This window comes from Cyphomyrmex costatus, unplaced genomic scaffold, assembly GCF_001594065.2.
Source record: "Cyphomyrmex costatus isolate MS0001 unplaced genomic scaffold, Ccosl1.0 scaffold36, whole genome shotgun sequence".
Lineage (NCBI taxonomy): Eukaryota > Metazoa > Arthropoda > Insecta > Hymenoptera > Formicidae > Cyphomyrmex > Cyphomyrmex costatus.
The window spans coordinates 1,134,611-1,206,699 of NW_017277774.1; the positions used below are offsets into that span (position 1 = coordinate 1,134,611).

Below are 72,089 nucleotides of genomic sequence, written 5' to 3' on the forward strand. Positions count from 1 at the left end.
TTTTCAAAATCCATTTTTTTTACGCGTTCATGGTACAAGCATTTTCTAACATCGTTTCTCAGCGGGGTCATCTTTTATTCCTATCTCGTATCAAAGAAGTTTATGAAGCATCGCGTATCCGACACCGGAAGGAAGCGACTGTCTTCGAAAATGATGAATCACCGAAAACCTACAAGAGGATAATTCAGGTTGCATCAACCGTCCTTGCGAATTCCGCAGCTTCCCTTCAAGCTGCGCGATAACGATGTGTCAGGGAAGTTGTTTATTAGTGACTGACATTCTCTTGGTTATCTTATTACATAAATAGTTACTTCAATATCAAACGAAATATTAATGCCTTGATTATAAAAGTTCAATGATCTCAGTACATCGAATTAATAATAAATAATAATAACAATAATGAATATTTAGTAAAATGATACTTTATCATCTAATTCTTTGTAAATCTTTTGTTTTATACATCATATAATTGAGATATTTATAAATAATTTATATAATTTTTAAGTTTTCAATTGAACTGAAAGTACAAAAATGTTCATATTTTTTATGATAAAAGTTATTAATATTATTATTTGATTTTAAATTTAATATTAAATCAAGAATTTATGAAATTGCGTCAAAATTTAGATCTATACTATTAAAGAATTTCCATTCTTTTAATAATTTATTTATGGCGATATGTAACTCATTATATATGCACTTGCATCTTTTGTGCGGTTAATTAGACGGTAATAAAGTCATTTGAAACAGAAAGAGGGTGACATTGGCTAATGTTGATTCCGCTGCGAATGAGCCTGTAAAACGCGTTGGTACCGAGGGGGTTGGTAGAAAACGGTAAGGACCATCCTGGGAGCGCTTCGTCATCTCTGATAACTCTAGTGGACCACCAGCCTCACGAATCCCTTGGCTTCTCCAGCCCCACGAAAACTACCCCATTGCGCAGTTATCTCGGGCCCTTCTATGATCAGACGTTTTGCCTGCTGCCATCCGACATTTCGCCAGCAGGCAAAAAGAGAAGACAAAACGCCAGAGAAGAGGCCGAAGATTAAAAATTTTCCGCCTTGACAAGACTGATATATTTTCGGTTTTCTTCCAATTTCAAGTGAAAATGTTGTGGCACATGACAATATATTTTCTTTCAAACTCGACAGTTTACTTTACTTGGATAATAGTCTCATATTTTCAATTATGCAATCTTATAACATGTCAAAACTTATTGTTAGACGGCATATCTTAATCATCGTATCGTCTTTCAATTATGTGTTTGCTAACTATGTTCAAAAATAGACGAGTAGACTTCTTTGAAACTTAGTAGATCACATTGGGGTCATCTACATTAAAATAGATAATGTTCATCTACTTTAATATTTTATTAAAATTTAATTAAACCGCTTTCAAAATTAGCATTTTGAATATTCATAGTAGATATGATGAATTCTTTTAATTGCGGCTTGTAAGTTCAAAATTGAATTCATAAAAAATGATATAAAAAATTAATGCCAAAAATTCTGTAAGAGATTGTTAGGTTGAAACAATTATAGCTGTAGATACCCAAACTTTGAAAACAGCTTTTACAAAATGAGTGTTGAATACGTTAAATAGCAATGCACTTATATTTTAGAAAAAATATAATTGTACATAATACGAAATAAATTAAACAAAGGAGAAAGGGTAAAACAGTACCATATATCATATATCTTTTGATACGAGGAAACTATCGTCGGATTGGTTTCCAAATTTCAGTACGGGTAACATAACAACTGCTATACGCGGTGGTTGCGTTTACAACCAGGAATAAAAAAGATCGATCGCATTTCCAGCGTACCATAGACAACTTCGACTGCCGTATACCGCTTTTTCTTTCGCCGATACCGGGCAAAGGGTCCAATGAAAAATCACTGCGCGGACCTGAAGCCCGCGGCAGGACATAAATTTTAAAAAAGCGGTAGTGATACAGAGTTCGTGCTGTTTATCAAGGCTCTTTCACCTTCCGGAAGCAGGAGACCGGAGATCTATTAATTTCGGCGCAACGGTTCACTAACTCGCGCTAACATCCCGTAAGGTCGAAAGCAGGAAAGACCTTACCCTATAATTTTTCGGGAACCAACAGCTCTCGCTATCAACTTGCACCACAGTTTGAAAACTGCGAAATGTAAATATGTAGAAAAAATTGAGATTATATATACAAAGTGTATATTAATATTGAAAAAGCGAAACACGTTTGTTTTCATGATGTTATTCCGTTATTTCTTCAAAGCATACGTCATTATCTATTAAATAGATACCAAACTAATTGTCGATGCAACCAATTAACGTCGAAATGAGTTACGAACATTAGCAGCAAAGGCAAATATTCTTACAAAGATTATTTTTCGTTAATATTGCAGCGATCGTAATTGGTCATCTCGTTGAATAAAATACAAAAGTTACTACGTATACAAAATTTGTTGCATTTCGTTTTTTATGTACCAATTAAACAGCATATATGCTTGATCAAAGGTTCGGTAGCATTTTGCTCTATTTATAATTCACAAATTCGAGTAATGAATGTCGAAATTTTATTCGGTCTCGCGAGAAATCAGTTGACGTAGAAGCAGTTAAATATCGAATATCGATCGTAATCGGAGAAACATACATAGAAATGATATGTCTCTTGAAAAACTGGTTAAATTCCGTTTCGATCACGAGTGTTCCAATTGATTGCGTCGCATTATAGCGAACAATTTATTCCATTGCTTCGCCTAATTATTTACAAATTACAGTAGCAGCTTATTTCGTTTATCTGCTAGGCGAATGATTATTGGTGATTAAGCGGAGTAAAAAATTAATAAGGGACAAGTTCATAAGTGAGTTTATTGGTGAGAAAATTATGGACAAAAATGCACAAAGAGATTATAATATATAATTTTTTAAAAAATCTTGCTGTATATAACGCACATTAATCTTTCTGCAGGTCTTGTGCGGTAATATATAAGCTTTATGCTAACGTCCACATCTCTTATCTTACTTTGTGAAATTTATACGCATAGTGCTTCTACACATGATGTACACGTGTCGTTTTGGCTTTTTAATAATGAATGTATGTAAATAAAAAATGTGAGTCACTATACGTGGATAGAAGGAATTAGATTGAAATCAAGATTGAAACGGGGTCTCGTTAATTTTTCAAAGCTATTCGCGAATCTCATACGCGATGAGGTTTCGTGATCGTAAAACGATAGGTCGACGTACATATACCGGGAACATATACCGGAAGACACGCGGGATTTAACGAGCTTCCGCTGCGCTTATCACTACATATTTATGCATGTAGACGGTATCCCGCAAGGTTAGAACATCGAATATTTTGCAAGAAATTTCACATTCCAGACATTGTGATACCGACGAAATAAATGTTCAGTTAATACTTCCTCGACAAACGACCAGGATTAAACTTGTTTCCGACAATTATATTTATTATATTCACTAATTTAATTTCGTCGGAATAAATCAATGATTATTTGTTATTGACATATAAATGGATTATATTGTAGTATTTTTAAAGTAAATACACAAAAAAAGGAAAAAAGTATTTTATATTTTTCCTCTTATTTATCGACATTTATATATATATATATATATATTCAGATATCTTTTTATTTATTCTTGAAAAACTATACAACAGCATTGCAAATTCTGTACACAAATAATTATTGTCTTAGCAGTTAATTTATCATGAATATTACATTTACATTTATACTCTTTGGAAACTAATTATACAGTTTTTAAAATTATTGCTCTCATAAATTTTACATCGAAATTATATACTTTAGGAATCTCATTTTCTTGCAAAATATAAATTTTTTATTGTGAAAGAACTGGTGTCACGTGTCTGTGCTTGAATAAATTACACCCTTATAAATTGTTAATCTACAGTCAATTAATTGCACGGATGATTGCCAATTATTTAAATAAAGGTCGTATTGATATTCCAATAACTTAACATTGCGATAAAATATTCTGAGTAACGATTAGATATTATATTATGTATTATATATCTGAGAAAGTTAGAATGGATGACGTTTTTTACCTTTTTTTTAACCTTTATAATATAGGATATCTTTGAGTACTTCTTAATATTTATCTACTGTAAGTTTTTTTTTATAGATTAGAATATTGTTATTGGTTTTCACACTGTAGATATGTACAAACAATATACGTGTTATAATAAAAAAGTATGTATTAAGTTTAAACACAAACAGGATGTGAAACGCAGAAGATTCGTTTTTGTCGCTTGTCTGTATGTTAACTGTTCGTCAAGTAATAAAGTTTCCAAAATCGAACGCGCGCATCATTCATGAAAGAAAGCCGCGCATATTTTTTGTTTGTAATTTGACAGCTGTGCTTATATGTTACCAAAAAAACTAATGTGAAAACACGTGTCGTGCAAGTGCTTTGAAATATGATACGCCGCCATCAAAGAACACACGCGCGCTGCAGGATAACTACGTCATTGATTCAAGAGATCATGGGACACTATAATTACCAATATCTTTACACAAAAAAATCATAACAAATTGCTCTTAATCTTGTTCGAAAGCTAAAACTCGAACAACGGGCTATGTGAAGTTGGCCCCCCCACTATTGCAAATCTAAAAATGACCATTACCATTCGTTTGGTGGTCGTTTGGTGGTGTTTGGTAGTCCATTCCGGACGTTTGGTAGTCAAAGATATAATGAGAAATGTCAAAAAAAGAAGAACGTGCGTGAAGTTAGCCCCCCCCATATCTAAAACTCGGCTTTGCAGACTGCAAATGGAATAATGGCTGTAAGCATTCGTTTGGTGGTCGCTTACTGACGTTTGGTAGTCCATTCCCGATGATTGGTTTGTATTATTTTATACATTCTTTTAGATCAATTATGTTTTGTTCCACGAAAATCAATCTCTACTCCTTAGATCTTAGATAATCGTCATATGTTCAGATTAACATGTTATTATTATTTTGTGTTAATTATTTATGTAATTTTAATAATTTAGGAAAAAAAAACTATCAATTAATTATATCGTGTGCGTATTAATTATTATAATATAATTATCGATATAATCGTACGTTAAATATTCCATTTCGTACAAGTGCACAAAATTTCATTAAATAAATGTCAGTACATCAGTCTTTCGTTGTTTGTATTACTCCGATTATTTGTTATTTCATGCTTTTAATAAAAAAAATTAGTAATGGAAACACACAGTTCAAAGTGTGAAATATGTTTAACTTAGGTAGTATCAGTCATCGATTCATCGTAAAATTAGAAATTAAGCTTTTTTTCATTTCACTCTGTTAAAATTCGAGATTTCAATCAATGCATTATTCTAAAGCATTCAGATATTTTTCAAAAGCAACAATTTTACTCACATAATTAGTCATTTATTTTCATCATCAACCACAATATAGAATTCTAGTTAGAGTAAATCATTTCCACAGTATTAGGCACAAGGGATCGAAGTTGCATGACAGTAATAATAACAGATGTTGCGCCAAAGTACGTACATTATAATTAGGTGTGCACCTAGTAACGGAACTAGATGGAACGCGCTATCTAGCATTTCCTCGTCGAAGTTTCAGTACAACCGGAATTTCCGCCAAAATTACCAAATTTGCGAAACGTGCCGGCTTAAAATATCTTGTCGGCGTTTCGCGTGATGTCGTCCGCAAGACTCAAAGGAGGGGGAGAGAAGAGGAGAAGTAGAGCCGCGGATAAGTTTATACACGTCTTGGAAGTTTAGGAAACTCGAGATGTACGTTCATCCAATTTGATTAGACTGTTAGAAACTTACTTTTGACAGAAAGCGTTGTATATGCCGGATATACGTGCCGACATGTTACGTGATAATACGTGCGATATGTAGAGCGAGAAATCCGGCGTACGAATCGCACTGAAAATTGCGATCAAATAATCGGAGATATCAATGTATAACGATATATCTAAGATGGATAGAACAGAGACTGTGGAGTGCTCCCGTAGAATGTAAACCAGGCTGAAATACTAATTGTAAGAAATTGTTTATGTGAAAGAATTTCAATTTGAACAAACTTTGCTAACACAATGGCCACACCACTACGATCGAGCATTTGAACGCCAATAAGACTTTTCGCGACCGAGGAAGAATCTATCTCTCTTTAAGCGCGGCTTAATGGTCCAGTTTATACGATATCGATTAGCCCTTAGTCCTTAATATAAGGATATTGACATGCACATAGAGCCATAAAGACACCTCCGGCCAAGAATATATAATGACAATAATCCGAGTATGTTCGGGCACTCGGGATAAATTTTCGTATCTTGTTCCTGGACCTTGACGAGGATCAAACTTGCTTTTATGCGGGTTATTCGTCTCTTGCTTGAGTGATTTTGCATCCCTTCGGTACCTCCCTTGAAAGCGCCCGACGAATCCCATTTTGTCCCTAGCACCGAGTCCAAGGTGCTCCTAGTAGCCGAGGTGGTAAATTAACAATTAAACTCTAACAAGATTTTCAGACGTCTACCTACAGGAAATTCAACACCGCTACGTCCTTCTGAGAGCTCGCTGAGTCCGTGGATAATTAAACGCAACCGGTATGACCGACGTATGTTCCTCCCTTCCGTCGCCACCGCTTTTCCTTAACCACGTCCACCCGCGCTAGGCACAACAATTCGGCTTCTGGAAATTGGAAACCTGTAATTTATGGCGGTAACTGAGGAGAGAGGACAATTGAATTAATGTCCGATTTCCAAACACTACGAGTGAGGTTTGGCCATGTGTTTGCTCGAGCAAACTTGATTTACGAAAATAAACAACATACATTATCCCGTATGCTTCTAGTCAAGTGTTTCAGCACAATTAAATAAAGTGAAATGATATTCGAAGATTGTATTAGAAAAATGTTTAATTTTTACAAGTTACAATTGTTGTGCGAAACATTAAAAAAAAAATTCCACATTGTTTTCGCATAACTATTGTTAATTTTCTGTTGTTCAGATAGTTAGCCGCTAGCATATTTGTATTAAAAATATATATGTATTTTGTAACAATTCGCGTGTTTTTGTGCTTGTTCAATGGAAGTTCACGCAGGCCGCAAAAATGATGAATTTACAAAATTTTAATTCAGCATTTTTATACGCTTTTCTATTTATTCTGTCATACAATGCTATCGTCATTTCCAATATTATTTTCGCAACTCTGTGTTTTGTACGCGTTTTGCATTAAAAGAATTTTCCATCTTTTTGTACAATCGTAGTAGCGCGTTGTATATACAGTCAGCACAGTTTACGATCTATTCCGATGCATTAGGATTCTTCGTATTTTATCGATTCTCTTCTGGTTGACCATTAGCCGAAGCTTTCTCGCACTATATTTCTTACACTCTAGGTGGAGATCACACTCACCATCACGTACGCAAGGGTTAATGGAACCAAAGATGAATCTAATGGCCTACGTTAGAGTCCGAGAACGTGTCCCGCCTTATTTACGATGTAAAACATACTCGCACACATACACACCTTTTGCATTAATCGTTTTCTTTCTGTTTCAACTAAAGAAAAAGTCGCTTCACTTTTATATGACAAGAGTAAACTGCCGTAAAGGGCACTGATGACCCGTTTCGTAGATTCTTGTCTTTTTATTATGATTCTGTCAACGATAGAATAAATGTAGGTTGCTCGAAAGAATCTACGTCGTAACTTCGGAATTTTGTATAGCGTTTACAATATTTTATATGGCGTAAGACCGTAAATTTTTTTAATGTCATTTACGGCATTAAACACTTGCACATTTCTGTGCCGTAATTATGGTTGCTTGTTACGCGACTGTAACGACGCTCATAATACTACTCCGTAAAAAAAATGCATTATATAACTTTGTAGACGTATGTTCATAATAACAACAATTAACTTTGCCTGATTAAATTAACATTCCGGGTTTTACCTCACTCACGCAATTAGTTTTAACGCGAAATCCACGCAAATCTGTTGGCTGACTCTTTTCTATTATACAAAAATTTGTGACACTTTATATTTCCTAAAGCATAAATTTATAATCGTTGCAATCATGCTAAACAAATTATGAAAAAAATATGAAGAATTGTAATCCAGAGACATTATTATAAACACAATTTGTCACACAATTCCAAATGGGTTATTGATAAGGTAAATAATAAGAGAAAATAACGAACACGATTTTCGGCCTCCTGACCAGTATAACGGTCTCAATTTATTTGCGTGCAAGTCGTACGCGGATCTTCGATCGAACGAATTCTAAGGGAAACCAACTGGTGCTGTGGGTTCCCTCAGGGGTTAAGCCCCTGGACCTAAATCAATTCCCCGTTTGACAAATCTTCGGGCGATGCCGGACGACGGCAGATATTTCATTGGCCGTACAATTTCGCTATCTACCGCGTACACTACAGCATTGGCCACGCGAGTTTTAGATTCCAACTGATTGGAACATCGTGGTAAATTGATTAATCTTGCGAAAGAGACAATTCCAGGATTCTATTCAAGTCGTAATATTCTTTGCTGAAAAATTACATCTGTATTATGAAATCGTGATTAAAAGTTTCTGAAGGATAATGAGAAATATAAGTAAAAGTAGAGAATGTAAAGCAAATTTAAAGAAATTTAAAGATAAATGATCGGTGCGTTGACTCTTCTAGCCATTCTCTTCTTTAGAAAATTAAAAAATAATACGAGAATATGTATAAAAAGTAAAATTTTGAGATTGTTTTCTGGAAAAATATAAAAAAATAATATAAAACCACAGAAGGTAAAAATACTGGGGATCAAAAACGCTGTAATAACAAACAAGAGAGCAGCATGAGACATGGAAAGGGTATTAAACAAACATTGCGAAACGTATTAGTTCTGCAAACTGATGGAGAGGTGTTAACAAAATTTTCGGTCCCGCTAAAACCTAAAACGTTGAGTTTGTCGGTTCTTCTATCCTTGACACTAAGCTTTTTATCTTATTGTGTTAACACGAATAAAAATGTGCAGAGGAAGACTCGAGTACAATAGGTATATAATTTTTCTTTTGAAGCTATAATTAATAGGATCTCGGGTATCACACTCTCTCTGATCCTACCTAGCCCAAAGGGTTATTCAATCAATAAATTTTGTTCAGACTTACCTTATTGATAATTATAAGTGAATTGGCTGTCAATTTTCATTTATATTCTTGTGACATTGTCAACGTACTCATTTTACAGAGCACGTTTATAATATCACAAAGTGTACCTTGTTTGAACGGCAAACGACGAAATTCTCGAGTGCACTGATCGATTGCGGGAATTCCGGTACGCGCGAAGTTATTCTTTAATAACCTTCTATTCCATTGGTCAGGATAACGTTAGGACTGGATACACATTATCCCCGACTTCATTTATCCCGACTAGAACAAAAGCTGAGGATATATCGTTTCGAGTTCGTGGAATCGTGGCAATCACGAAGAAATTGTTTAGTATTTTTCGTGATATCCAAAAAAAAAGTGATAAAGGATTTTCACGACCCGTTCATGTCTCGATCGTCGAAAGATTGAAAAATGGGATCATTCTAATGTCACACTTTCAAGAGCGAAATTCCCTGTTGGGTTGTCACGTAATCGTTGTAATCCGGCCGCTTGTGTCCGGAGTAACCAAGTGTACTAAATAATGTAAGTTTCATTGGCAATACTGTGTTCCTAATCGATATCTACGACGTCGACATGACTCCTTTGAGGTTTACTAAGTAGAGATATCTGTTGTATAATACATCGACATATGCGATAAATATGAACCTTCTGTTTTATATCATAAGATGTAAAGTATATTTTTTAGTATCGATATAATATTAGGATTAAAAATAATTCTGGAAGAGTCGAAGACAGTAAAACTAAAAATCTTGTTTATTGAAAACTGATTAATAATTCTATTTTCGACAATGTATTTAAGATATTTATAAATTAGGTAAATTAATACTTCTAACTAATGATACTTGAGAACTAGATTGTTTCGAATATCGAGGCAACTATATTTTTTCAAAGGAAATCCGAAGAAAGACAAACTTCAGAACTTATATTCATATACATAAAATATCAAAAGAGATTTTTGTAAAACTTATATAATTAATTATGTTCGAAAAAATATCTATAGAGAAACGTCTATATATTTGATTGGAGTTGCACGATGATGAACAATTTGAATAATTTCATTCACGTACGTACTATTGGGTTTCTTAAAACAGTACGACTTAAGGATGAGTTTCCAACCATGTCATTGGATTCGCTGTAATGAGATTGGTCAGCGGAATCGAGATGAGCTTAGTATCCAGATCATGCTCTCGAAGCTTCATTGAACCGAATTGGTCACACAGAACCTGTTCTCAATTGTGAGCCTGAAATAACAGCGTATCTGACGAAGCAGCGTATCTGACAGACTACATTTCGAAAATGCGTTATTGCTACAGAATATTCTCGGAATTGATCGATAAATTTATTTATTTTTACCGCATTATAAATTCCGAACAAAATTGTTTTATGTTAAAATTGGAACTTCTTGCACTGTATTATTCCGAATTTATGTTCAATGTATTCAAGTTTATGTTGAATTTACAATGTGCCATTAAAACTTCTGTATACGCATTCTACTCTCAAAACAATGATTAGAAATTACAACAATAATAATTATATCACAATTTGATTTTTTGATTTAGAATAATTTCCGTTTTTTGTCACGTTATTATTCGTATTAATGATAGGGATAAAAAATTGAGCAAGTATATAAGCTACTTGTTCGAAATTATTCTAATTCTGTCAATTAAATTGTAATATATATAATTATTGTAATTTCTATAATTGTTTTGAGAATAAAATGTACATACAGGAATTTTAATAAATTTGAGCGATCACATGATGAAATACATAAGTTTGAAGACTAAACGATACTTAAATGCTGTCGACACAAATTGATTGAAGTATTTAATAACATGTATTTTGAAAACTTTTCGCCAAATACGTCAAATGTAATATTCGTTCAAACGTCAAATGTCTTCTTAATATACCAATCTTGAGTTGACCAAACTCGTCGGAGCCTTATATATTACATTACGCTAAATCAATATTATCTTAACACGAAACCATCTATTCAGCCGTATAATTCGGAATTTTAAGTACGATCGCGAGAATTTGGTATTCCTATTAATCAGCACGGTGATAGCAGTCAGCGCGACGGCACGAAATGGATTTCTCCGACATTCCCGCGTGATTTAGATCATAGTGAGGACGTATCGTTACATGCACCGATCCAATCCTCGGTAATGCACGCCAGAAACTTGGACGGACTTGGCGCACCGCGAATACTCCGAGCTCATCGCAATATCTAATTTCGATACATTCGGATGTATATTGTTCTAGAAACTCCTCGTTGCAATTACAATTACGTGGTAGCGTCCAGCTCGTTGTCATGTTGTCGTCTCAGATTACTCGATATAGTATCGAAGAAGGATGCGCTTCAGCGAATGTTCCATTTTGAATCGTCCTGAATGGAACTCGCCGAAAGTTTCCACCAAGTCGCGAAACTAGGCGACACTCGAGAAGGCTTGCCAGGGTCGCCAGCACCCATCTTGATGCGAACGCATTAAAATGAACTTCCGACGTGGAAAGATCGCATGGAAGGTAATGGAGAAGTCACTCGAGCTTCGCAAGTTACACACGGCCAATGGAAACGGGCTATTTAACCGTCCCACGGCTCGTTCAAGTACCTATTTTTTTTTTCTCTCTTATTGTTATTCTCTTTCTCTCCCTTTCCTTTCTCTCTCTCTCTCTCTCTCTCTCTCTCTCTCTCTCTCTCTCTCATTTTCTCTTTGTCTCTCAATTCCTCCTGAATTGAGCGCTATTTTATTTTTTATTTTTTTTTGTCACACAACTACCAACCGAGAACGTGTATCGCCGCTGTCTCTTTACGTCTCATCCGTGCCGCGTCTCGACCGCTTAAAATTTTCCTTTGAGAATTATACTCGTGCTTCACCCGCTCGATCAAAGAGTAATGAGCGTCGCACAGAGGCGGTGCCTGAGCAGATTCCGGAATAGATAGAAGGATCCGTTAATTAGGTAATCCGAGACTTCGGGCTGAATCAATACCGAGTACCGAGCTCGAGGAAGTTAAACTACTAACGAAACGAGCGATATACGTGCACTCAACTGTTTTTTGATTAAGTGAAATGTAATTTTTGCACTGAATATTTGACATAATGGTTTTTACTCACATAAAATACTCGCCAATTTTTTTTGCGCTGTGGTATAATTTACAATTCGAATCGCAACTATTACGTGTACAATTTTCTATCAAACTCGTTCTAAAAAAATATTTTAAAAATGCCGAATAATGTAAAAAAATTAATAAACGACGCAGTTACTAAATCAAATTAGTTTTCCAATGATTCGACTTCCTCATTGATATTGTATGGCTACGCTCGTAAATATTTTATAGTATTATTCTATATACGTGTTATGTATATGTTATAGAATATCTAAAAATATTTGAACCTTGTTATTACCAAGAGAGGAAAATTGTATGCGAACGTAAAAAATATATTCACACTACGTTTTGTAATGTAGATTAATTGGCAGAATTGTTCTTCAATTTCTTTACAAAGCTGACAATGAGTTTGTTCAAACATTCATGGTTGGCTGCACGTTAACATGGCGCGTACGCGCGTGAGCTCTTCAGCCTCTCTGCGTAATAATTTGTTTAATAACTGAGGTCCATCTTCTTGATTCGCGCTCTTTGCTATTATTTTCGTTGACGACGGCGACAGTACCTGCGCAGAATTATACGGTAATTTCGAAACGGCGTCTTAGTCGACGCCCTATTTCCGCTCCAAGAAGTAATCTCGAGCCGGATAACACGTCGTACGCCGTTCGTACGCCGGAAAGCCCTCTTTCGGGACACGCGGAAGGGTATATACCGAAAGCTCCCGTTAGTTTACTGCCACGTGATTTCAGACTTTCCTGCCCGTTCATGTTCGCCGTATAGTATATCACGTTCTTCTTTGGATTCTATCCTCATTAGCTTTACTCTTTTGGACCTCTTCTTCACTTACCACGTCGGAAATTCAACATAAGAAAAATTATTATATGTGCCAGCAACATCCTGTGATTAAGACTAGCAATTATTTCACCATTGTCTTTTATGACGATAAAATCGATAAAAATAAGATTATTAAAAAATATATAAAAGAAATATAAATATATAATTATTCAAAACTATCATGACTTTAAATGGATGTCAGATTTTCTCTTTAATTTACTAATTACAATATTTAACAAAGTAAAAGTTACTTGGTATTAAAAAACAGTCCGCAAATTAGAACATAAACCATAAAGATAAAATAATATACGATTTATTTATAGCTTATTTATTTACAGATACAAAATAGTTTTTTATATTATTTTGTCTATTTAAATGTACATTAGGTATTTTCATATATTTATCTATTTAACTGTATTATATCATATAAAGAATATAAATATATAACTACTAACAACGAAACGAAGAGCAGACCTTTCGAATTTAAAAGTGAAAAAGAAACAAATTAACAACGTAAAACGCGTCAAAGCACAAAACAAAATGCTTGTGTATAAGATCTAATTCCGTTAATTCGCGAGCACATATGCAGGTAGCGCGCACAACTCATCGCCACTTTACAACATTAGTTTTTGTTCTTTTTTCATTTCAAAAGAAAATCAAATTAATTAAAATTGACTGAGTAAACATTTTTTTTTTAAATATTTATTTAAAATTAAATAATTTTTTTCTTTTTCTCTTATTTAAATTAGAAAATTAAAAAGAGGTAGAGAGTATTATAAAAAAGAAATTATTTAAAGTAACAAATACTAAATATATTTCATTTTATTTTATTTTATTTCAAATACACACGTATTTTAAATACGACCAACCCCCTGTAGACAATATGTGAATTAAAACATTCTAGTATTTTAATTACTGACGTGCAGAACGGTTATTGGAAGAATCACAGGATAGCTGAATTGCATCGAAAGTTCGCACGTGAATAAATATTCGCGACATGCACCCTGATACTCGTCGCTGAGCACAATAACTCATCAGTACCCTCTGCAGTATCGGAAAATTCTTTTGGATGAATAAATACGAGTATATTGTCGAATACGAGATAACGTAATGTCCAAGCCCGTGCTATGCATTTAGGATGGGTCCCTGCTTGAAAAGATCTTTAAAGCTCGCCAATGCGCTACTGAAAATCTTCTTTCCTCGACTCCCTACAGCGTTTTTTCCTTAGTCGGGACGTTCTTTTAACGGGAGTAAATAAGTAACAGGATACAAAGAACGGTCTGGAACTTTATCGAAGGAGCACTCAAATCTGTCTTCTCCTCCCTGGAAAGTGGGTTTCTGTAGAACAATGTCCACGAGAAAGCTGCAGCTTTAAAACTTGGATGGAGGGTTTGGTTAAACAAAAAGTCTTTCAGATATGTTTTTGTGCTTTCTTATAATGCTCGTGGCGCTTATTTGTATCCCGAGTTAGTCGACTCCAAAATTTGCTACTTAATGTATTCAACTTGAATTTCGCTTGTCCGTAATCGTATCATATTATTAATAAATGACGAAGTACATCGAACTACGCTGTATTAAATAATTCGAAATGTATGTTACAACAGAAAACAAATTCTTTTATAAATTATTTCTTGAACTTTGTATGAATTAGTAAAAGGAATCTTTATTGAAAAACTAGTAGATATCAAAGAGCATTGATAGAAAGAGAGCAGAGATTCTTCTGTATCATGAATATATCAGTGATCATTGTACACTTTTAATTTTGAATAAAAAATATATTTAAAAAATTTGTTAGTATTTTTTAAATATATATTTCATTGTAGAAAATAACTTGAGAATATAGTATATTTAATATTACATGACACATATGTATATATTCTACTGCAATTTTTACCTTTTTATTCTAATTAAATAAATCATGCAGACGCAAATTGAATTTGTCCGCATGTCTGAATTAATCGGATTAAAAAGTATAACGTTTAACAAATTTTCAGTGCATTATATCGTATCTGCGGAAGGACGATTTTACCTCTGCGATGAAATGCATTATGTAGCGTCGCACGAGATAACGTGAGAAGCATTATTCGGAGACGAGAGAGTATTCGACTCGACCACATCTCCTGAAAACTCAGAGAATACTGGCTGTAACGAGATCCCGCAGTGTTCGATGTCCTATATTGTAAGAATATTGTTGGATTCGTGAACGAAAGAACCAGGAAGAAACGGCAAAAGTATCGGTGAACCAGACGTCGCGTAGACGAGGAAAAATAAAGAAAATAAAGAGAGGAGAGAAACGCACATGACGCCGAGTTCGAAAGTGGCCGCTGGATGCTGCTGCTGGATAGTGGATAGGCGAGATCCTTCTCGTTGAGAATAGGAAGGATGGTGAGAGGCAGTGGCACGAAGAAAGAGAGAGAGAGTGAGATAGAGAGAAGTGTGTGCGGGGCGAAAATAGGAGCTGTTTCCGCGGGTTCTTCCTGAGGGTCAGATACATGCACGCACACAAACACCACATGTATGTAGAGGGTACGTATATACAGCAAGGACGAGAATGACGCGAGTGAAGGAGAACGGGGGAAACTTGGCACGCGTCTGGCATACGGGACTGCCCGTTAAAACCTGCGAGGGTAGACACCAAATGCTATTCCGCACACGGCTTTCACGCTCGGCGGCACATACTCAGTATCTGGGAAAAATAGAAACAGGAGAAAGGATTATGGGGAGGAAACGCCACGGTCGTTTAGCACGTTCTTGTGCTCCGCGCGAAAATTGGAAAGCACCGGGGCACGGTGCGCGCTTTCGCCGTAATTTTAAATGGGCGCCTAAAACTGGTGCGCGCCTCACCGAAGAACCGCTCCTTCCCCGCGTCTTTTCATTTTCTCCGACGAAACAGAGGCGCGCCCCCGCGGTTTCAGACTTACAGAGCGCGGTGGTAACCGCCGCAGTGCAAATCGTGGGAATTTTATTCGCGCAGTCAATTTCATCCGCGAGAGGTAACCAATTGGAAACTCCGTTGTTGTTGCTGCATAATGCATCTCGCATCGTGATGATTTCTCCAGAGCGCTCCACAGCATTCGCTTTATCTACAAACAAACGGAACGTCGTAATTTATATCGCAATTCCGACCTTTCGCGTAGTTTTATTCTGCCGTATCAATTTTTTTTACGTGATAACATTTCTCCCTCTCCCCCGCCCTCCCTTCCCTTATTTTTCATGTAATAAGCGATCGATTTGTTCCATGATGAATTCGTATTCATCGTCTCGTACTTACATAATTATTGGCGTTCGCGTTCGAAATATGATTAAATGAAAATCTCGCACATAATTAGGACAATTGCATGTAATTACTGTGACAATTAGCGTTTCACGGAACGAAATCTTCCATGCGTGAGAAGTCGCGGAATTGGTCGTGCCGGAGAAAGAGAGGTTCTACCGCGAATCGGTCGTTCTTTTGTATATACTTTTTAGTGCTTCTGCTCTCCGCGCGGACTGCTGATTATTACCTTCAACTTCTCCGTCGCTGCAGCCAACAAAGTGATTTCACCTTTTCCCCGTTTCGCGTAACGAGCATCGAGACTCCCGATAATTGCGGGATGCTCGGTGCAGTTGCGGTAATTGCATCCGACGCAGTTTGTATTTCTTTTTCTCCGCGCCGCGCCGATTGGGGGGACAAGGAGGACTAGGGCAGTCGAGAGGGAAGCACGCATGCGGACACGCACGCGTTCTCTGGTCGACATCGAAGGTTGTAATTCCCGCGATGTGTCCAACACCACCACCCTACGTCATGTAGAGATTTTGCGTGAGTGTATGACGGACGGTTATTTAGTAATAATCTATAAATCATGAGGTGGGAACCGGACGAGACCTTACATTAAGCCCCAGCAAATGATCCGCCGAAGGTCCAGCATCGCGCGATAATTGAGATCGCGCGGTGAGGCTGTTTATTTTTCTCTTGCTTCTTGATCGGCGCAGCAGCTGTCTGATATCCACGATTGTAAATTATAATCCCGCGCGTTTGTGTTAACGAATAATGTGTAACTACCGTGGAGCAAGCATACCAAGACCTGTTATTTATTTTTTAATCTTGTTCGTTTTTTTTTTTTTTTACTATTTACCGTCTCAGTCGCGTTTCTTCTTGTATATATATCTTCATCGTAAAAGTATGTTAAGAAAAAGAGAACTCTCTGACGTATGACCGACGAATCGGGCTGAAACGTTGCAGCTTTTGTGTGCAATGAAAGCAACATAATTCACACATCGTACCGATCCTATGATTATAGATCTTACGAAGTCATGCTTTCGTGGGAAATATTTCGGTACCGATATCCGATATTTCAAAGAGTCCCTGGTTGCGATATGCCAGTACTTGACTTTAATGCATGACGTCCATAATCGTCGAGGTAAAGTAGAACCAGGTTGACCGACATGCAAGTCATTACTCCCACGATCGAGAGATTATTTTTTTTCCGCTACTTAGTGCCACTGGAGGACCATAAAATTATATCGCGCAGCTATGTAGTGTGAAGGCTGTCAATTGTAAAAAAAAACTAAGTTTAGCACAAAAAAGGACCGGTAAAGGAAAGAAACATAAATTTATAGATTATTTCGTCATTTAAAAAATATCTATCCAATCCATTATCTTCTAAAGGTTATATTTTACACAAATATTTAATGACAACGATGGTAATAATAATTGATACACATATTATGTATTAAATTAATTATAGATTATGAAACGAATGTGATCTACTAACAGTTTATTTTTGTTTATTATAAAATGCGGAAATTGTTGGAATAGAAAAAGGTTTGAAATAATTGAAAATATCGTGACACATTTCCAACATTTTTTCATAATACAATATTGCGCGCGATAACAAGGCAAAGTACACACGAGAAGTGAAACATATATAATAATACACAACGGAAACGTTAAAAACTTGACAATTTTTTTTATTATTTTACTTTTTATGTGAAATGACGATTAATTTTTATTGTTATTTGATTGTTATTCCAAAAAATACTATTTCTGAGGATTGTAATATCGATTACGACCTCCTTATAACTTACATGTACATATGTATATGTATATGTACATCTCCGCGCGTAACTCATAAGAGAGAGATTAATGTCTCCGGCGGAACTCGAGAACTGTAAAGCTCCGCTACAGAACTGTTCTGTTCTATGCGAAAGCTGTTATTCGCGGAGGAAACAGACGCAAGGATCGTGATGCGACTATAGAGCGTCATAAAGAGGAGTTTAAAGCATCCCGCGCACTCTACGAGGAAAATGCAAGATTTCTTGCTGCGACCGAATGCGCCGTCGTAGCTCCGGTTACAATGATTTTTAAAATACTGCGTAAATACTACGAGGATAGGCAAACGCGCTCTTTAGTGCTACGTTATGAATTTTTATGATGATCTACATATCCGCGCGAAGATGCGCGCACGAATGGCGAAAATGGAACTTCTTTGTTTGCACATCCATTTTACCCATCGAGTCGTAACGTCCGCTCTGCAAACAGCTTATACGCGTTTTTATATTGCGCCATTTATTAACCTATAAAATGAGAACTCAGGTACCTTACGTGGCGTACTTCTCTCTACAATACAAAACCATTAATGTGACCATTTAATAATTCACTTTATTTTTCAAATGATAATAATGAATGTAACGTGTAAAAAATCAGTATATTGTTTCAATACTGATTATGTAAATTAAATTAAATTTTTTTTAATTCAAACTAAAGTCTCTATAGTCACAAGTATTCGAATAAGATATGCTTAATTAGGCCATACTTTTCATAATTAGTTGTATCGTTATCTCTGTATTTTACGTTTTCTTTTACTTCTAGAAATTAGTTTTACTGCATGATACATTGCATATTCGAATATTTTTATCAATAATCGACAAAATTCACATGATTACTTGAAGGCTGAGCTAAATTTATTTTTCGAGCGAAATACGTAAGTAGATTATCGTCGGCTTTAGCCGGTTGCTGATATATAATTTGTTGTCGCGACGCCTTGTAAATCGGCTTTGCTGAGCCAGGCTAAATTGATAATATACACAATTTGCTTCTGTGAGATCAGCAAGAAGAATCCTTAAAAATCATAATAATCGATTATTCTTAATCGGTAATCTTTAATAAAATAAGAACTTGCTTAAGTAACAATTTATTAGTGTTATAAAATAATGTATCATACTAATAAATTATTCAAAAACAAATTACGAATTAATTACAAACTGATAATTACGAATAAAAATTCTTATAAATTTTTATATGATTTAGTCAAAAATTAAATTGTTATTTTTGTTTCACATTAAAATCATATGCAAATGTAGTAGCTATTTGCAATGACAATTTTGTAAAATTATGAATAAAGCTGTTAGAATGAAGGAGTTGAAATAGATTGATGTTACGTGTATAATAAGTTTTTCAGATCTATTGTAGTCAGGTGGTAAAAGTTGTAGTTAGCAAAAGTCACGGCGTAATGGCTATGGTAATTAGTAGAGATTAAACACGCGATTGATAAATAAACTCGGTTCGACGCCAATCTGTATTTCTCGTCGGTGAATAGCCTTTGATTATCTTTTCAGGACATGATGATTTATCTAAGTCTATTAGACAAGCGACTAACTCTATCGATTCTTACCTCGTCGTCCTGCCGGCTTGAATAGCATTTTTTCATCCCTATAGGTACACGGTAACCGCTGCACGTACTTCAACCGAAGTAGGCGGTCTACTTTAAAAATCGAAGCTTCGCATATAATCTACTTGCAGCGCGAGGATTATATAAAATTATGAATTATTCTCCTTCGTTGAATACTTTGTCGTCCCCGTCTCTGTTGCAGTAACGACTGCTCTTGTTTCCAAATTTCCTCGAAGTGTTGATTAGAGGATTTTTTTATTATTGTAATAACTTGAAGTTTTGTCGTATTTCCGATTTTCTTGATAATCCATCAAGGACTCGATAGAAACGAACTTATTGAAACATTCAAATGCTTTCTACGCGCGGCCATCCGTGATTCTATTATCGAGGAAATAATTAAGCGATATCTATATAGAAGTATTTCTGCTACCGTAGATATATGACCGATCACGTTCCGACGTAAATTAGAGCACCTATCTACGTGTTACTCACGAATATGATAAATGAATTCAACGTCTACGCTTCGTCGAACATCCTAAATGTATTTTCTACGCATGCCACACGGCCCACGTGTATCACGGTCCGTTTCGTCATCTCTATATATCAATTTAGCTCCGAGTATCTCTCCACGTTTAAGACCTATTATCGTTGAAAATATGGACATGTTTAATGTATAATCAAACTCATCCATTAAGTCACTCGATCAATGCTTATGTAAATTATGCCTACTCTGTACACGCCTTGAGAATACAGACGAAAGAAACTATTTTATCGTTTTACAAATGTCTGAACGTCTTGTACGCACGTTACTTTTTTTTTCCTTATAAAATCAGAAAATTATATATCATAGAATTACCCTTCATCCATTATACCAATGAGCAACATTCACGTAATACGTGTTTAACGTTAAACGGTTTGAAAGATTACTTCGCCTGATTCGAGAAAGTTGCCCCAGGCATTATTTCTATTTCTGCAATAATCGTGTGGAGCTGTAGTTTTAAAACCCACGGTTACGATAACATTTGTTTTATCATCTAATTAATAGCATTAAACGAAAAGAAGGAACAACAAATATCTCGTATTCGATTAGCTAATTGATTTCATTGGCTGATTGTTGTTTTAAATTTCTAATAATTTTGTTATTTAGTGTTATACGAGTCGTAAGTCTATTAGATCGAATTCAAAGAATGTTATTAAATTTTACAAATAAATTTTGATACATATCTGAAATACAATCAGAAGTTAAATCTTTTCTTACTGTTAATTTATTCATGTCAGTCTATTTTTGAAACTTTTCTAAATTATTATTAAATTCGTACCAAAATATTACATATTGCATATTATTATATATGTATAATTTTATCGATATTATATTTGCTATAATTTCCACTATTTTATTTTTACGTCGTATAGTGTAAGCGTTTGAACACATAGTTTTTCAGAATCTCTCATCGTTTGATAACGTATTGGCTGGTAAGCAGTGAGTTGAATAAAAACAGCTGCGTACGGAACGGTGCCGCGAAGAAGGAAAATAGAGATAAGAGCAGAGAAAAAAATAAAATCCGTTAAATTTACGGCGTCAATAAAAAAAGAAAATAAACGTAGCATCCCTGCTCTCGTTCACTCAAGGCGATCATCTTCGAGATTCAGGGCTCTCCTGCGCATTCGTGGAAACGAGAAGATTACTTATTTATGGTTTCCCCTCTCGGTAAAGGAAGACTAGACCCAGGGCGTGTGCTTGCGTACGTTTGATGTTGCCTTCAATCGCGTAGTTAACGAGAGTAACTGTTGATGGATTCGTTTTCCACGTAGAAGGATTATTTATTAACTCTACAACTTCTTCTCTAACGATCTTTACCGGGAACGACGTGGGCGTTTAGAATTCATCATCACTGTGGATACATGTCACTTGAGTATCCGTGTAAGCAATATGAAGTAAGAAACGCCGATGGCATCCATCACGACGCGGGCAGTCGTTAAATATGCATCAAAATGAGAAGGACACATATTACTCATAATAATGATCATACAACGAACAGGAAATCGTGTCGATAGTTTCTTTCGCGGGAAATAGACATTACGTGGATTCAACGAGCGCAGTTCATCGATCGACGCCGGGAAAACATTCGGAATTATCTTTACGAGGCAATCGCGTATTCCAGCGAGTGGCTGGCATTGCGAACTTTAATGCGGCAGTACCACGGTTATCCGCGCTACGGGCAATTTCCGCCATGGGTCTACCAATTAGTCTGGTAATAATTTTCCCGTCGGTGGCTTTCGTGATGCCATATCGGTAGCCTCATTCGCGATGCAAATTTTTAGCGTCAACAATGCACGCGCTGGTTATTTGGAAACGCATGTTTTTCATCGCGCGTCGCGCGAGACGACCCGCTGAGGCATTGACAATCGTCCTGTATTTTCTTCAAGTGTTGTAGCAGAGAGCACAATAAACTGTACTACGATGACTTATAGCGTGGAGGATGTCATCTACGCTAATACACTTGCGTTCGTGCCCTCCTCATCGTTGGCTACGACAAAGAAGAAACGACCTGCTCTCGGTGTCTTCCATTTTCCACCGCCTTGTCCGCCCTTTGCCCCTCAACTCCTCGAACTCGCGGAAAATGTATGATACGCCCACTCGTAGAGTTAAACCGCTATTTTTCTTGTGATAAATGAAATTGTTTCGCGTGCGACGCTTGTCACGCCTCCGGACGTTCCACAAGTTTGCCCGAAGCTTCCTCGAGTTTCCTTCCGGACCGCTTCGAAACTTCCCTCAGGATTAAATGAGATCGGAAGAATGCCCCCGCGCTTTACGATCCGTTGAATCGTTTCCTGTAACGAGAAAACATCATAATTCTGAAATAAATAAAAAAAACGTAATCGCATACGATTTATAAATGTCACTTTGTTAAATGCATACATTAGGTTATATACGTATTACGTTAACCATGTTGATGTTGATAATCGAGAGACGAAGAGATAAAGTAATAATTTAAATTAGTCTCTCTCTCTCTCTCTCTCTCTCTCTCTCTCTCTCTCTCTCTCTCTCTTTGTACAAACATGGAAAGATTTTATTGAAAAAAAATTTTGCTGGATACAGATCTGAAAATAATTTTGTTGGAAATTCAAACTGGTTGCTAGAATATCAAAATTTTTTGCCACGTTGCTTATTCTTTTTTATAATAGTTTCCAATATAATTATTTTGATGGTGCAAGAAAATTATTTTCAGATTTGTATTCAGGCAAAATTGTTTTTTTCATGTATTATTTATAACGTTGAAATATAAAATAAGTAAAAATTAGGAAAAAATGTGGAAAAATTGGAAGACGTTTGTATTTAATATTTATGTAACGGGGCTAATATTATATTATACTTATACACGTGTTAATGTATTAATACATTAATTTAATAACGGGATTAAGATCTGACATTGCTGTTTGCTAATATGCACAATAGTAGGTGCTTTACGATACTAAAAGTTATTGGGATAAGCGCAATGCAGAAAGGCGACTGTGCTCAGCGTATGTTTGCTTATCGCGTTTCTCATATCGACCCGCTGAAAGTCGGCTGGTATTCTAATTTCAGATTCAGAGTATTCAGCACGATTGCTCTGAATCCTTTAGCAAACACTTCGCACGTTCGTGCAATATCTTTGCGGATTTAGAAGTGAAGACAGGCCTGGTCGCGCGCATGCTTTCAACATGTCACCATTGGACATTCTCTCATCCCCTCCCATTCTCCGTAGAAGTGTCGGCGTTTTATAGTCCATGACGGAAATCCGCAAACTTGGAGATTGGCCGACCCTGTTGCGATCAGACGTCGAGCGACGAAATACTAGTGTGGTGATCGATGGGATCCCTGGGAGCGATCGCTCCTGAGGCACGATGCTTCTTCTCAAGAAGCGATCGAAAAGTCCGATGAGAACGTCAAGGAACTCGCGAAAAGATAGCTTCAGCGTCATTGGAAAGAGAGAGAGAGAGAGAGAAAGAATGAGAGGGAAGGGGAAATAGGGAGGGAGCCAGCTCATTAAAACGCGATATCTCCATCTACATGTAAATCTAATCGAGCAGACAAAACCACAGCGATATCAAACCACCGTTAACTACTGTCTGTCCTATCATAGACGAGAATGGCGAGACTTAAGCTTGGATACGAGCTCCCCTTTAAACGTCAGGGTGTACATCACCACTAAATTCTCGTGTAATGAGACCTAATCCTGGTGTTTTCTTGTCTATGAAAACCGCATTATACCAGCGTTTACTTACCGCAGAAATATTTCGTGTTACACACGTTGATATCTTGTTAAAAGCTTAAAGACTAATTACAGTTAGCTTTCGCGTTCTTGCGAACTAACCTCATTATTCTTTAATTAAAAAAAAAACAAATAGTTGTAAAATTTATGACATTTTTGTTGATATTTCGAATATATAATTTCTGGCTGAATTGCGTAGGTTTAGTGATACTCTTTTAATTACGATGATAAGTAATTTATATCAATCAAATTAGAACGACAAATGTATATATTCGAAGCAATTAAAAAAAAATTACATTTATTTCAAATTAATCTTTCTCTTGTTGCAGTCCCGATTATTGCCATTGACGGTGTAATCGAAAACAAGGTGCAGCTCCCTTGCGACATTCGTTCAAACAATAACGACGAAATCAGCATGGTGCTTTGGTACAAAGAAGGCAGAGACGAACCGATTTACAGGTAAGATTTCGGACATCTATCATAAATTAAAAACTTATTGCTTAAAATTTTCATAGTCCCAAAATTATTACATTATGTATATATTGCAAAAAGATTGTTTTCGTACAAAGAGTTTTTCAATCTTCACTGTAAGATCTCAATGTGATGGAGCGGAATGCTCTGAGAAAAACTTTTCGAATGTGGGAGTCATTCATATCGTCTATAAAGCGCACCTTCTCGTAGAAATCAAAAAGAAATGAGTTCAAATGTTCAAGTTTGAAAATTCCTCGCGTTATTTTCCACAGCGAAGTTCATTCGGTACTCGGGTCGCCGTTTCGCTTCCACGGCCCATGAAATTTTGCATATAGAATGGCGGTCGGCGGCGCACCGCCGCGCAGTCGTATAGGATAGGAGTGCCGTGGCTGAAAGGGGGGCCGACGTTATAGTATCCGGTGGGTCATATCTAAGAAATGTAATAAGGTGTAAGATATGTGCGTGGAAGATGGCGATGCATCGTCTTGGGGTAGAAGGGCGGCGGGGAAGTGTACGCGAAGCGACGCCAGGGATGCCGACGCTGGCGTTTAGTACGGAGGGGAGTGCAGGTCGTCGCTTGTTGTAAAGTCAGTTTAATCCTCGCCACGACGAAGAACTTTAAATTTAAAGGCGGCCGCCGTACTAAAACCGTACTCCCCCTTGGCCTCGCCAACGTGCTCTTCTTCATGGGACCTCTCGCAGTAAAATATTTATTGCGTGACATCGTGCCCTCTTATCGTATGTACGCTAGACAGTTAAGGAAAGGAAACTGCGAGGTTACGTGGGCATGATCGCGCATAGCTCCTTCTAAGTATTCCTCCTACACATGTATTCAATGTTTTGTGCGTGATAGGAATAACTCGTGTGATGTACATATCATCTTATCAAGATTTTCCCGCATTATAACTTGTTCGAGCAAAAGAAGCAATTCTTTCCTTTCTCTCTCTTCAGTTAATTTTATTGATTTAACAAAACTTTCATAATTCTTAAAGATGATTGAATCTTTCTTCGCTTATCTACATCGATACGGAGGGAGAGAGTTCATCTAGTTTTTCATTTACTTAGAAAATGGAAGAGCAGAGAGAGAGAGAGAGAGATAGCTTAAACGATTGACTGCATTCTTCATGATATGAATATTTGTTCATGATCGTAGATCTAGATCTTTGAGTTTCAATATTACACTGTAATATTGAACAGCCTGCGTCTTGATCGAACAAAACGCTCGGTAATATTTACAATCTCTCGAGCAGTCTTCGTATTTTACCTTAATAGATAACACTTGGCAAAATCGAATCCACTCAATTCCATTCCACATTTTCTCTTAGGAAAGTTTCAAGGCACTTAGACCCACCGAAGAGACCTGGTGAATTCCTTTCCTCGCGTGAGACTTGAAAGTGATCGATTTCTTAACGATTATTTAAGATATTATCGCAATAAGCCATGGAAATTTATGCCATTTTTATCAAAATTAAATGACGATATAAAAAGAGATATAAGACGAGAATAAAAGTAAACAAAATTAAATTTCTACACGAAATCAACAAATGTGTCTTTATCATCTCGTCTAATCATATTCGTCTATTTAACTCAATATTTCAGTATGACGTGCTCTACTTCGCTCACAAATAGATTTCGCGAACTATAAAAAGAGCAACACAAGTTCGTCTATGTACGTTCTGTAACCTCCTGAGATAACGAAGAAACGGCTGTAGGCGATGCCGTTCCGGGAAGTGTCGACGAATCAGCCTTTCAGGTCGTGATCGACGAATCGAGTGAGTAGACAGGCGATCGATCGATCTTGAGAGTCGTTTCGCTGTCGATGAACGTAAGGTTGAAGTCAGAGGACCGATATGGGAAAATCGCTTTTCAGGGTTATCGCGCGCGAGAAAAGTCGGTCGGACGTGTTACATCCGCGAAGTCGTTCACGTGCTGGGCGACGTGGAACGTGTGCTCGACCTCTCTCTTCGAGGTCTGCTCGCCTCCCATCACCCTGCCTACGACAACGAGGCGGGTGGGTAACATTGGTGGCGCGTCACGGAAGCGCCCTCCTCGTCCACTGGAAGTGCGAAGTGGAAGAATTAAATCGTATTTCAACGTCAATGCCGTGGAAGCAAGCGTGAGGGTGGGATAGCTTTGGGACTACTCAGTCACGAGCGAAAATCCGAACTCCCATGCAGTCGCGGAACGCAATTTAACTTTTAGTCGCTCGCGAGGAGCCGTGAAGGGCTCCATGCCTGGCATTCTCCCTCCCCTCCCCGTGAGTTACTCTCTTCTTTCTGTCTCTCGTGCTAACTCTCTTATATATATCTCCGGACTGTGTTCCTCTAATCTGTCTCTTTTTGCTCCTCTGCTCTGGCTCGCCGCGGATGCTTAATATGCAATCACGCACTGAGAACGACTCCCATGCGACTCTGTATATAGACGTGCCTCTGTCCAATCACCAGTCTCAGATCGTAATTCTGCGAACGATTCTTCAGCGAAGCTGCCGTGCGTTGGAAAGGCCATGTGCAGGCGTGAGCCTCGACATGGAACACGAAAGACGAGAATAATGTTTCGAATTTAATCTTTTAGTCTACTAGCCAGGTCCATTAATTCTTCTGTCTGTTTCTAAAGCTTTTGTTCGTGTACGTAGTAAGACGAGAAAGTGACGTAGTAATTTTATATGATTATTCCAAGTGTTTAATATGAAGTGTTGTAAAATTACAAAAGTGCAAATTATAGATACTATAATTATAATTTTATCGATTAAAAATATATCATTTAGAGATAATTCGAGACATTTAATAGAATCAAAGGTATCAAATTTTGTAACTGACGCGAGAAATCTTGAAGCGAATATTGCATATTTGATCACAAGTATCCAGGAATACACGTTCATTATTTACCATGTAATTGATTCAATCACGACAAGCTTTTAATAAACGACGCCAGTATGCTATCTCAATTGATATGCTGCAATTACATCGCAAATTATATAATTAAATTGGTACAGTTTTTGATACATGAATAACAAGCAAAACGGTAATTACCAGCGATAAACTGACTCTTATTACGAAGCGTATTCCATCGTTCTAGTATTCTGTGCCTATTAGTGAAAAACGCTGAAACTTCATATAATATGAAGCATCAATAATTAATACAGCGTGGATCGGTAATACACTCATAATGCGCTTGTATCTCATAACAGTTGCAAAATGATAGAATTATTATGGTTGAGTGACTACAAAAGCTAATCGATTATTTTAGCTTCGACGTTCGCGGCCGCCGGCAGTACAGCAACGCCCGTCTTTGGTCGTCGCCCTCGGCATTGGGACCAAGAGCTTTTTTTGTCACGGCGACGAATCCAGCTCACCTCAGCATTGATCGGCTGGAGAGCACCGATGAGGGGATCTACCGGTGCCGGGTGGACTTCAGAAACTCGCCGACACGGAAACAAAGGATGAACTTAACCGTTATAGGTGAGAGCATTGTATCCCGGTGAAACTCAATCAACCAGTGATCACGCAACAATTAAAGTCAGTCCTTTTGATCAGGGCGTGGTGTAACGGAGGTCGCGTCAAGTATCGAAGCAAGAAGCATCTTCGATCTCGAGACCGCTTTTACGATGTGTATAATAATAACGTTGAATATAACCAATTCAAAATTCATCATGCGATATGTAAAGTTTGCGCGCGTTTGATTTAGATATACATTTATGCTCGATACATTTCATCGTAAGTGTTGACTTACGAACTCAGCGTTTCCCGGCGCATAAATTAATCTCAGCGTAAGCCGCGGTTTGCCTCGCAAACTAGGAACTGCCGGGGTAATACACTTCGTAACTACGACCTGTTTTGCGACCATTATAACAGTTAATTCTGCTACAATGCCAAAGTTCTGCCGGATTCTATCGCATTCGACCGCATACGCATCTCTCGCGTTGACTGTCATTTTGTGCTAGACGAACGATCGATTAGATTCACGTTGAATTTTAACGACGCATACTGTTCGCACAGTGCCTCCATCGAAGCCGGTAATATTGGATGGGGCGACGAAGGCTATTTGGGGCCTCGAGGAACGGTACAACGAGGGGAGCGACGTGAACTTGATTTGCGAGGTTCGTGGTGGCAAGCCGCCCCCAAAGCTGACGTGGTATCTCGACAATACCGTGATAGACGAGTCCTATCACTACGATACCCAGGGCGGGTTAACGGTTAACCACTTGGCGTATCCGAAAATTGGGCGACAACACCTCCAGGCGAGGCTGATATGTCAAGCCAGCAATACGAACTTGGTGCCACCACAAACCAGATTACTCGTCCTCGAAATGAATCGTAAGTCATTTGACTATTCTGTTCTATCCTATAATTATTTGTGCTATCTGGCGAAATTCTATTGTGACTGTGTGTTGTTTATTTATTTTATATCTTCCATTTTCTCGAATCCGTGAGCCAATTGTGCATGACATTAAATTTGCGCGTGTGTCGTAACAGTGTAATTTTCATTTGTAATGTTATGACAACGTGCGACATTTGCTTTTCATAGCGACATTCATTTAATGATTTAATAGATGCGCCGCACAAAAATATCCATTCAGCTTAATTTAGATCCGGCATTACAAAGTCGGTGATTACGTTAGCGTAAATATAGTGTCTTACATTAATAGAAGAGTGTCGAATGCTTTCCATCGAGTAATAGACCATAAGCGGAGATTAGTGCTGAGTCAGCATGTCGATTGTTTCGTGCGAAAAAAAAACGAAGGTTCCCCCTCCTGGTGTGATGTTTAAAACGAAACTCCGATTACCTTAATGTACGTCCATACTTTAATGTACGTCCATACTGTGAATGACGTTTAAGAAATGTTCTACTTACGCGACCTACTTTGTCAATCTCTATAATGTTGCATGCAATGTGGTTTCTTAAACATGTTTTTATGGGAATCGCAATCTATCAAAGGGACGCCATAAGCCAATCCAATTTGACCTAAGAGAAGAAAAATTATCTCAAAGTAAAAAAATCATACGTAAAACTTGTTAGCATTATTACTAAGCACTTTACAGACTAATACGATGTGGCTGATATCTTGGAATGACGTATGTCGTCAAAGTAAGAACCCGCGTTTGTATCATTATAAAGCTCCTTTTCGCACGCGCGCGTTACTTATTTTTATTTTTTATAATAACTTCGCAGCGGAATATAACAAATTATTGTTTACATTTTCTAATATTTTACCGCACCTATACAGCGTACGTATAGCGCAGCCGTTAAACGTAAACGTGCCCAGTGGACGTAAAGTGCTGCACATACGTAGTTCCATGTAATCATTAATGTAAGTACGCAATTATCGCGTGCATAACGAGCTACGAGAGTTCTCCATTTGCGCGTTGAGGAGGTAGACATGAAATTACCGACAAGTTGACGCGCGTATTTCGCGGAAGAAAAACATTTGATCACGTTTCATATATTTTCCTATCTAGGGATATCTTCCTTATAATATGTCGTTCGTTTCTCTTCACGAAGCGACGAGTGTCTACCTTTGTAACGAAGTCGCTGTTCCTTAATGTACTATACAATGCTAGCTGCACTGTGCAAGCGTGTGGATTATTGTATAATAATTCATTCTGACAACTCTCGTTTGTCGCGTACGAAATCTCTTCTCCGCCAGCTTGCTTACGACTTGAAAGATCATACAGTAGTGAGTAGCATATCAAACGACGTATCAATCGACAGAACCTAAGGAAACGAATGAGAATAAATTCGTCGTCAGTGGAGATCAATGCAAATCGGCAATCGGTTTTCCTTCGCCTTCGCGTCCACGTGATTTTAGGCAGCTCTCTCGTATCCCATACGCCGCGCCGCGGTTGGCGAATTGCCTCAACGGTCACAGAGGGTACATGTACCCGAAGGCCTTTTCACGTGGTCCTATAGCCGGGCCAAGGTATTCACGTGCTGAACCTATTAGTCGTCCGGACGAGATTGGCCGATGGAGATAACGGTAACGCCTCTCGCAAGACGGATCAGTGAATCGCGTGCTTCCTAGTCCGCAGCTTCGATTCCGTGTTTCCCCGTGAGCACTTGGCGTGCGACAGCGCGTCTGTGTTCGGGCGAACGTTATGTCGGGCGTCGGTCGATAGACGTGACGAAGAACGACCGCCGGCGCCGTGTACGCATGTATGCGTGCACGTCTGTGGCCACGTTAATTACGCCGTATGGGTGTCTCGCGCGTGGGTGGGTGCGTGTGTACGGCAAGGTAAGAAGGTACTCCGTGCGCTAAGATATCCAGTGTAAGTGGCGGCTGGAGAGGGTTCGACTTGTAATGACCTAGTAACGTCGTCAGCCAGACAGGAGAGAACGGAGGACCGCGAAAGGGTGGGAAGAAACTATTTGAACCGGCGGCGATAACGTTAATGTAAACACGCGTAAAAGCATTAGTGCTTGACGGAGCTGCAAGAGGCGCTAATTCGTGAACCGATTGATCTCGCCGATCGCACGTTGCATGCGCCTACACTTCTGGCAATCTTACGTCGTATACGTTAAGGGAGACGCGCGGATTAGTCGGGCGATACATGTTGCAATGCACGTTAATTTTTATTTAATAGCACGATTAATAATAGTACAGAGAAAAACTGTACAAAATCAAAACACTGCTCTCCCTCGTTCTATATGTATACTAATTTTATTAGAAATTCTTGGCTGACCAATGTATCTTTGCAGTGACAAACTACATTTTGCGTTTCACTGAACGCGCAGATAATGTTAAAAAATTAATCACGAAATGAAACGTTCGCTTTTAACATAATCCTAATTTCTTACTTCTAACAAACGTAATACTTTCTTATTGAAGACATCGTTCTTTTTATCCCAAACACATCGATTTCCGGCTTGCATAAAAAAATGGATGTTGTATATTTGTGAATATAAATTAATTTGTTATAGCTCCTTTAAATCACAAACTGATGTTGGCGATTGCTTTTGTTTCAAAGAATTGCATGCGATAGTTATGCAGATAGTTCACACGAACAACTAATCCTATATCAAACATAAATAATCAGACAGTATATGTAACTAGTCGCGGGCATACTCTTGTATGAATAATTTCGTACATTCCCGCGGGTGATGCCTATTAATAATTCGTACATTGCGATGCATGCCGAATCCGCTCGATAGAACAAATAATAATAAGCATGCGTGTCCACGTTCCCGCCTGTTCGAATGCGTATCAATTCATTCTTAATTGCCGCTACATAAATCATCTTGAAATTTTAATGAGCTATTAAACGCCTCTGAACAATAAATTATCCCTTTCATCAAGATTTAACTTCTCTCGAAGTGCATCTCGATTGAGTGAGATTGATGGAACGAGTGGATTCCGTCTCTCATTCTAAAAACTGAAAATGTATAAAGATTTAGTAAAACTTTCGGATTAAAAAAAAATTTAAATTTTATTACATAACAGATGATAAATGAAAGATTAAAGATTCTGTAATGTCGTGATATTTGTAGCAGGAGTCGTGCTCTGATATGTACTGTCAATATTGAAGATCTATAGTTATGTATGCAGATTTTTAGTAAATACTTATATCAGAATATAGCTATATAATTGTGCTGCTGTAAAGCAAGATTCGATCGGCGAGAATGCGAAAAATAAGTGAGTGGGCACGAAACGCGTGACGAGGCTGGCGTGACGAAAGCTTTCCGAGTGGTCCGGAGTGTCTGTGGCGTGGCATGCAAATGCGCTTTGTTCATAAATTTTTTGCAACGGTGAAACAAACAGTGGGCGCGTTTTCTGTGCGGCGCTTGGCAATTCGTTGGCCGACGTTAAGAATTAAAGTCGGTATCAATGTGATAAACGACTCGGTAGACTTGCCAATTGCAATCGCACTAATTCGTATCCGGTCGTGCGTGCATCGGCGCACGCACAGAAACGCTGATACGCACAACATTCATTCGTACGCGGTTATGCGCGTCGAAAACTGTTCGCTTGATAATAATTAATAATCCCGTCGCGTTTCCATGACGCGCGGGACATCACGGCCGCGTCATTCATCAGGGAGCTATCTCGACCTCGGTCTCCGATAAGACCGAAAGATTTCTATTCGACGTGGGCCATGCGCTTTTCATCGTCAACGGTTTCTCGAGGGCATTGATTTCGGTCGGCGTCGAGAGTCGCGCCGCGATGGAGCAGGTGGCCGTTCAACCGTTTGGAAATAAATGGGAAGGTGCGAAGAGCGCCGGGTTTGATAAGTGCGCTGGCCGGGGGCGTCGACTCGTAGAGAATTATTCGAACAAACGATAACGCCACGGTAAACACGCGTGAAACCATTAAGGCGCAGCCCGCAGCGAACGTTAATTCACGAACGTTTGTTCGTCGGTATTCGTAAATGGCATCGCGCCGCCGCGGAATCTTGATAATACGCGCGTAAAACTTGATGAATGCTCATTACAGTTAATAATAAAACCGAGGACTTAAAGAAAAGACGACGCGTGCACTTTGTCGTATATATTGACGTCGTGAGGTTAATTGATCTGCTCTGAATCGAATGCGGCATTTTATTAGACGTAAGAATATATACGATCTTGAAGATTTCTTTTACGGCTTCAGAATTAGCTTTTATCGAAGAACGTATCCCTTTCGTCTTGAATTTTCAAGCTGAGTCTTGATCGTAATGGACAGTCCTGAGCTAAGTTAACAAGCCGCTTCAGGAAAACACTGAAGCCAAGCGTGCGAACACGATATCTAACACGACTGATAGAGTGGAGCAATTTGTCAAAGCTGTCGGCGATCGCTAAATTACAAATGACAATAGAGCCACAATGTCGAAGGGTTGATTCCACGGATATCGTAGCCAGGAATCAACCATTGCTGCTCGTCCAAGCAATTGCACCACCAGCTTTGCGTGCTTTTGTTCTAATTGAACGTCGAAAATAGATACAGTCCTTTCTCCTCGTTCCTCGGGCACCGTGAGGCGCGATCACGATCGACGTACACGCGATGCCCGGCGTATCGAGTGATGCTCCCGTCAATACAATCTGTGCTACTGCTATCGGACCCTCATACGTATTTCAAATCCACCTTGCGCAAAACTAAGCTATTCTCGAACGTAATCGCGCTGTCGACATGTTTTAATTAAAACCTAATCTCTCGCGAAACGTCTACTCGAAACAGATTGTACCGATTCTTCATTGTGCGCGCAACGAAACGATTTCTCCACTAGCTGTGTATTATTGCTCGCAGAATTAAGCTGATCAATTGGACTCTTGATCATCGGATGAGTGGACGCTGAAGTTGATTATATGAATGAACGAAAGTTTCTATAAGTGCAAATGTATTACCGGACTCTGAGGGTCATCATATCTATTCGTAGACAGGGATATAAGTGCGTGTGTGCGTCAGGACGAGGGCACGGAGGAACCAATTTCAGAGAAGTGGCTAATGGCAATTAGGGGTTGTATGAGTGGTTAGCCGTGGCGAGCTTGTGTTGGAATTTACGGGGACTACCATGTGACACCAACGTTATATATTACGAATTAGCTAATTCGATTGCTTTCGATCGATATAAATATTAAATATTCATTATATACCCGGAAATGGTAAGAATATATTAAGCTACGTATATCAATTCGTAACTTCGTAGAAATTAAGTAATTTTGTAATTGTAAAACTAGCAATAAGTCAGACTAATAAATATGAAATAATTATTTGTTACACTTGTAACATTAGGATCAAAAATAAATTTTTATTTAGAAAGCAAAGCTTCAGGTTTAGCAACAATAACCGAAATTAGTCAGAGTAATCTCTTTAAAATTTCTTAACTTATTTTTTTAGGTAATATTTTTATCTCGTATTTTTTATGTCTGCATATCATGCATTCAAATATAGAGAGATATTCAAATTTCATATATTTAGATCTACTAGAATTTCTGTAATGTTGAAATTAAAATTGATACTAATGTCGCTAAGGCTAATATTGGTCACATATATACGAAACAAGATTATATAATAATTTTACATCGATAATTTAATAGAGCTAAATAATTACTGTTTTAATAATTATATCAGAGCTACATGTTATTCTAGATATAGCAACACGTTTCCAAAAGTGGATCATAAAATTAATAATTGCTGAAAAAAACTGCAGTTACAAACGAATTATAGAATTTTTTGTAGTAGAAGTAAAGAAAGTGTTTTTTATACATAATTCAATAACAGAAAGGATAGAGATAAGCGACAAAAATAATACTACTGTTTTAAATAACTATAATACACTTATTTTTTAGACGTTATAAGTACGACGATTGCAGACTTTTTGAAAATCAATACACGATTCTCGTAAATTTCAGAATTAAATAATTTAAATTTATCTCTATGTGCCGTACGAAGAACAAGATTTTAATTGCAATTTTTGAGCGATCTACACAGTTCTTTAATTTCTTTTGTCTTTCGTGAAGTGTACTCGTTCAGTTTGCAGTTCAGTGACGAAACTTCAAAATGATTTTACGAATACGTTCTCAGAAATTAGATAGCCGATTCTGTCGTTATTCCGACCGTTTAATCTCGGATTTTTCCTGGTACAAAACTGAGCGAACCATCTCTTTTGTAGTAACGGAGAGTCGTTTTCACGATTTCACTCGATAGAGTTGGTGGGCAACTTCGAAACGGTAGCAATCCGAATAAAGTTGATTAAATTAAGATTCGCCATAACAGAAACTTGGCTTTGCACATACAGAAAATGCTTAACAAAATATAACTTTATCTGTACAACATGTATTTTTTTTAAATAATACAACAAAAATAAAAAAATAAAAATAATCAATACAATAAAAATACACACGTTCTCATATTATAAACTATACTTACATTATATAAGCATTATCTGCCTTTCTAAATGACAGAATACCTATATAAATAGTAAATATACACAACTCTATGTTGCATACAAATTGCATTTGTTGTTTGTCGAAAAATTGGTTGTTCCACTTATCAAATTAGAATAACTCCTTTTTCATAAATCAAAATAAAGCCTGAAAAATAAAGCGTTTTATAGTTTACTTACACGACAACAAAACACGTTTTTCATTGTTGCAGTAAAACCATTGATAGTTCAAATCCTGACGAAGGAAACGAGAGTTTCAGCCGACAAAAATTACGATGTGGAATGTCGATCGAGTGGTTCACGACCAAATGCGGTGATTACTTGGTGGAAAGCAAACAAACCAATCATTAATAAGGAGATTAACAACGTAAGTTTACTATATATAGTATGTAATTGTAGTGATGAAAAAAATGCTATACAGCGAAACGACATCAATCTAAAGGAGGTTATGTCATTTAAATACGAAAAAGAGAGCAAAAACATTCTTAGCTACTACTTAATAAAAAATTCCTCTCTTGGACTCTTTATTTGAAAGTGTTAAATGGTGATACTCAGTCTGCAATTCTTTGACGAAAGCAAATTTATTATATTTTTGTTATAAAATGATGTGAGTAAAATTGAGAGCGACTAGATTTAAGTACATACGATACAAATTTCTTTTATACTTTATAGGTTATTTTGTACGTTTATTTAATAATATGTGAAACAATTTTTTTTCATTTCAATAAGTCTACTTTATTACAGATAAAATTATCTTTTTCATTACACATTCTAAATTTTCTAAATAATATTTTAATTGAATTAACATTGTGATAAAGTATTCAATTATATCACATCTATATAATTTTATAAGCAATTTTTGGAATCAAAGTTTGATCTTAGGGGAAGCTGACAAAATAGTTCACGCGTTTTGCGAAAAAGTGCAAGTAATCGACTTGTTTCCCGAGTGTTTTTATGTTACCTCTCCCCGTTGCGTCTGCCGGATGTGAACATTCGTGTCGGCGAATCTTGAAAACGGTTAACGGAAAGCATTGCTGAAGTGCGCCGCACAATTCGGGGAAAAATTCTTGAAATCGACGTCCCGTAACTTGCCGCAGTTTACGACGATTCGTCTAGAAGTTAGGACGATGCAGTTATTTCGTTTTTCTTGAGGGCGACTTCTCGGCCCCTTTCCTCCCCCTTATTCGTCCGTTCATCCTGTCGCCTCGATCCCCGACGTACCCCGGCACTCTTTCTGTAGTGACAGAGAGTGTACAGAAGTTCACGAACGATCCAGTGGATCTTCGCTTCATAAACTTTCGAGACTTAACTTTCTTTTTCTATTTTCGACGTAGATGCTCCGTTCACCGCCTGTGGCACGAAATGTTTCAGTAATACCTGAGAACGCTAAATTTTTAAAACGTTTTCCCAAATATAACTGTTCGCCTTACTTCAGGAAACTGTTCTGCAAATTCATGTCATGTGTTTCACAAGCTTGTTTTTTTTCACATAAAACTATAATTGACTACGTCAATTCGATATTATAATTAATAAAATAAATAACAATCGTATCGTTTTTGTCATCTGTTCTTAATTAATGTAACATCGTAGATTAGTTATTGAAGTTTAACAATTGAAATGGCAAATATGAAACATTCATCGATGTCTTTGTAATCATTGAATGATATGTATCTATAGCATATTCATGATGTTAAATATTCAAGATAATTATGCATATATATTAAAGTGACATGCAAACCGATCGATATTATAACTGTGGTTGGTTAACAGTAATGAAGCAATAAATGATAATTTCACCATTCACCTATATTGTTATAAATAAAACAACATATAACATAATTGATCCTAATAATATGAGTTTTCGTAGTAAAGTATAACTAATATTTTCCATTAGGATTTTTAATAATTTTATGAAAAAAAGTGTTTTATTTTATTTTATACCTACGTAGTTTACAGAATATGGATTAAAATAATTTGAAAGTGTAAATATATTATTTTTATTATATTATATACATAGATCACAGAAATACGTAAAAGTATATTAAGCTTCGCTAATGAAATGTATTCAGCATTTTCATGTATCAGAATTTTATGGTGACTATGATAACAGAGCGGCATTTTATGCTTGTATCATATATTTTTACTGCGCTATTATTTTATGATCATTTACGAGCGAAAATGTTTGAAGCTCTTGTGACGGCCATTACTGCATATATATAATACATCGAGATATTTCAAAAAAATTGTTACGAATTTTTTCATACTATTACATAGGGAAATACGTTTGTTTATTACATTATAAATTAAAAATACTGAACAAGTTTTTACGAGAGAATATCTCTCATTTCTGCATGCGTGATGCAACAGAAGGTAACAGAAAAATGCATTTTTTGGACTAGTTATCTGCAGAAAAATTGATCGTATTTTTTACAAATTCTTGATTTTTTTGGTTGTTTTTTTTTCATCTTAGAATATTAAATTCAATATTTTTTTATGAAAACATGAAAAAGATCAAAAGATATTGAGATTTAACTCGGAAATAATCACCTCGAGTATTTTTATAGCACAATTCGGCCCAGCGGCAAAAAAATATGAATTGTTATAAAATATTGTTTTGTATAGACAACTACATGTATTTTTCTTTTTTAATAGCTATTCTTTACAAACCTTTAAATCTGCAATTCCAATTAAAAAGTCCAATAAAAAGCGATATATTAATTAAAATTGTATTACAATATTTTTTTTAGAAATACCGTCATAAGCTACTTGACATATTTATTCCACTTAATATTTGTTTGATTTCTACTTACGTTTTTCAGAAAATTGTGATATTTCATATTCATAATATTTTCAATTAATTAAAAAATTATTGGAGTTGAAAAACATTTTAGGTGATTGTTTATGTAAAAAAAATTCAAATGGTTACTTCCAAGTTAATAAGATCACTGAGAGAAATAACTTTGTTATATGAACAAATGAAAGGACACAATAAATGTAATGATTTGATAAGAAAACGATCAATCAGTTACTATTGTAAATCATTATTCGTCAATGTAACAAATAATAATAATCAGTATCGATAGCAAATCAAATCGATATCCAGAAGATAGATTAGGTTCTATTAGTTTGATTCTGTTACTAATAATTAGTTGGTATAGCAGACTAGCAATACTCATAACAAATCAATTTGTTGTCATATATTTACAAATCATTTGATAAAAGTAGCTTGTTAAATTAACAAAATCCCTTCTCTCAATGATGGCTTCATTTAAGCGTTTTTCCATGAAGTTTCACATCCTCTTAGAAATCATGGCTTGAAAAAGCTATGCTGGTAACATTCGGTATGCGAAACGTTGTGACCGTAACGTCAGTTCGCGTACGATCTACCTGCGCAATATATCGACGCCCGTGTGTTGGACTGTCCAGAGGGTTTTATCGGAAAATTCGATCGCGTCGCACTGAGGCGCACTGAAAGTACAACGCAGCGAAGCTTATAAAAAAAAAAAGTGTATAGGAGATAGGGAAAGCGAGACGGAGAGCAAACGAGGGAGGGAAAGGGACGAGTTATCACGATCGGTAGAAGTGTATAAGAGAGTGAGAGACAGCAACGTACCACATTCATCCTGACGAACCATTACTTCCATTCATCGTATTCGCGATACTGATGCGGATACGTGGCTTTTCCGATATATATGCCCGATGGCGCTATCATTAAAATGACATCGTGAAAGCGGGAGGGACAGGGGCCGTGATGGAGAGAGGAAGCGTCAGCGATGTGACCCGTACCCGCTTCGACCTCCATTTCCCGTCGTTGCTCTAAGCATCATAAATCTTGAAAAACCGTTAATTCCCGGCGCTCTTTTATTTCGGCATCACTTTGGCCTAACAGCTTCCAACGATGTTAAATTAATATTAGCAGCAAACGCGTGACGCCGCATGAAAAATGAATTGCGCTTTCGACGCGGGAAATGAGAAATGTGCGAATCGTGTTAAGATAGCAGAGTTCGTTAATGGACTGATTAGTTGATCCGATTAATAGGTCGGATCCTCATTTTAATTTGAATATTAAGTTATATATCTCATTTAATTTGGCAAAATGCTAACGTTATGAATATGATACGAACACGAAGCACAAATTTTCCGAATTCACACATGATTTAACATTTTTTTTTTTTTTCAAAATCTACTATTTTTTGGAAAAAAAATCCTGCGTGAACTGTGCTTTTTTTCTAGATCGATATATTGAACTATTTCAAGCAATCAATTTCGAAATATTTGATTCCTAAATCAACTGCGTTATTCGGTGTGCAATATTGAAAAGATCGATACCAAAATCAAATTCGTTTTTCGGTTTCGCGTGACACAGCTATGTTGGAGCATCCAATTTCAAAATCAATGTGCATATTTAATTACAGTATCCGATTCAGAACAATCAGAGTTTGAGCATCCTCAGTTTCATACCAACTATAGAGGACGATGGTAAATATTTGACATGCCGCGCGGAAAATCCTGCTATACCAGACAGCGCGTTGGAGGACAAGTGGCGGCTTGACGTACAATACCAACCGGTGGTTAACTTAAGAATGGGAGAAACGCTGAATCCGGATGACATCAAAGAGGGCGACGACGTGTACTTCGAGTGTATAGTGCGGGCAAACCCGAAGGTGTACAAGCTCGCCTGGTTCAAAGATGTAAGTGAAGACTCGCGTGTCTATCACGATATCCGCGAGAAAACATTTCACGGTGTATTTGCGTTTTGTTGTACAGCTGCGCCCGCGCTGTTCTCCCGCTGCTTTATGCAAATGTAATTCGTTCTCCATTAGATAACTTGCGTGTGTACTATTTCATGCGTTCTTTATTACAATACAGTTTCTATCTGCTAGTGTGCGAGCATTCAAATTACATTATAATTGTAATTAAGGAACACGGACTCCTATTAAATTCAAATTCTATAGCAATTTGTATGTGGTTTCAGGGCAAAGAATTGAAGAATAATTCTACAGCAGGTGTAGTTCTTAGCGACCACTCTTTGGTACTCCAAGGATTGACTCGTTACTCCGCCGGCGCTTACACTTGCCTTGCCGCAAACAGCGAGGGGAAAACGGCCAGTAATCCAGTGTCTCTACAGATAATGTGTAAGTGGAAGATACCAATTAACATGTTTTCGTATGAATTAATAGCGAAATTATCTCGATCGAAAGTTCACTCGGGTAAACAATGCCGTAATAGTATTGGATTGGAGCGTACGTCCTTCATAACGCGCGACGTCGGTTCCCTAATTTCCCGCTCGCACAACTACAATCCCTCGATAATTACTTAATCGATGGTAAGCAACTCCGCGGTGTGAACAGGGGCAAGTACAGCAAAGTGTTTGTCGAACGCATGAGAAACGAACCCGACTGTTAAGTCGGGGATGAGACGAAAGGGTGGAGGATAAAGGGGGGGGGGGAGATAGGGTGTATAGTTTTCTGTGAAACACGGAACGCGGGTTATTCTATTAGAATGGTCGGTGCCCCTGGTGCCAGCCTGGCGTATCTGCATCTTGTAAATGACCTAAGAGGGAAGGAAGGACTGCGATGCATATTCAGTGTATGTAAAGCGCAGCTGAATATTCATGTGTGGGTGAACGCAGGCTGGCAATGTGCTAAGCTAGGCCGGAGCAGACGTATACGGCGGGGCGTACGTAACTGAAGGATTCGTCCTGATGTTCCAAACCCCCTCGACGAAGCCGACGATGTCGATCTTTTGCATTCACATGGGACTTGGAACAATCCGTGATCACATATCACAATATAATATTATGTACATACGAGTCGCATACATGTCGCGCAAAAGACTTTCCCCTTGCTTTCATTTTATTCGAATGATCGTTCTTTGGATATACCTTCCAATCACATTATGTAAATTCTAATAACATAGTACATATTTATATAAATGATTTTTTATTAATGCAATAAGATACAAAAATTCATTGCTGGCTTTGTATTCTGATATATTTTAAAAAATATATCTTAAAATGGCATCTAATTTAAACGACGAAGTTTTTAAGAAAAAAAATAAGACTGTTCTTGTGCAATACATATTCTGTAGGAGTGTATAACGTAATAAGATCTATAGATTCCCGTCTAAACAACTTCAAGTGTTTGCAATGCAAATCGTATAAGTACGGAAAGCTTCTCGGTCAACATACATTTGATTCACAAATTTAGAAGTTTGTTAACACGTCTATTATTATACATATGTGTTGAATGTATATTTAATCTTGATAACTCTAAATCTAATAAGAATTAAAAGTTAAAATTTACGTGTTCTCTATAAAAGCAGTAATTCTGTTGGAGACATGTAAATTTCTATAATTGTAAAATTCCTTTATTTTTAAAATTGAATAGATTTCATTTGCATTAATACAATTTTCGGCGGTATAATTTCCGTGTGATCTGGATTCTTATCTTGATAGGATTAATAAATAAAGAAGAATTGATTGTTAACTGAATAATTAATAAATACACGTACTTCGACTTCTATACGGTTTCTTAAACATTTATTATGTAACACTTAATCCGTTTTCCCTGAAATAGAGAAAAGAGAGAAAGACATGAATGTTTTACAAGCGAGACAACATTGATCTAACGACTTGCCGGTTATTCTAGAGAAATTGTAAAGTTATTGAGACTGTATCTTCCTTAAACATACATCTGCGATAAATATAAAATTGTCACATCTCTCTCTCTCCAAATCGTTCGAATTATAAAACAATGAAATAACAAATTTTTACAAAAATTTTATTTTGATGAATGAAAAATGAATTAAAGATGGCAATGTTAAAAGATGTTTTAAAAAAATTAACGATTCGATCATATTCTTGGTTTATAAAAGTCATAAGATATACCTACTGACAATGAGAGAAACGTGTATATTGTAGCATTTTATAAAGTGATTTTTATTTGATGGAATACATCGCATTAAACGAAGAGATCGACCTGATTTCTCTATTACTATCTCTTATCCGCAAACTTCGAGAGCGGACGTTATTCCAAGGCGTCTACGTAAGATATCATCCTTTAGTAAACAGACATACCACTCCGGTGATATGTCGATATGTACATACCGTAATGCCGCATCTCTCCAACTTCTCATCTTGGCAATTAATTTAGTATCGCATAGACTGTATCAAATTACAAGCAGACAGTCTCTCTCTATCCGTGATTCCTAGCCTTCGCTCGTAAATCATCACTCCCGCCGTGTGGGACTTCCGCATGTCATGGCCTATCGCAAATACCGGTGTCAAGGGAATTTCCTATTAGACTATCGATCGACCGTGCAACCGGCTGAACGGTGCCGAGCTGCTTCTTCTTCCGTTTGACACTCGCGGATCTCGCCGAGTTATTGAACGCGCCGCGCCGCGAGCCTCAATACAATCGTGCAACGAAACATAATATCCATTTAAATCGTCGTTAGTATTATTCTATGAACAAGAATGGAATGCTGATTGATTTACGATTATATGGCACGACCCAGGAAAACATAAATTAATCAGAATAGCTTTTTATGCTTATCATCGGACAATGAAATTTCTCGAGGCAGAAGAACGCCGACTTGCATACACTTTGTTATACATTAATCTTGACAAGCGAGTCATAAATCACCCTGTACTTCAAACTTTACGCTACTCCATCGTTGTTCGTATAGAAAGGCCACCGTTGGCAAAGTGCGACGACTTTGTTTGCAGATGCGCCGGTGTGCAAGGAGGGCAAAAGCGAGGTGGTGGTTGGTGCTTTGAAACAGGAGACGGTGTCGTTAGTGTGTTCCGTGGAGAGCCATCCGGCGCCATTGACTTTCCATTGGACATTCAATAATTCTGGCGAGCTTGTCGAGGTTCCGCATTCACGTTACTCCCACGTATCAGCGCCCGGCACACCAGACGGCCAGAAAGAGTACCAGCAGTTTCGTGGATTCAGACTGAACTACACACCAGCTACGGAAATGGATTACGGTACGGTGGCATGCTGGGCGAGCAACCAGGTTGGCAAGCAACGAACACCTTGCCTTTTTCAGGCAAGTACTTTTCCGCCTGTACCTTTTCGCTTCTTTACGTTGCCAATGACTTATGCGGTTTTCAACGTGCGATTCAGTACTTCGAGCTTTTAGCTTAACGTGCGAGCATATTAAATTTTCATCAAAAAAGGAAATCACATTTGTGTCATAGTGGATACTATTATACATTATGTATACAATATTTCCATCGAACATAAATATATATAAAGCTTTTCCTAACTTTATGCAAGTTTTATTCTGGTTTTTAGAACCTCGATTTACAAAATATAAAATTTAAATTTTGTTTTATACGACAAATTCATTTCTTTATTAATATATAAATGACTATTATGAATTATTCCCGATATCAAAGTTCTTGTCAAATATTTTAGGCACACTTTCGATAAATATTTTTTACATATTCTTTTTACCAGTTATTAATTACGCTACATTATGTTGCTCATATTTCGCACACTAAACAGAAATTTTGTTAGAAACCTTGAAATAGTGTTTTATCATCAATCGTAATATAGGATCTCATGTTCATCTGATATCAAAAGATTCTCTTTATTGATAGAGTTGAAATATATGACGCTCCCGATCATTACACTGATCATAATTCTTAGTTGTATCGATATATGTATTTGAAAAACGGTTAAATCATCCCTATATACTGCATGTCTCAAATATTCCAGTATTTACACGACGTGCGTCATGTTGCTAGCTATTTCCTTCATAAATTTCATGCATTGTATACTCCGGCATCACTATGCTCCATACATTTTCATTTTGATCGATCGACGGCATCTACAAAGAATGTGGGAGTTGCTTTCTTTGACGATACAAACTGTGCTCGTATTTGACATGCATAGGAGTCTTCGAACGTGTGTAAAGTCGCTACTGGAAAGATCGATCGCTCCTTCTCTATTGTGAAAACTGCAATATAAAAGAATGCACGATGTAAACATAGCCGTTAAACGGTATTGTTAAACTATGCAGTTGTATGCATAATATTATGTGGTAGCTGCAGTATTAAGACCGTATTACTCGGTCTAATCTTTTTCTTATGAAACGCGAGAAATTGAATTTCGCGTCATATGTAACGCAATAAAGGTCGTATTGGTCGACTAATGCAAATACACTTTATCTCCTGTCTGCTTGTTTCAGGTTATAGCCGCGGGCCGGCCGTACGCTCTTCACAATTGCAGTGCTACGGAAATGTCAGCGCCTCTGGATATGGAGGAGCTTGGTACGAAATCGGGAACAGGGCTGGTAGTCCGATGTCTGGAGGGCTACGATGGAGGTCTTCCGATACACAGTTATCAGCTGGAAGTCGTGTCTGATGAGGACGGAGGTCCGATTCTCCTAAATAAAACTGTGCCGGCGGGATCCAACGGACCGACTTTCGAAGTCGCAGGACTAACAACGGGAAGAAGCTATCGACTTTTCCTCTATGCTATTAATGCAAAGGGGAGAAGCGAACCTGCCATACTCGAACCGGTAACCTTGAAGGGTGTCGCTATGTACACGACTGGTGAGTATATTTAACTTCTCAAAGATATTTTATAGTCGACGAGGCAACAATCTTGAAACGTAAAGTGTTGTTTTCATTTTCTTTTCGTTTTTTCATTGAAACGTATAATGAAACTTAAAATATTTTATTTAAAATAAAGAGATTTCATTTTTAAATTTTGAATAATACTGAGTGAAAAATACAAGAAATTAAAGAGGTAAAACCAGCTTTTTCTCAGAATTTTCCATACTTAAGGTAAATGTACGACTGTTTAAAATTGCGATAATCGTATAAATGTAACTATTTATACTAAGAATGTCTGAGCTCATTCAGAGTTTAAAGGAAGCTACGAGAAGTTTCGTCGTTAGCAGAGATGATTATTCTCGTATTACGTGTAACTAGGGAAAGAGAATGATCTTAAGTCTAAAACGTCTCCGAGCAAAGTCGTAAACGAATCATAAGCACAATTTGGTTGACTTATAAAGTTACGGGATAAAGAAACCTGTAGTGATGTAAATTTGCGTTGTAGCATCACATAAAGTTCTTTATGATACGCTCTACATTATATTTAAATTTCTTATATTATGCAAAGTATGGTCGCGTTATCCTTTGCTCGAGAGAGAGAGAACTTATGGCTCGCTAATTGTTTCGCTCTTCCACACATTACATAGAACGAACAGGACTTCGAAGTATCCTTGCAAATGAAATATTCACTTTTCATACGAAATAGAATTTTTGCTAACTGTCGGGAATAAAAAAGAGTGATTGCATTGTATTCATCAGCCGGCGACCAAACCAGTTTCCTTTTTCGACTTCCTGCATTTACGCGTCGATCGTCGGTTGCTGCAGCACAATAACAATCGCGCTACATTTTTCTCGTCGGGTCTTGTTGAAAGCCGAGCGGAGCGGACACGCTCTCTGAAAAATGACGCGGCCCGGCCCGGAAAAAACGCTGAATTTCGCTTTTGACGGTCCATTAACGTACGTTCGGACGGGAGTGTGGTTACGGCGTGTGCGGATAGCGCCTATTATACACGATGATAGGCGTCGCAAGGACGGCGGATATGATCGCAATTTCACAAATACTGCGAGCGAGCGCGTCAGTATTGCAATTAGTCGGTTAACCGACCCCCGTAGTCTCCTCGCCGTTCTCCACGACAGGCTCACACTGTGGTCGGCGATGTTGTGAGCCAGGATGTGAGGAACGGGAGGTGGACGGATGGTCTACCCACCCGAATGGAGGTGGTAGCGACTACTGCTAGTAGTAGGAGAGTTTGTAATGCTGAACGCAGCACAACGCAACCGCAGGTATCGGGCTCTGCGGACCTTGCAATTAACAAAACAGATTACTCTCAATCAACGAACACCTATACCCGCTTCGGTGCACGGGACGTGACAGTTTCACTGGCTTTCTGCGACTCCCCATGCGATTCCATGGGGAAATAGCAAACAGCGTGCGTTCTGCGTTGATTTGAGTTGTGGTCAGTTAACTTCTTCCCTTGACCTGAATCGAGAAACTCAATGTAACAAACAAAAAAAGAAAAGACATTTATTAAGTCAGAGAGTACCGTCATGATGTACTGTCAGGATATTTATTTTTATGAAACTACAAAAATCATCTTGCGATTTGTTTGTAAAAAGATATTAAATAACGCTTTTTTTAATTAAATTTTTACTATATAGATAATAAATTTATTATTTAGCGCTGTTGTCCTTTACGTAACTTTATATACTGCTTAATTGGATTTGAGAAAGCCTATCGAGTTGATTCTACGATCAATGGGAATTAAGAAATTAGAAAACGTGTGCCAAAAAGTTGAATGTATACATATATATATATATATATAATTTGATAAATTTATTTATCAGAAAGAATACTTATTCCCATTGTCAGTAAACTCCTTCAGCTTTCACGTAACTGCAAAGGGGAAACGTTGCTTGACGTCTCGGTACATTTTCTTGTAGTATTGGTAGCGTTAAACCATGTTGCAAACTTGAAAGGCATCAAACTCAAAGAACTTATCGTCCGAGCGTCTATTCGTGCTGTCGCTCGTCGACACGAAAAAGCCAAAACGCGAGAACGTAATCGTCGACTTGATCGATGTGCTGCAGACTGCATTACATACCAAAAATTGCTGGAAGGTTGGCGTGCTCGAATTTAGCTGCAGCGAACGGAAGCTAGCTTCCGCCACTTTAATACGCAAAAGTAAAAGGTTGCTGCGTGTTCTTGTTTCGGCAAATACTTTCAGCCAGGGCCAACAAATCCAACAAGTCTTTCGCGCGAGTGAAGCCAATGCACGAACGATCGGCAAGTATAACATTTGCACAAGCATCCCGGCTGACAGCGTCTCGATCATTCCTTTTCCATCTTGAGCAATGCTCGATTATATTGGACTCTATCCGTGCGATTCCGGCAGCGTAATAGAAAGTCATTGGTAACATACGGTCGCGGGTCAACACGGGGTTAATTCAGTTTACCACCGATTTCCAACGCCACCAACCACGTAGTCCTACCACTCCACATCTTCATGTTTCCTCCGCGCCCTCTCCTCGCCGTCGTCCTTCTCACCGCCGGGTCCAACCCTCCTTACTCTCTCCTTCCTTCCTTCTTCACTAATTCCGACACGCCTGACTTTGCACTCTGGTTCTCTGTATGCGAGGGTGGCGAGGTGCAAATATTGATTTGACGACCGTAACCTCGCGGCGCTGATTTGCCCGAATGGCGGCCTGTCTACGAACCATCGAAGCCAATTTGCGGGCTCTTTGTATTGTCCCCATTCTAGTATTGTCCTATAAAGAGCCGCAGGGATCTGTTAGCGACAGAAGGCACTGTGCCAGCTTTTGTGACTGCGTTTTTAACATCTGCGACTGTTTATTTTGATCCGCGAAATCAATATCCACCATTATTTGTTCGAAGAAATCACAACGTACATATTTTATCTTTACATATAAGATGATAAAGCTAATTATGTGAATAAGAATATTCCTATGTTTGTTCAAAGCAAATTTTAATGCTTAAATATTTTTGAATTTATATACTTATCTGAGATGATTCTGTAAACTGCGCGTCGAAATCTATTTCTGTCTCGAAATGCAATCATGTGATACCAGGAACCAGAATAGTAATGTTAAATATAAATTTATTAAATTGACAAGCAATTTAATAATTTTTAATGCTAATAAGCATCTCTATAAGAATATACATATCTTTGTAAGAATATTAATGCGAAAAATATTATTTCAGAATTTGAACTTGGAATTCCTTATTTTCCAGAACTAATTCAACCATTGAGACTTCGGAAATAATTAATAATTAATAAGCAAACGTAGTATTTCAAGAAGACATTGAATAAGTAACGTGATACGAATTTATACTGATAAGAATAAATTTAATTAAATAAAATAATTCCTATATTTGGTAAAAATAATCGAAATATGTGTATTTAAATATATCTTTGACATATTTTATTTTTTAGCGTAAAAATAAAACATTTGAAAATGTTTTATTGAAGTTCGGTAAAGTTTGTTATTAGAGTAAAGTAGATACAACCGTATAATTTATGCCCCGTACACAGAGAATGAAGGTGAATCTCCACTTTACACTTCTCGCTTATCGCACGCCGCGCATTCTGATGAAAATACTTCCCTTTTCCTTTACTCCAACTAACCGTGGCGGTTCGCACGGAGATCTACTACTGAAATGTTTTTGCGTACCTTACCGGTACCTCCTGTAAGGAACAAGAAGTAGCCGCGAACGAACGAGACGCTAGTCGGTAACGATACCGAGACGTGCCGAGAAGAAGATATGATTCAAGTCGAGAAGTTCCTCTCGCCACAGTGTGGGAACGAGAAAAACGGTAACTCGACGCGGCACGCCGCGGTGGCACAAGAAAACGAGCACAAGGAATAAAAGCGGTAAGGCAAGTCGTCACGGCTAAGACAAGTAAGAAGAAAATTGTATAGTAGCCTCTTACCGTCACCCATCTATTTCGTAATCTCTCATTGAACGTATACCAGCTGATCCATTAGTAAAATTAAGCGGATGACGAATATCCTTTTCCTTCCATGCGTATCCTCAACTTGTCGACCTACGCTGCGCCGCGCCGGTTCTACAAAAAATAAAAGAAATATGTAGCAGTATAAGAAGATATCTCTTCTTTCACTACTATATCTTTAGATATGGTGCGCTAAAGACACGTAGTATGAAAGAAGAGGCAACTCTAGTAGAAAGAAAGAAAAAACAGGAGATAGAAATGAGATACCGAGGATAGGAGGAGGGTAAGGATACTTGGATTGCTAGGGGCGATTTAAATATTCTTGTTGGAGAAACTCCGTTCGCATATAAGTCGCGTAACTCTCTGAAAAGGATTACGAGGATTTTAGGATTAATCCTAAAAGTTCCGTATCAAGCGGAGGATACGATAAACATCGCGATACAAATTTATGCGGGTTATTATTAGAGATATTAAAGAAATTAAACTTGCCTCGTTTATATTCGATACCCGGGATCCTTAAATGTAGACGTTTAAGCTGGAAGCGCGCGCGCGCGAACACAATTATCCGGAGAAGGAATAATTCCTTATGACATCCGACTTTCGTTATCCAGAAAAGAAAATATTTTTCTCTTCCAGAAACCGTTCTTTCCGAAAATCGATCGTTCCCTGGCTCAAGATTCTCACGGTTTTCCGAGAGTTTTTTTGGTATTCTCACGTGCGGTAGAGTCGGTTGTTTGGCCTCGGGGGTTACCACGTGGACGGTTTTAGAATGCAATTCTTTCGAAATTGGTTTCGGGTATCCGCGGGATTGCTTCGATTTGGGACGAATTACTTTAGCTACTCCGAAAAGCGGCTCACTCGCGTCCTGCCGTTCTAGCCTTTCACTCATGGAAAATTTTCGCCATGAAAATCCGCATCCAGAAACTCGTTTCTGTGTGCCATGAGTAGCCTTCGCAGGATGAAGTCTCATTTTTCCATGATTTCCCTCGCCTCGTCTTGTTCTGCAGTATCGTCTGATAACAGGATGACAGGAAGGAAAAGTAGAGAGGAACGACATGTTGATACTTGGGTCAAACGATTCGATTTATCGTACAACGATTGACATTGTTTTCATAAAACGCGCAACAGGCCGTACATCTTCGCGAAGGATACGAGATGTACCGACAAGATAAACGGGAACGTCAATATTAACTCTTTCTCCCTGCGTTGCAGCGAGCCGAAATACGTCAATGCTTATGCAGCTATTGCTGGCGGGTGATATTTCACAACGCTGCTAGCAAGTTGTTTCCGCGACACCGCGAGCGTGTTTGAAATTTGACAGCGTGTGTAATATATTTCACGATGCAGCTGTGCGTTTTTGCGAATATCTTCGGGACATTTTCAATTTCGGTTAAACTGGAGTGCTAAAAATAGAGCTTTTCCTTTCCTAATAGTAAAAATACTGCGTGTATATATTCTTCTTAATTCTCTCGTAACAATACAATCGCGTCGCTTACATGATAATTAGATTACTTGGATTGCGTTGAACAACGAAATGATAAGAGATGAAACGTCGCGTCGAGGAAACACAGACCATTGCAGAGTCGCAAGTTTATAAGTCGTTTTACAATAATTTTTCCTATTATACGACGGCGTTTTAGCGCTATTTCAAATATTTTATTTCTTCGCCGCTGTAATATTCAAGCAAGAATTTTAAAAGATGCCATTCGCCTTTGTCAACAGAAGAGGAGACAGTTCTTTGTAGCGTCAGATGTCAGCTAATAATACCTGAATACAAAGCGCTGCGAGAGTTTGCTTTCTCTGGCAGTCTGCTGACAGATTTTTTGAATGACCGGTAGCACCGTTGCTTAACACAGGCCTGCACAACAACGTCAAGTGGCTCAAAGAATTTCTCCCGGCGCGTTCTCGGCGTCGTCGAGTTTGCCTCTGTCTTATTTACGCAGGTAAGACAAAGTGCATAGTCAACACGACGCGCGGCAAAAGAGCGGCTTGAGTGCATTAAAATCGTGTTTAAGGCAAACAATTGCGCGCGCGAGAAGCGCACACGCGCGTATTTCCCTCTCCCTTTTATACCTTAGCCGTGATATAAGTCATGTATTATAATAATTACGTCAAGTCTCACGTATAGAGGTGAACCGATATTTTTTTTTCACGAAGTTTCGACATACTGCACTCTGCGTGTTACGATCGTTTCTCTTAACAATGTTTTTCTCTCATGTCAGCGACAATTGTATTTTATTCAAATATCGCCGCGCTGAATATTTTCACTCCAAAACAAAGAAAGAAAGCCAAACGAAAGAAAATTATTATTTGCAACTTGCCACGTGAAGGAACATGATGTAACTCAAATAATATTGACGTTGTTACTCTCTTCCTTTTTGCAATTATACGTACTTTTAGAATTTTCCGCCGCGATTGGGCAACTGAACTCCGGTGGATGCATCGGCCCAGCCCTGCAATTTCACACTGGAAAAAGTTTAATTACTCCTGGTGCTGGGGACATATCCTGGTGTAAACACACTGTCTGCGCGTTGGTTGTACAAGCGAGAGACAGCTCTCTGCTCTCAACTAAATTCTTTCATGAAGGGAACGCAGCAAAGCCGAGACGTAATGTCCGCATTCACTTGGTTGCCGGATGTCGTTCCACTTGCTCTCTCTTCCTCTCTTCCCGTCTTCGTTTTTCTTTTTTTTTTTTTTATTATTTTACTCTCAGTCCGCGAGGCAGAGTTTAAATTGGTCCGCTTTCCGCCGGCAATCAAAGTCTAATCAAACTTTAACGAGTATCACGAATGCTCCCTGGGTACCCGTCAAGCCGAGAATTCCAACGATCTCTGTCTTTCGCAGGATAACAGCGGATTTACGGCTCTTTTAAAAATTTCAGCGAATCGGCAGCGGCGCGATAGTCGATCTAGGAAGCCGACACATTGAGATTAAACATGACAAGTCGCTTCTTCTTGTCGGTTTTCCTCGTACATGAAATTGGAATGTCTCGCTTCGATTTGCGCACATTTTATCAGCTCGTTTCGATCAATAACTCAGTGACTTTCTCTTTCCACTCTGCTGTCTAATCGGTTCCGAACTGTTATCACATATTAATCAAGTAGAAACGCTATCTAGGTTCTACTACCAACAGTTCGCAAGGAGCAATCTATCAATTTCTTATTAACAAACTTTGGTCGTTATGCCCGCGAGATGAAATTTTATGTATTTAATGCCATACGTCTTAAACATCTTTTTTCAAGCAAGCCCTTAAGAAGCGTTTTTCTTAGGTACATATCCTCTCGCTCAATAATATTTGCATAATGGACTTTCACAGAGAATTTATTCGCTTGCAATTTACGCAAGCACGCGATGTTTTTGATGAATATACTGTCAAGACTAAAATACGCATTTATTTATCTATACCGCAACAATTAAAAAACCTCAATTTGAAATGTACTAATATTATCTCGTAGTATGAAGTTATTTATTCGTGTCCTGTGCATTTCTTTTCTTTGAAATATTAGAAGCATTTGGCTAAATAATAGTCTTATTTTGTTTTTTTTTCTCTCTTAACATAATCTCCCAAATACTTTTTAAAGACATTAAAATATATGGAAATCACTTTTGATAAATTTTTGTATTTGTAATGAAAATTAATTCAGACATAAATTATTACACACGATTCATCATGTAATAAAAGATCGGAAAATCATTGTATATTTTAAGATTACATATATATAATTAAGCGGTCAATCTAAACATATTTGCTATAGATGCTGATTAAATATTATATATAGCAGTAAAAAACTGAATGTTATTATAAAATGCAAATAGATGCTGAATTGAATACGAAATAATTCGAAATATTGAAACTGAGAAATGGAATATTTTGTTCTCTTATTTTGTTTATTCTTTTAATGTAATTTTGTGTTCCACGTAGAAATAAGATATCTTAAAATCTCGGCTAATAATAATCCTAGATTTCGCCATTTCTCGTTGCAGTCCGCAATATTCATGCGGAACAGCCTTAACTAAGCGTAAAATACGTAAAATAGAATTTGCTCAAACAGAAGCATTAATTTACCAAGCAGATGCGTAGTACATGCCATTTCCTTTATACACGTAATCTTGTAACAATTAACTTGAAGAACAAATTATAGAATATAATTACTTATGTACACAAAATGCATCATTGGGACACGTTTACGAAATTAAAATTGACAAAAATTGTTATGATTTATTTTTATTCTTAAAACATATTATTTAATTTATGTGTAATATTTTCATTAAATGATCGATAATTAATAAATAAATACATCTTATATATACATATGTATATAAAATTATATACATTAGAATAATTAAGAAAAAGGAACAACATATTGTATTTCTTTCAATTAAAACCGCAAACAATAAACTGAGAAAATGAATAAGCCTCAAAGGCTTTTATGAACATGTAGCCTAGACTATGTATATAGAAGCGATCTTGTTTACTATTTCATTTCTTTAACATCCTGAATGAGCCGCTGTCTTGTAGCACTAAATGGGCTTCTAAAAGCGCATCACCGCCGTCTTTTCGTGTTTTTAACTATACCGTAAGCTCGCGTCACTTTAGACATTACCCCTCCTTTAAACTTTAGTTACCACGAGCAATATAACGGCAAAATGCGGAACTTGAATATTTGCAGTATCCGCTGTTGTTAAGGAGATTGCTGCAACGATGTAAAATAACAATATTTTTGTGTTTCATGTATGAATAATGAAAGGTATACGCACACTCTCTAATTAATTTATAATTTTTTCGTATTTTTTTATTTTGCTATATATCGTATATCTTGAAAATCTTTAGGATGGAATCCAATTTTAAAAAGTGACAAAGAGTGTCAATTAAACCAGTATCGAAAAAGAGTGGTTCAGTTGTCAGTTTTTAAGAGTGAAATTTCATTCTTTAGAGCCACATTTCACTTTAAAGGTCTTCAGGAGTAAACAAGTCGAAACGCAAGCAACGTATTTTGAGTTAAAGGCATTTGTTCAAAATAGTAGTTCGTATAGCGTGATTTTGGTTGAAGAAATTTAAGCAAAATAGATATGACACGTAAAGGAATTAGAAGAAATGCGGAATCAACAGGACATAGTCTCCGATGTTCATACATTATACATGAACCAGTTTATATTTAGGAGTGACACGAGCTAGCTCGAGATAACCCAGAGGAAGGATGGACTTGCGCGAACGTTCTTGTAGGAAGGGGTAGTTTTACGGGTGTACGCGCGTGGCAGGGTGTGCGTTAATTGATGTAATTATATCTTCCTTGCGGCGAGATACGCTCGCTTCGCGCGCTTGTATACAAAGAGAGATACGCATACGCGTGCATGTAGAAAACGGCGGGTCAGCAGGGTGTAGGTGTTCGTATATGAGATATATTGTGCCGACAGAACATTTATGTAGAAGGGTTGAACAGCAACGAGTCCCGCCTAGTAATAACATTTCGTTAATTATCATCGTGCTTATTAAACCGCCCGTTTGATATTGATGGCGCTTATTTTCTTAATAATCAGCAATTACAACAAAAAGAAAGAAGGAAGAAATAAATATAAAGGGAGAATACTATTCTACGTTCTTCCATTAGAATAAAATAATCAAATATACAAAAGGTTTCGTAATTGTAAGATAAATATACCAGTTAATAGATATGACCCAATTATTGAACGAAACGACTAAAATTTTAAATTATCCCTTTAATGACATGTACGACTCTAAATAAAGTTATTTTATTAAATTTTTACAAAAAACGAATTTATTTAGAGTTATATATATGCAGAAACTCAATATTTAAATTTATTATCATTTTGTCCAATAATTGAGTCATGTCTATTAGCTGTTTACTAACTGATACATTTACCTTATATATACTTTCACGTTATATTCAGATGCCGTATGTATTCTAATCAATAATACAGTCTAATCAATATTATGATCAACGTAAACAACTGTACATGCTTAAAAAAATATCTCATTTAAAATAACTTTCAGACGTCTTTTCGGAAATCTTGAAAATATCTTTAAAATGTCTTTTGATAAATTTTTGCAATGTTTTTTTTAGATATACGTGTATTTTCTGAGAAACTACCGTGTCGGACAACAGTAGCAAATTTTTTTCTAAAGTCTCTCAAGCTCTAGCGATCGCGTCACTTTGTAAGCGGCATTATCACAAAGGAGGTTTAGCTCTTGCAATCAAGCCACTTTCAGGGTAGCGATATATGTGTACCAAGGCTCAAGGCGTCTGTTCAATGATCCCTTTTCAGGGTAGCGCTATACGTACTCTTTGTACGGGACGGTGTCACGCGTCGGTAATAGAGAAACATTGAATCGCTTCCTTTCTGGTACCTTTGTTCACCTATACAAAGGAGAAGGCTTGGAAACGCAAAACAAATATGCCTGTCGAAGTCATTTAGTAACTAGAACGTACAAAACATTTACTACGATCTCGGATTCCGTTCACGAATTTGCAGCGACGATCGACGAATAGTGCGACACAATCCGCGTTGATAATCGAGAAGTATGAAAAGCACCCCTCAAAGAAATATCGCCATATCGTTATTTCTTTCTTTTCTTTCGTCGAGACATGAGAGAGTGAGCGATAAAAGATAATGTTACTTATAGCGCTTTCTACTCCATAAATAGCCAAGTTTTATTTCGCGTTGAATAAAATGTAGGATTAGGAAAAGCCGGGTGGGTTGCGTTATTATATAGCGAGGGAGTAGGAATATCCCTCAGCTACGGAGAGATCGATAGAAGTTCCAGTTGATCGAGCATTTTGCATCGACTGTCGCGGCAGGCAACACCGATGCATCGATGCTGAATCCGTTGTTGCTGGGCTTGGCAGCCATGGCGACCCTTTTGGCCCTGGCTGTTGCTGGAATCCTAGCGGCGCTCTACCGGAAGCACTCCACCGGCCGACCCGGAAGTCCAAAGCACGCTCCCATCGTATGCGAGCCGCCTAATGCAGGTGCAACCACCCCGGTGCACCCTCAGACCAAGCAGGCGGTCGATGACATCGATCCGGACATCATACCCAACGAGTATGGTAAGTTTGTCAGTATTTCGTTGGAAAAGGTTTGCACGAATTGCGCCTTGCGAGAATATATATTAGCCCTTTTCTATGTCGATGAGAAACTAGCTGGGCCGTCGCATTATTTTTCAATTTTGTCGAAATTGCCGAGAAAATAAAAGTGAGACAATAGTAATATTTGATGTTGATTTTTTACGAAGAGAACTAGAAAGTTACTAAAAGTAAAATTATCTACACACACATATACAAAAAATTTTAATGAGTTTTTTAACGTCATTTATAAGATGAAATATAACTATACTTTTAATTTTTTTTACATGTATGGTATAGATGAAAGTAAATACATCTTATTTCAATTGTTCATTTCTACAATTCTACATTTTTAAATAAATAAAATAAATTTTAATGTGTTCTCGATAGTAGATAATTAATAGTTGTAAAGCCATTAATTAAATAATAAATTATATATTGTAAAGAATTTTATAAGAATATCGTTGGCTGTGTGTAATTATTTTGCTCCGACTTCGGACAAGTGATATACAGTAATACGAGCAATGATGACAGTATGTTTAATATTAAATTAAATTAAATTAAACAAGAACTGTTGATTAGATTTAAAAATTTAAACTAACATTATTATATATATGAATATTCTTCCCATTTTCTTCAATAAATTCATATTATTCATAAATTTCTTGTAAGCTGAATCATATATTCTGTTAATCTTTACATATTTGTAATATGGTTAGATTTATTATAATTATAGCAGCATATAGAAATATTACATCGACATTCAATAGTCGATATTTTATAATTTACGTTCGACTTCGTTTGTGGATTATATATGAATCTTTCAACATGATGCCAATAATAATTTAAGTTCTTTGTATAATTGACTTTATAATTGTATCAAATTAAAACCTTCCATAAAATATTCTCGAAAGAGATAAACATATTGCAGATAAATATGTACTTTCGAAAAAGTATTCTAAATCTGCGTGTGTGGACATGAATATAATAAAACTCTCCTATCTGACATCATTTCCAAGTGTATAATAATAAACACGTAATGTTAGTTTTTATACTTATAGCAAACGAGTCCATGAAACAAATTTCTCATTTAAATTCATTTCAGCGCGATGTTACTTTTTCCATGAAAATACATTTCCATTTGCGATATTAATACGCGAACTACGTCGCGGGAGCGAACTACGTGAATAATGATAATGTCGGGAAATGAAGTTGGATTGAAATACTTAAAAATCGAGAGATCTCTCGTAAATTTTGCCTTTCGTAATGAAAGTTTCATCGATAGAATAGTACAAATTCTTGCAGGATTTTTTAGCACAATTTCTACCTTTCTCGATATGTAAAAAAGAAGATGGAAACCATAGCTATGAATCAGTCGTGAAGCTCATGTTAAATTTTCGCAATTACAAGAGATAGAATACTTATAAAAAAAAAAAAATAGCTGTTCCTGATTTAATCGACTAAGCGGCTTAGTCGTTCGGTCTCTGCATGGCTTCCGTAAATTTGTCCGCAGAAAGAAGACCCTTAACATATACTCCCGTCTATAAGACACCGCCACAACGAAGAAAGAAAGATCGCGCCACCGATGAAGACGCCTCGCCGGAGAAAAGGCCGATCGTTCAGCACGGTCTGGACCTGCCTTCGGATCCGATGTTGACTGACTGCCTGCCAACGCCTACCATAAATTATCCGCAAAATCACGTGTCTCAGCAAAGCGCTTACAATCATCCGCCCACGATGGCTGATTTCAAGCAGATGGCGATGGACGCCTATAATCAGCGTAACAACCAAAACGTAAGTGATTGTAATATAATATTGCAGCTTATATATTCTGTGTTATTTCTTCATCATTAATCATTAAGTTTCCCTAGCATACGAAATGAATTTTTTTATTAAAAGAAGAAATCCATGAGAACTGTGATTGAAGGAAAGTGTAATTATATATTAAGTTTAAAGAGAGAGAGAGAGAAAAATTCAATATGATTGATAGCATTACAATCTTCGCGTTACACAAATAACGTTTATTTCAACAAAATTTTAAACGATACTTCTTAATATTTTCGCGCAAATTAACGAGCGTGGAGAAACAAGGAAAAAGTAGGTCGAATTATATTCGAGCATATCAAATAAGCGCTGCATTTTTTATTTTTAATGTCTGATTTGATCTCCGTTGAAATATTGCGTCTAACTTCCGCAAAGCTAAATCAGAAAGGCTGTTTTAAATATTAGAAGCTCGAAGCAGAGTGATGGGAAGTTAGTCAAGAGAAGGAATCGGTTGCTTCAATATGCGGCAGTCTCCCACTTTAACTTTTCCGGTTTAGCAGGATCTTGAGTTATCTGCGCTTTCGTAAGTTTAATTACGTCGAAGTTTTCTCGATAATTTGACGAGGCCAGTCCCGATGTACGTAACTCGTCTTCGTATTCCGATGTTCTTCTTCAGTGACTGCTTTCTATTTAGATATAGCTAAATTAATTGTGCCACATTTAAAAAATACGCGGTGAAAAGTAAAAATCTATTAATTAATCAATAATTGGTACTAAAAAGTAGTGCAATATTCAAAATTATATCACCGAATAATAACAGCTTTATAAAATATACCTATATTATAATCAATATTCGAGATCATAAAATAAATATGACATTTGTCTTTTTTTAATCCACAGAAATAAAAGTTTTCGACATTTGCTTTTACACAATTTGATTAATTTGAAATATATTTTGTGTTACATATATGTATCATCGGCGAAAGGATTAAATTCAATATACATATTAAAATCTTTCGATAAATACGCTCTTAATATTGTTTTTACATGTTAAAACGAATGTATTGTATAATACATAGTATTTTTATTAATTAATAAAGTCTGATGAATGTCGGACGTGATTCCTGCTTTCAGATATATTATAGCCTTCAGAGGACGAGCAAAGGGCTCTCGTCGATGCCACAGAGGCCCGTTTCAACGTCGATCTCCGCGCAAGGCAAATTCCATCAACCTGAAGTGGTGACACGCTCGAATCGGATACAGGAGAGCTGTATATAAGTTCGGAGGGTTTCCCTGCGGGATCAGCCTCGTGAGCTTCTAAGACGCCGCTGGCGATTATATTTACACGTGTAAATGTAACGAGTACGAGCGGAGAACAGCCGTAGAGATCCGTGGATCCCCGAGACGCGAGCGCGAAGTCTAACGTGGTATCTTCCTATAGTTGGTACACGAGTTTCGAACCACTCCGCGACGACACACTTAACGTTTACTGTACAAAACCATAGAGAGGCTGATGGTGTGTTCCAGATCGTATTGATGGGAACGCGGTCTCTCCTCGAGATTACATTATGTCGATGCCGCCGGGGGACGGCGCTACATTTTCATATATAATTTTACGGGGGAAACGAGAGGTGAAATGACATTAGCAAGTTAGAGAGGTACCCGTACATGTCCAAAAATATTTCTTTACTGCCATACTGAGGTATAAACGGTATATCGTAACGTACAAAGAGTCTAACCCCTAAAAGTAGTTAATGTCAATAACGAAAGAGATGAGGCTGGGTCAAAGCGATCTAAAGAATATTTTAATGGCGCTTTATACTTTATTCATATACTTCCAGTTTTCAAGTCGCGCATAAAATGACGTCTCTTTATATATGGATCTTAATACACTAATTCTTTTGGAACTTTTACAATCTATCAAAATTACTTTCAAATATAGTTGTCCTTACTGCAAGGTAATACGATCGAGAATTATTTTTTTCGATTGAAGCTCATCCTCCAGCCTTGTCCTCAAAATACTAACGATATTAATGTGATCGTATTCGAAGCTCATCACTGCTCATTTTTTCGTACTCAAAATTTTTATAACAACTCAGACAGAAAATAAATTCGTTCAAAAGACTTCGCCGAACTCGAGAGAATCTCTTAAGGAGCGACGTCTTCGTTCCCTATCACTGATGCGGCACACGAACGTGGATTTTACTATTTATATGGAACTAGTTTTTGTACAAAGATCTATTGTAAATAGTCACGAGCCTGGCCCTAGAATTATAGTCACTAATGTCCGAATTTCATCCGTTATACATCCGTTAAATCGAGAAATGTCCGATCGCGTAAGATAAAACTCGATGGCATACGAATACGAATAAAGAGAATACGTTTCATCTGTTTTACACAAACGAGCTCATTTTCTTATCTTTCCTCACTTGACCTTACATACTCTTCTCCATTAAAACCAAAGAACGAACGGCACAGGAAGGTAAAATTCCTATGGTATACGTGAGACGAATTTACTCGCGCAATGTACATACTTGTGTTACGCTTCCATTATACTTCTCCATTTCGAACGTGAAAGAAATTTCCCTGCGCTCTCTTGTACCTAACAACGTGGGCGTACATGTTACACAATACGTACTTAATATGATATTACCCGATACATATATCTCCATTTCCTGTTGTACTTAATGATGTAAAATACGTACATATCAATTATTTTGCCGTTCTACTAAAAGAGCTCAGCATTTCTCTATTAATGAAAATATTCGTGAGTCGCTATTATTTTAAGAGAATACGTGATTATAAGAATTTTATAAATTTTATTTTGTATATCACACATTTTACTTGGTTTGCATCTTCACTTCTTAGGTAAGTATCTTCAAACTTCTGATATACCTACTTAGGCATGAATGATTACGGAAGATAGCAGCATTTAATAACAGCTGAAAATGCGAATGTTTAATGCCATGTCTCGGTATGCTGAGACGCGTCGACATCGCAATATGGGGGAGAGGCAATATATTTCGCAAAAAGAAAATTGCCACAGGCGAGACGTATCGCGCCATTTCCTCGAGATAAACGCGCCGCATGAGATGGCTGAAGTGCTTTAAGGAAAACAGATCGTCGCGCCTCTCCATTAGCTTCGAAGAGAGCTGCAAAAGCGTCCTGACAGCTAGGTGAGCATCCTATTGGACGAAGAACAGTAATTCGAGCATTTCGGGGGAATACGAGGACGCGCTACAGTGTTTGCATACATTGTGCATTCTCGGTCTTGCTAACAAGGACTAACCCAGGTTGCCGGAGTAACCTATTATTCTATGTGCCATCCGTGTCTCCAGGGCTGTTAAGACGACCTATTCCGCTCCTAACGCTGTCGTAGCTATCCCCCATCAGACTGTCACCCATTCCGGCTGCGAATTGCGAGACATAATTACGATTCACCCAGGCATCATAATCGAATGATATCGCAATACGTGCAGATGGAACGGTCATTGATCGCCACCTCATGGCATTCAGTCGACTCTGATTGAATTACAAATCCATAATCTAGCCCACATTATTTCCCTACAATATTTAGAAAATATCGGTTTTATTTTGTCTCTTCTTTTTGTAAAATACGTGTTTTCTTCCTTCAATAAAATGCCAACTCTTCATAATCAATGAAATAATTTATCAAGTCGGACGGATATTGATTCCATTTATTTGTAGATAAAAGTATTATGGTATATTTTTCGGCGGCCTTACTACAGTTTGTAATATATTTATTATTAATTGTAATTGTATAGAAACAAGATATTAAGACTTATAGGTATAAAAAATTATCTTGGCGGTAAATTGTTTGCCATTCTTGTAAGAGGAAAAGGTGTTGCACCACGACATAATAAGTTTGAAAAGTAATCAAATCGTGATGCAGTACGCTCAATTAGCTATGGAAATCATTTCCGACGGTAAGTCCGACGTGATAATCCAGCAAAATTATTCCGCGGTTACCTAGTCGATTCCATTTTCTCGCGAAAGATTCTATATATCGATTGAGTTTAAAAAAAGAGTATATACGGAATAAATAGAATACAAAACAAGTAGCAAAATATGTAAAGTCTGGGTTTATTGATACAGTACCGATAAGATGAAAAAAATTTGCTTTTTGTCTTTTTTATGAATTTAGAAAATAATCGGGAATAGATATAGTATTTCTTGTTTTCGAAAATATTAATAAGCAATTTGTATCTTTTTATAAAATAAAATTTTTAATAAATAGTTAATATTTTGATTTTCTAAATTTTCTACTGTCTATTTTAGAATACTAATTTATTATTACTATATTAGCATGATGAAAAAAAATAATTTAAAAAATCTGAATAAATAGAATAGAATTTGTATAAAAATTTGAAAAGAACTTTATTGATATGTAATATAAATATATTATGAATGAGTTATTGTTTTTATAGTTTAGTGATAGATAACTGTATATTCGCTAATACATAATATATAAGAAAATTAAGGTTTTTAATCATTTTTTTTATTACATTTCAAACAAGAAGGAATAGTAATAATTATTTATGTGCATGTTTTAACATAATTAATATAATTCGCATTTATAGCACAATCATGTCATTATATATTTGCGTAATAATAATTGATGAGTTCGTGCCATTGCATCGTGAAACAAGAGGTGCACTTATGTATCACATAATTTTGTCCATTAAATTCAAAAACATTATTTTAGACCTCATACTTTCATCGTGTCAGTCAAATGGTTATACATTTTCGATTACGCATTACGTTCCGATTGTTTGCACAGCGATATTTATTTTGTTTCTATTTTTAATTAATACTATTATAATGTCAATTAATAGAAAAAAAACTTCTATGTTACATATATTACATTATATATCAAATGTATTTAAAATTACAGATGTTTAAAAATAATTATATATATAACTATTTTATTATTACTATATGTATAAATATATATAACTATAATAAATATATATATATAATTATTTTACATATCTTAATGAAAGCATAAGGTCTAAAATAATGTCATAAATATAATAAAAGTTATGTAATATTATATGATAAGTACATATTTTGTTTATATATGTTTAAATAATTAAAATAACAGAATTTTTTTTTAAATAAGAATATTAAATACGAGGTCTGTGACAAAGTAATTTTTAGAATAAAACATGCAATAGAATTACTTTGAAAACGCGGTTATTCATCGTAGACTTATTGTTAGCTTTGTTGCCAGTGACATTATTCGTCAAGCTAACGACGTACACTCAACGAGTGCGATAAAATTACGTTTGGAACTTAACGTAGTGAAACATTAGCTTTGTGTTAATGTACTCTAACGAATGCAAAGATAATTTTGTGTCAGCTTTGCAACAGATTAAGATGCAAGATTTAATTCTCACAAAGTAAAAGAGATAGACATAGAAAGAATAAGTATTAGTAAAGAAATTTATGTACGTGATATAACATGAGTAACACTGTGAACCATACACAACGCATCCTAAATTTTTTTTCTTTTACATGGGTATGCTTTGAGCAATTTGTACGTAGAATCCATTTTTCCTTAGTAAAAATTTAATTGGATATAACATGTATTGTATATTTTACATAACTTTTTAATATTCAACATTGTCTATCTTCACATAAAAACAAGAGATAGGAATGGAGAAAGAGTGAGAGAGAAAGAGAGAGAAAAAATAAAAAATAACATTTAAATTAAAATTCTGTCGAAAAAGTAATATTCGCTTAAAATGGAATAAAGATCCTTTCTCGATTTGTACTTTTTGTAACTAATTAGTAAAAGTTCCTAAATTTTCAATTCTTTTCAATAATTAATATGTCGGTATTTTATAGAGTAAAAGATAATTTTAAATTAATTAAAAAATCTACAGAAGAGAAAGAGAGAGAAAATGAGAAAGCGTCTAGCATATACTATTTCGGTTTCTCTTCCAGTTATCAAAATTAACATTAATGAGCGAGTGTTTCAGTTATGAAATGATATACGTACATTAAAATTGAATCGTGACTTGAATGCAGTCATAATTACTTATATTATTCATTAGTTATTATCTTTGGTACGTTGAAATTATTAATAAAGCTAATTATTATAAAACTCGATTTCCAGGATGCCATGTAAATAAATAGGTTGATCGCAGTAAAATGGCGGATATATATAAATGTTAAACGTTCTAGAGTTATTGTAAATATTTGAAAAAGACGTCGGTCATTGTAAGTATGATAAAAAATACTTGTTATATATATAAAACGAATCTTTCCTCTATGTTTTAGTAATTTAGTTACAACTAAACAAATTAACAATTTCCGTCATTACTCACTGATTTTCATAGACAAAATTATATAAAAGTTTATAATTTGTGTTAATCTTGTTTCTTTCCTTCTGCGATTTAATTACATTAACTGTCCCTTAATATGTCACCTGAAATTACTCTTGGAATTACGAGAAGATGATTGATTAAAATATACAATAAGACAGATACGAGCTTGTATCAATATATGCTACGTTATATATCGATCATTCTCTCAGAGGAGTTAGTAAAATATATTTAAAAATTTTGAGAATGCAGTGATTCGTTAAATCCCATGTCTCCTGTCACTCGCAATAATATTAAATCGACATTAACTGATTGTAAGTATTTTAAGCATAAACAGATATTATCGCGAAGATACGATTCGTTAAATCCCATGTTTCCTGTCGCTCATAATAATGTTAAATATACACTAACTAAGTATTTTAAGCATAGACAGATATCAGGATAGAGGATATATCGAGAAATATAACTTCAATTCTAATAGAACGTTATTGCTCCCTTGATTCTCAGAGCAGTAAATTTCTCGAAGTATTCTTGGCAGTCGGCCTGACTCGGATTTAAGGGGCATAACTCTGTGGCTTGGATTTAGAGCCGCGATACCCGCTTTTGCAATCAACACTACGCACACAACGATGGTCAATCGTCGAAATGCAACCTTGTCCGAAGATTTCATCAATCACATTGTCGATGATCTTTTTTCACAGAAGCTGCTTTTTTAAATGCGAGCATATAAACATATTACATTTAGAATACAATAGTCAAGAATATTAAATTTATATATATATATATATATAAGTATAATAAATAATTTAATAAATTATTTAATTTCCTAATATGCAAGATAAATTTGAAATAAATTTGGCCTTATTGATATATACGTATATATATTATATATATCGCGTATGGAAATTAAATCTTATATTATACTAGCTATGAATAATATTGAATAATATCTATATAAAGAATGGTGAGAATTTTCGTCTTTCAAATCGAAATTTTAGATTAAAAATAAATATACATTATTTTAGTTACTTTTTAAGCTATATTCTTTATCTTTACAGAATTATATATCAGCCATACAATGACAATATATAATTATATATATTGTATGTTCTCTATTATGTTATCGTAAATCACATTAGTAACTTGCATTCAAAAACATATGTATAATTACATGCATTTTTTGACATTTGTATGAAGCTATCGATGAAATTCTACTTAAAGATGATATTCGTAGCACGAATTGCATCTTCAGCTCGATCGGATATAGTTTTCCTTGCACAAAATTTCAGTTTTTACGAGCGTCTACGATCATTTTTTACGATCTATCTTAGCTTCGTCGTTGTCCAGAATTCATTCTGGATGTAGTACTAGTACTTGAGGGGGTCTAAGATCTCTTTTTCTTCTGCCGCATCGTACGTCCCCGGTGAGCGAAGGCGGCGGCCGAAGTTGCGGTAAACTGGTAGCGCAACGCGGGAAGAATCGTCCGTAGGGGATCTAACGTCGGAAAATCCCAGGCGGCAAAAATGTCATGCGAGCCAAGATGCGGAAGAGAGCTAGTGGAGAGCCGCTGGGCTTAAGGGTGAAAAAACCCAGACCACATCGTCGGATACGACGTTGGTAAAGAAAGTTTAGATTGAAGTTTCCGTGCGAACGAAAAGTTAAGCACTGTCATTCGCATCGTAGCAATCTGCGGTAACAACGGACGAGGCGAATGTCGTTTCGCGGCCGTAATCCGCCATGTATATGTAGAGCATGTACACACGGAGTTCTCTATACCCTTAAGCGAACCGTCACCGCCTGCTCGATGCGAATTTACATTTTGTCAAGTGCTACGTTGTGGCGTGACGAGATACTAAATGAGGCGAGGATAAATTTTGTTGGTAACGTCAAAGTATATAGAACTTTCGCTGTCTTCGAATTCTCTTCATCCCCCTATCATCTTCCTTACGCATTACGGATGATTTCTCGGGATCTGAAAGCAAGAGTTTGTAAAGTTCTTCAGGATGAGCGTAGAAGCAAGCGTATAGTCATTAAAGAAATATCCTTCTATAAATAACGTCAATTAATTAATCCAGTATAATTATTTGCATATGTAAAGTATGGTTTTGTTGATATATCTAAAAATTTAGCTAGATACAGATCTAAAAATAATTTCGTTTGAATCATTCAAATAATTATAGAGAACTTCAATTGGTTGCTGTCAAATCTTTTTGCAGCATTGCTTATCGTGTTTGAAATTTCCATACGAAATTATTTTAATGGTCCAACAAAATTATTTTTAGATCTGTACTCAGCTAAATTTTTAGATATTTTAGCGAAATTATTCTTTCCATACAGAGTCTCTTGAACATTTGGAGAAGATTAAAAATTAATTTTTATATTGTACATATATAACAGAGAAAAACTAAGTTTATACATATATATATATATATTGAAACCTGTAACTTTATTTTTTTTTTATAACATCACGTGTCCTACGATCGAGTTCTGATGTAAGCAAGATACGTTCCAGTAAACGAGTCACGTAACGTACTGTTCCGTTAATCGCTCGTGCCGATCAATATATTTTCTTATCGATCAGAATAGAGCGTTAGGTTCCTGCTCCACTTTTGGCAAATTACGTGACAGGACTGATGATCGTCCTTGAAATTGAAATCGATCGCGGATCTTCGTTCGATGCATACAAGACGCGGTTATAAACGGCTCACTGTGTCACGACGTGCGCATAGAGTTCCACGTAATTGTTCTACCGCGAAGACTCATATCGGTTCTGACTATTATTCTATATCTATACCTTTGTTTCCCCTGAAAGAAGAGAACACGCGGCCGCGTTTGAAACGCGTCGACTTTATTCGTATCGATTAACGTCGCATCAAACTGTCGCTTAAAGTTATTTTCTTGACATGCATAACTGAATTCGGAGAAGCGTATTATCGACGATACACGAATATAGGTGCGCGAGTAACCCTGAAATAAAAATGATATAGGGTGTTAATTCATGTCTTCTGTCCCATTTCGCAATTCTGCGAATTGCTTGTATATTTGGAGCTCGCGATCGTGAAGTTAGTTAGCACAAGAGCCTAGCGTCGGTTTTAGCAAACCGCAAGTGATTAAAGAGGCTACATTGAAGTAATTTGTATGCATTGAGTTAAATAATTTATACCCCGCTATAATGGATCGCGCGCCGAAATGCCGTGCGTGAGAGGTAGGTTGTTGCTTGATTACGGTGCAGTCGATGCATCTCATCATGGGGTTGAATATGTTCGAAGGCAAACCGAGCAAAAATAATCTAAATCTAGATAAAAGGTCTAGTGTTCTTTATAAAATTACCTATTATTAATATGAATTGTCACATCCGCTAATAATTAGTAACAGGGAAGGATTAAGCTTTGTATGAGTTAATGACTGATGTCAAACCATAATACTCGCAGGAGAACAACGTTCTTTCACAATATTGCAGGGCCAAGTTTTACATCATTTCGACGTTAAGTTAAATAAAACATTCTTTGCACAATAGTTATGTAAACAAATACTACAACTCGAAGAAATGCGACAAGTATAACTTAACATTACCACATATTTTTTTATTTTGAACTACATTTCTGTGTTTATGAGTTTTTGCCGAACACAGCTGAGACAGTTTATAGTTTCAATTAATCCCTGCAAAAAGGTGGAATAATATTAAAGGTAGAATGATATCGATCTTCTTTTGCGTCAAATTCATAACAACGATTAAAAATCGTTTTGTAAAATGTACAGTCAGCTTGCACAAGATTGAACACAATGTCCTCTTGAGTTCTCAGGCTTTCTTTTTTGATCATTTTCTAGGTCGACTGTGTTATGCGAGATTAGCGGCAAAATTGCTTCGAATCAATCTTGAAAATTGGATCGAAAACAGCCACGGCGCCGGTGCAGTCCGCATAAAATCTCCCAGTCCCGTTGCATATTTATATCCTGAGCCATTTAAATGCGAGGAAATGCGCGACGAGTGTCGACCTTTCCCGTCGAATGATAACGCCATGGCAGTCGAGCATCGAGGGTGTGTTCCGCCTCCTTCGCATAGCGGCGGAAGTCCACATAAAAAGGAAAGAGAGAAACACACTTGAAAAAGAATGAGACGGGGGTGGAACAGTTCCGCGAAAATTCAACGAACTTTCGCGTGACGAGGCATAAAGAGAGAGTGGAAAGCGATACGAACTTTCGAAGCGTTTCGCTTCGAAGTGAAGTTGAAGTGACGCTCGACGCGGACGGGAGCCGAGCGCGGATAGAGGCGAAATACGAAGTGCGCTTGCCAAAGGGATGTCGGAGGAAATTTTATTGCTTGTCGACATTGTCGCCGGTGAGGAACGTAATCGCCGCGAGTATAAATTTTAATAATTGCTCTGCGTTGCACAATGAAATTGGATCGTAACGAATAAAGGACGATGCACATTGCGCTGAGATCCAGTAGTGGATAAAAGATACAGGGTTCACAAAGGCAAGATGAAAGATGGAGATGACGTTATCCGTGGAATTGTGAGCGGCCTGCTCATTCCAGCAAACTCATTAAAGGGTAGTCCTCATTTCTGGGTGCAACTAATGACGCCTTAATTTTTCTATATGAAGCAGATGCACTCGTCACGTAGCGCCGGCGTACGTAAGCGAAAGTAAAGATCCCGCAGATGACATGACGCGACGACGACGGTGATGGACGTCGAAATTAGAACCTCTGTCGCCGAGCGCTTCGAACGAGTGTCTCACCTTTGGAAGAACAATTTCCAAGAGTACGATGTTGTTACGTCACTGCACGCGGGGTAGTAAATAGCATTAGCAAGTCAACTAGCGCTTTGCTCCCCAGGCACTTACTTCTTGAGATTCGAGTTAATTTATACAAGTGGCGCGCTGTGCAATGTAGTTACACAGTTACGGGGGTTACAGTTAGTTTTAGTTTCAGTCCAACTCGTCTCTTAGACGGGAAGAAAAGAGGTGACGAGACAAAGATCGGAGAGAGCGGTGCACCAGGGGCGCGATGTGTCGAACGTGGAAACACTTCATCGAGTGTCAGAGCTAAACGAACACTCATCATCTGAAATAGCCAATGCTACAACGCGATAAATCGTAAAGCATGAACGATTTTATCGCTGCTTTTTAGATTTCGGAATCATCGAATCTAAAAGGGATTATTAAAATAGTTTTCTATGCAGTTTCCACACATTCATTATTCATAATGAATAATTAACAAATAGTATAGGTAGTGAATCAGATGTTTTTAGAGGTATTGTTGTAACTTCAGTTTAACCGTACGTGTGATGACAAGATACGCAATATATAGTATCGGTATAGTGGCAGATACACACGTATGAAACACATAAATTTCGAACGAAAGTAATATCTAAATCGGTTAGTGGAAACCGTCCGATACGGCGAGATATCCAGAACCCGGGCTTTATTTCATTTTTCAAAGCCGATAGGATCAAAATGCCCCCAACATATCACACAGCGTCGTAAACATCGCGTCAGCGTTTCAATCAAATTGTCGCAATAGGTAAAAAAAAAAGTGAAACCCGATCTCGCCTGACGTGGGGGGATTTGGACATCACACAGTTATCGAGATGTTCTAATGCGTTTATCTGTCACGCGTGAAGAGGAAGCCAACCCTGAATTTAGGGTGTGATCAAAACCCTATAAATGACAAGGGGATGTCCATTTTGTTATCAGACGTGAAAAGTTTTTTCTAAGAGCGGAATGAAATATCGTGGAAAACTCGAGTTACTTAAACCGAAGCCAACCCACCGATTCCGTTAAGTCAATAATTTTAACATTATTAATTAATGATATTATATTAATTAATGAGTGATACCTACTGTCATTAAAATACCTATACAGGAACATTCGCAGATCCGCCTTATATGGATACAAAAATTATATCACGGATATATTCAAAGTAAAACTAATACTTCGGCCTTAATGTTACTGCAATTTTTATTTAGTTGATAAATCACGACGCAATATAAAACGCTGTTTTGTCCTTCTTTGAACGCGCCTTTTCATATTTCCTGCTATCGACCGTCCCATGCAATTTTCTGTATTTCTTTAATACACCTTTTCCTGTATTTTTTGAACGACAAAATGCTACCTACAAGCTGACATGTGAATCTTTTTCGTAGCCTCAGATTTTCGTCGTGATTTCAGAAATAATGTAACACCCGCAAATTGCATCGCACGCGATCGAGATGACCGTGCAAGAGAAACGTAAGAGATTCGGAAGTATATAGATAGCATGAATCTAGCTGCACTGGATAAGAATGCCCTTTGTAAAATTACAATCGACTTGCAGCCACGTAGGAGCAACCATTCATTCGACCCGTAACCGTACATTACTGTCGCTGTTATCATTAATCTTCAAGAACATCTTTATTCCGATTTAATGTTTCGAAAGAACTTAGTCTAAAAATTGTTTATAAGTATATCATGAGTAATTTGAAGTATTGATTATTATAAAACATAAAATAAAAGATTGTGAAATATTTTTATTTGATTTAAGAAAACAAATAAAAGTGTAACTGATGAATAAATTAATGTAACCATAAAAGTTGTGAATTATTTGAAGCAGATACAAAATGTAAAAATTTATATAGTTTATTGTCAAACATATTATGTATGCTAGGAATGGGTAATAAAGGGCTTTACGTTCAGTGATCTTTCTAAATGGTTAATACTATTAATTAGAAAATCTTATGGAAATTCAAGTTTGAAATATCTCACCAAGTCTATAATAATATTTCTTTAAAATAGTAAATAAATGGTATTACTTGTCCACGTGATAAAAATAAAGTAGAAGCGGTTATTACGTACATTTCAGTTACACAAACTATACGTATGCCGCAGAATTATTTCATCGAAGATTTACAACTAAAAGTTAGCTAACAAATGATATCGTTGATGTATTATTAATTACACATTTGAGAATTAAATTACGGCAAACCCATTAAATTACGAATAGCAGTGCAGCATATTATGATTTAATTATTTCGATCGCCCCCGGCATTACTAACAATTTCCAACAACTGCGAAGTTGGAGGTGCATATCTAAATTATTAATTATCAAATTAGCGTAATGTGTCGAGATAAAAGTATACGGTCAAATTATCAAAATAACGTAGAGGAAACAATGCACTAGCGCAGCTATCCCGAAATTACTTATATTAATTAATAATCTTGTAGTTTTTAACTTACTGAGCTCCGCTGCGTGCTCTTGGCTCTCGTTCATACCATTTCTACCTTTGCGCTTTGTAATAAAGGCAGTGCTCATTTTTTGCGCGAGAAAGAGAGATAACGGTGATGCAGAAAGGGCAAGTGAAATTGAAGGAAGCGGCAAACGCGAGAAGAAGGAACGAGAGAATTGGAAGGAAAAAAAGGGGGCAACAGTGCGGAAGTCGAGTGAAGCACGTAGAAAAAAAAAGGAAGTGAAGTAGAAGCGTCGGCCAGCAGTTACCGTGAAAAGTAATCGGAATCCCCTGATGAAGTTTACGCTTGTAACTATAAAGTGGCTCGCTCGTCTATTAGCGATCGGATTAGCCTGCGAGAGGCGAGTTACCCGGGAGGAGAAGAAAATTAATTTCTTATTCGACGCGCAATGTCGCATCGTCGCTATTCGCCATTTTAATAACAAGTAAAAGCAACGTAGCGGGATGAACAAAAAGGATGAGTGAGGACGGTAAGGCTACTTAGGCAGTATACCTTGTCGGAGTATTTTTAAAGAGAAAAGGAACACATCGATCCCAGCGGAAGAGAAAATGATTGCTGGCAAAATACAAGTAACTATCGCTCACTGTCTATCTCGTTCAGAATCAAAGAGCGCGAAAAGCGTAGGACAGAGAACAAAAATACCAATAGGGAATTTCTTTTCCCCAAAATTCATTATGCAAGCTCCAAAGGAAGTCAGCTCGCGTAGAGTGGTCGCTGGGTTTTGTTTCTTCTGTGAGTTTGTTTAAAGTTCTAATTCGTTTCCTACGTTATATACGTGTGCACATGTATATGTATGTTTGTGTATGTACGTATGTAATGGC

General features: G+C 36.9%; 1 protein-coding gene across 1 annotated transcript; it reads left to right on the plus strand.

The window, feature by feature from the left end:
* The first annotated feature begins 24,344 nt into the window (after positions 1-24,344).
* On the plus strand, positions 24,345-60,084 carry LOC108776416 (hemicentin-1). The gene is made up of 11 exons (XM_018543022.1): positions 24,345-24,438; positions 27,697-27,908; positions 28,446-28,763; positions 35,516-35,670; positions 39,719-39,994; positions 40,279-40,438; positions 43,033-43,358; positions 44,505-44,871; positions 55,664-55,912; positions 57,441-57,721; positions 58,826-60,084. The coding sequence occupies exons 1-11, from the start codon at positions 24,395-24,397 to the stop codon at positions 58,967-58,969; spliced, it is 2,532 nt and encodes an 843-aa protein (XP_018398524.1). The 5' UTR covers positions 24,345-24,394; the 3' UTR covers positions 58,970-60,084.
* The last annotated feature ends 12,005 nt before the right edge of the window (positions 60,085-72,089 follow it).

Bases quoted from the DNA above. Each gene is read 5' to 3' on its own strand.
- LOC108776416 (XM_018543022.1), top strand. From the start codon at position 24,395: ATGGTGCTTTGGTACAAAGAAGGCAGAGACGAACCGATTTACAG. The intron at 44,872-55,663 runs GTGAGTATATTT...CTGTCGCGGCAG, and splicing joins TGTCGCTATGTACACGACTG to GCAACACCGATGCATCGATG. The intron at 55,913-57,440 runs GTAAGTTTGTCA...ATTTGTCCGCAG, and splicing joins CATCATACCCAACGAGTATG to AAAGAAGACCCTTAACATAT.